We start from the raw sequence: 72,089 nt of genomic DNA, 5'->3' as shown, positions 1-72,089 counted from the left end.
TGACCATTACTCTGTCAGTTACTCTGTCCATTACTCTGTCCATCTGTCTGTTCATTTGTTTATCTGTCCACATGACCGTCTGTCTGGCTGTATGTCTATTGTCTTTCTGTTCATCCATCCGCCTGTCTGTCTACTTATCCATCTGTTTATCCGTCTACATGACTGTCTGTCCATCTGTCTGTCTGTCTGTCTGTGTGTCCGTCTGTCTTTCTGTTTGTCTGTCTGTCTTTTTATTTGTCTGTCCATATCTCTATTCATTCATCTGTCCATCTTAGTGTCCATCTGTCCACCTGTTTATCCATCCACAAGACTGTCTGTCTGTCCGTCTGACCAAATTACAACATAACTTTAAATGCATTCAGCTGCAAAACACAAAACTTTACTATGGTAACTTTGAGGACTAGTGTAATAAATGAATGGATATGCCTTAAATCTATAATTAATTAAACTATGTGTGGCATAAAATATTTTTACATTTTTAGAAGTTTAGTGATTTTCATTGTTCATTTTACTAATATTTAATGTAATTACTATGTTAACTATTTTATGAAATAAAAAAGTTTGTGAAGTTAAAAAGACTTTTTTTTAAATATCATCCTATTATATAAAGTTTTTTTGTCTGTAGCCAAGGATCTCGCTAACCACTGAACTGATATGGTTCTCCTTTTCAACAAAGCTTCTTATATATCCAGAGAAGGTTTTTAACTATTTATGGGGAGGGTGTCTCCATTTTAAGTGTCCCAAGAGGCTTCTAGGTGCATAACCGCTAGTCTATTATACAAAGAAGAACAATGTTTGTCTGTTTGTTTCTTTGTACCAATGGATCTCACTAACCACTGAACCAATCGGGTTCTACTTAATTTTTACTTATTTTCAAAATTGAAATATATAGTGCTCCTAGAATCCTAGGGGCAGAGCGCTAGTATAATATAAAGAAAGAAGCAGAAAACCTTTCTTTGACATGAACAGAAAGACAAAAAAGTTGACTCATTACAAACATATTAAATTAAACTAAAAGATAATTAAAAACATTGAATGCTAATAATTTTATTGGTTATATATCAAGGTCAATCAATCCATTTTAATAAATGTTAATAATCAAAAAGTTTAGAGTATCCAAATCTAAATTTTTTTTTGAAATATTGCTTTAGATTAAACTTGAATCAAAAAATCACTTTTTACAAATTTATAAGAAGAAAAATTTATAGATTTGAATTGATACAAATTAACAAAATATAAACTTACAAACTAAATTAATATGTTATAATGATTATTGTATCTGTAAATAACTAGCTATATAATGTTTAGATAAAAATAATTGCAAATAAATAATAGGAAATTTTAAAAATTTGTTTCAAAAGTAATACACAGGAGTCTTTATGATGTTTGGAAATAAGGGGAAAAGAATTTAACATCTTGGCAATTTGATAGATTTTTTTTTATATAAAATAAGATTAGTATATCTAAAAGTTCTTTTAATTAATATCAGGTTTTAGTATAAAAAAAATGCAAATGTATTCATGTAAAAGAGATTTGGATAGAAACTGCAATCTTAAAACGGAAGATGTTGGGCTGGTTTTAATTTTATTTGCAATAATTTTTTTAAAATCAACATAAGTATATATATATAATAATAATATATGAAATATAAAAAATAACAACATGATACTGTTGAATCTATAGTATCATGGAAAGAAAATGAAGTAACAAGTTTCATCATATGTATACAGTAGCTTTAGATAGGTTATTTTTGGTTAGGTAAATGTTAATGATTGCTCTACAGGGTTAGGAAATAGGCTCTGCAGGTTTAGAGCCCCCCCAGGGGCTAGAAATAGGAGAAAAGTTAATGTGAAGTCACAACAACCTAGCTACTTTGTTTTTCTTTCCATGTTAAAAATTGTATATTCAACAGATAATAAATCAAACTGGCAGAATCTTGAAAGTACAAACAATATTGATTAAATTCAAAGTATTATTTTTTAAAATTTCTTACGCTTGGATCCTGATACCTGACGTTTTAAGTTTTTAACACCCAAAAATCTAGATAATTTTGTTAGTAAACTGGACCAAATTATACCTTTAATATCAATTTCTTATTACTTAGACAAAATTCATGCTAATTTGCTTCAATACTATGTATAGTAAACACTTAGTCCCTTAATGTAATTGAGATATTCAACAAGATATAAAAGACCAATTAGTCAGAAAACTAGGTTATTATCTTCAATAGATTAAGAATATTGAAACTGTGTCTTTTGAGATATTTTAATATTACATTGATGTGTAATTTCTCTTAATTTGAAAAAATCAGAGATCACAAAGAAAAATTCCTTTGCAAAATAAAACTTGAACTGGCAAAAATGGATCATGTATATTTTATAAGATTGTTTATTATTATGATAACTCCTTGTATATTTAATTCATTTTTTTTCTCATATAATGATATACCAATATTCAAATCTTTTCTCAGATTGTGGTTAAGTTTAATCCCTATTTGATCCATTCAGGTGTTTCATAGTTTTTTTCCTGTGTTGCTTTGAAACCGATTAATATGAATGGAATAGAACTGGTTCATAGCCATACCAAAAAATAATGTCTAGCATAGTTTTCTACAATTATAAAATTGTACAATCATAAGATTAAAACCAGTTTATTATCCAGTGCCTTTGGCATCTTGAGGTTAAAAAATCTGGTTTTAATCTTATGATTGTACATTTTATATAAGCTGTTTATAATATGATGTGAAGAATAATTATTATTGCATATGTAACTAGATGAAAATTGAGTAAATAGTAATATATATAGTTAATAAAAAATGTGTTCTGTGAAGGATCTTTATCTGCTGCCCTTGTCAGTTCTAAAGTATAAACATTGAATACTATAAGAAAATAACAAACAAATCAACCAAAAAATAAGGATGACAACATCCATAAATAGCGAAGCTCAAAAATTATGAATGGATATCTGGAAAAAATTAACTATAGAGCAGTGTCAGACAAAAATCATTAAGCTTGATAAAAGCAAGAAATCACATAGCTTTTAAAATCACGCAACATTTAAATCATGAAAGCTTGAAAATCTAGGAATCAATCTAAAACCCCAATTAATACAAAAATCTTAATGAAACTTGGTTAAAATATATAGAATGTAAAATTAATTCATCCCTGAAAATTTCAGCTCTCTATCTTGAAAAGGAGATGCAAAAATTAAGAATCTAGGAATCGATCTAGCATACCAAATAACAGACAGATGGACAAAACAATGTATAGATTACATGGGCATATGGCATGGGAATCTTCACTAAAAATTTCAGCTGTCTATCTTGAATAGGATCCGAGAAAATAACGTTTCCCCCAATTCAATAATTACAGACGGACGGACAGACAGATAGAGTATTTTTGCTACTAAAAAAGATTTGCTGGGCTTAATTTATCCATAGATTTAAATATTCTACAAAAGAAAATGTATAAAAAAGGATGTGGGGTTTTGGTACATTAATCTTTTTTTAAACATAGTATGGAATTTCAGCTTATATGATTAAAGAGAATATTCCACCTTGTAGGTATTATTTTCTTGCATGATTGCATATGTCAAATTTATGTCATGGTTTACCTAGTTTTATTTTTGTTCATTTACTCAACATCCCTTCCTCTCTTAGCTCCTGAAATATTCATTACATCTTTAAATTAAATAAAGATATAGGATGTAGATACTTTGATATCAGTATTTCTGTCACAGGTCATTATGACCAGTCAAAGTTACCAAGGTGTCACAAAATTAACAACTCCTGGAGTATACAGATTAGTATAAATTTGTAGCCTCAATACTCTTTTATTTTTTTATATGTCTATATGTTTGTTTGCCTCTCTAAAAATTAAGAAACCATACAAAAATTTGTCAATCTTTATCTACCAGATGCCAATTTATAGGTTTCTTTAAGTACAAAAATTACCTACAGATAAGGGCTGCTAGATAATATGGGTAAGGAAGCAAGTCAGAACTATAAAAAAGGGAACTCCACATACACATTCAGCTCAACTGTCATATAAGACATGGCCACCCCTCCCTTCCTCCTCAAACCATTGAGAATTCAATTTATAAAGGTAAAAACAGAAAATGTAAAGAAAAACTGCTAAGGCTTAAACAAAAATGGGACTTTATGTAAACTTACCATTTTCTCTTAGTACTTCTTCAGTTTCAGTATTCCCTTCACGAATTGCCCAGTCAAGTGCTGTGTAACCTACACATTAATTTCTATAATACACATGTTCACAACTAAATATCTAGCCAAATATAAGATGGACAGAAAAAGAGGAATTAAACATATATAAACAGGGTGGGAGGGTAATTGTAGAAATTTCTGATCACAATCCAAGCTGTAGCTTCTTAGTTTTTGAAGATAAAAGAAAGCATAGAACATCCTATTATGAAATATATGAGTTAAAGTCAATTTCAGGTTACAGGTGCAATCCTGCAGGTCCTAATCCTACATGTCATGGCTCCTGTGAACACAATTTTTGAATGGACCTGGACTAGAAAATTCCAGTCCCAATCAAAGTTGTAAAGATAAAAGGTTGTATGGACATCCCAATATCAAATATATGAATTCAAGTCAATTTCAGGTTCCAGGTAAAATCCTGCAGGTTCAAATTCTCCAGGTCATAGCTCCTGTGAACGTAATTTTTTATTTAAAGGGAGTGTGAACGTAAAAATTTCTCATCTGATTATCAAATCTTAACATTTACTAAGCACATTTCACTACACTGATCAACCAAAAACGTCCTATTAACAAAAATATCCAGGAATAATGCCTTGATTTTATGGTATTTTGAGAGGGAAAAAGGAAAAAACAAAGAAAATCTGAACGTTTTTGATTCTTATAATGTTTGTAGGGATATTTAACTTGTCATATATAGTTAAAACAATTTACTTGCTGTTAAGGATTCATTTTATGCTATAAAATTGCCAATTAGTTTTTTATAACGTAGTAATTAGGTAATAAAGACATATTTTAAATTCGTATTATTGACAAAAAAAATACCTCACTGTCTACAAAGGGTTGAATCTCATAGGTTATTTAGAATAATAATATCCTTTTTTATTGTGTTGGACAATAAATAACCCACTTTGGAGAATTAGTTTACACTTTTATCAGACTGTTTATAAAGAAATATTGCGTCTTTATTATTAACAAATTTGTAATTAAAGGTGGGCGAGAGATGGGCCATCTAAAGTTAATTGGATAATGATAAAAAACCTGTTTCTGGCTTTGTTATTGTATTTGGTTTTCAATAAAAAATATTGCTTATTTTATCAATTTCTAAGTAACTATACATTGGTTTAAAGCAAGGATTATGTTAAAAGTCAGCTTAACTGTTAGGAAAAATCTAGAACTATGTGAAAAAGTTTAATTTTAGCTATAATGGGAGAAAAAATAAATTTAATGGACATTTTATATAATACGGAAAATTTCTTCCTTTCCCTGTACCTTATAAAAATCGTCGGAAAAAGCCGTTTTTTAAGCAAACAAAAGCGCGTTTTGCTCTATCTGTGAGATATTATGAATGAGATAATGTTAAGATTTGATATTAAGATGAGAAAAATTTATGTTCACAGTCCCTTTAAGGACATTGAGTTTTAAACTTTAGCCTTAGTTTACATAACATTTTAAGTTTCCTTGCTGACCACTAAATTCTGCAGCTGGACCTGCCAAGTACAGCTGTTGCTACCAAAATTTTTGCTTAGAGAATTCTAATATGGTTCTTTTAGCTTCAAAAATAAAAAAAATACAGCCATTTAAATTTTTCAAAGTTAAAAAGGGCCTAAAACCCAGGAACTGCTATTCAGCCAATTAATTCCATTTGAAATTGCCAAAAGTTAAGAAAGTATTTTAAAATGTGAAGGGGTTGTAGGAAAATTGTCGCTCAGAATTGTTTGTCAGAATCACATTCACTTTTCCTTGCCTAAAACCAATGGTTCTTAAATAAAAGGGCAAAGAAAGCATGCACAAAATGTTTAGCTCTGTAGCTCATAAGACTGGTACTTCCTAGATGAACATACATTTGTCTAATATATAAAAATATTATACAATAAAAGTAAAGTGTAGCTAACAATTATTCTCCTATGAAGAGTCATCAGCTCCATGTTCTAATAAATATCAAATATTATTACAATGAATTGTGTAACTAACCATATATATCCTGTTTATTGACATCAGCTCCATTTTGTAGAAGAATCTTCACAATATCAGTGTGGCCTTGAAATGCTGCAAACATAAGACTTGTATATCCTAGATGAACATACATTTGTCTAATATATAAGAATATTATACAATAAAAGTAATATGTAGCTAACAATCAGCCCCATGTTCTAATAAATAATTAAAAGATTGATGGACAGATATAATTACAATGAATTGTGTACTAACCAGTATTTTTCTTTAGATTGACATCAGCTCCATTTTCTAGAAGAATCTTCATGATATCAGTGTGTCCATTTCTTGCTGCAAGTATAAGACTGGTTTCTCCTAGATAAAATGCATTTTTCTAATATATAAAAATATTATACAATAAAAGTATTGTGTAGGTAACAATAATTCTCCTATGATTAGTATTGTGTGGTTAAACCATCATTATCCCCGTCTTTACACAAGACTGGTAAATCCTAAATGAACAAACAATTGTCTTTTATATAAAACTATTATATAATAAAAGTATCCTAGCCCCATGTTCGAATAAATAATTAAAAGTATACAAAAATGTTTTTTGATGTGTTAAAAGGTTACCCTGTGAAACTTGAAAGAGGTTTTGTTATCCAAAAACACCAGGTGACAGGGGGTATAAAATGTGCCAACCCTCATATAAAACCAAACATTGAAATTCCTTCAATCACAGGCATGTTGCATATCAAAATGACCACTTTCAAGTTTCACAGGGTTTTATATCGACCCAGTAACTCTTGCCAATGTGTACTAATGTGAAATTCCAAAATCAACCCACCCTTTTGTTCAATGCTTATCACACCCCACAGAAGGTGTCCTGGCATCCTGTGCCCGCTAGGATGGAGATATTAAAAAAATTCCAACTCTCAGTTATGTGTCATACAAATAGAAAATGAGATAGAAAAAAGGGGCGTTCAACTGTAAGAATTGGCATAAACTCTAGTTTTGGGAAATATAAGTACTATTTTTGTGCAATTTGTAGTTTAGGTACTTAAAAAATGTGAGAGAGGTTGAAAAGTTTTAAGTAAGTTGGAGCATTTTTTAAAATTAACCATGAAATATTTTTTTAGATATAAAACTAGAAAATAAGATATTAATATTCAACTTCTATCAGTGGGTAAGTTGGGTAAATTAACTAACCATTATTAGTTTTAGCTTGAATTTCAAAGTTTTCAGTTAATTTTTTGTTACTTCAGACATTGTTACATACTTCAGACATTTACCAAACCCACTCCCCTAACTACTGATATTTTAAGAATAAGGGGGTTGGACAAAAATCTTATTTTATTATTCTATCTTCTGCAGAGGAGTCCTATAACTACAGGGCATACAACTGTGGTGCCCTAACCATGCAGGGCTAACAAATAAAAAACTAATTTCTTAATAAATTCGGAACTAATGATAGAAAAAGCCAGTTTCCGAGTCAAGACAACATTGTGCTATCACATTTGGATTAATAGCACATGCTGCATGAAAATTCGTTCTTGGTTTAACATACATTATGTATATTAAATGAATAAAATAAAACATTTAAAAAAATGTAAACAATACCTTAATACAATTAGGTATTTATTAATTTATGATTTTACGTAATCACATTCCTTCATTTATTTAAACTTAAAATGTAATTATTCATACCTAATTTAATTTAAATGTTTTTAATTTATATTTTATATTTGTTTAATTACTCTACCATATCATAATTCTTTATGTAGACATTTCGAACAATTTAATACAAATCATTCGAGCCTTTACCTAATTTAGATTTGTATATACTCCGAATAATCAATAAAATCACCTTGTTGGTGCAGAAGTATTATTATTACACAATAGGCATAACAATACAGATATATGTAAATATTGAATACATGATCAATAACCTGTCTTTGGTTAGAGCTCCTATGTCCGATTGATATTGCTAACAATATCAATGACAAAACAGAACTAACTTAAAACAGGGCATCTAGCTATATTTATAGATGTAGACATTCATTCTTGGACAGCTCTCTAGCTTTCCAAGCATGAACCGTCTTCATGATAAACATACCTATGATGCAATACATATAGGATAACATATAATAATTGATAAAGGTGTTCACATAATATCACATTCTCCCCTTTCTTATGAGAAGATGTCATAATCTACTCAGAATTTACCCATGATATTGTATGCAACCTTTATCCGATTACGAGTATATATATATGATAAAACAAACTCAATCAGAATTCATTGAATAAATCAATAAAAAGAAAATGTAAAATAGGAAGCAATTAATAAATTTGGAATAAAATGAATCAACATAAAAACATAACTGAAGCATAAGGCAAGAAATATAAAGTGCATTTTCATTACAAGCATAAGCAAAAATAGATTAAACATATTTAATAAAATTACTATCCCTGTATCCATAACACCAAAACATATCCATTCCCTATCCATTCCATATCCATTCCATATCCATTCCATAAACCATATTCCATGCTGCCAACAATCATGTCCAACCATGCCGCCAACAAGCATGTCCAATCATGCCTCCAACAAACATGTCCAACCATGCACTGCCAACAAACATGTCCAACCATGCACTGCCAACAACCAACCATTACAAAGAAAGAACACCAAATCATTTATCTTAACAAATAACAGTATGAGTAACAGGATTAGAGAAAATAAAATACCAGCCACATGGACAGGTATTGATTGCAGGCAGAGAACAGATTATCAGTCATAAAGACAGATATATAGATGGTGTAGGCAGGAACACTATTCCTTCTTACATTTCTTTCCTCGAATCCAGTATCATCAACATTCATTGGTTCTGCACCAGAAACTGCTGGTCCTGCACCAGAAATTGCCGACAGTAGTCCTGCCATTTTCTCCAGATCAGATCTAATGACAATCACAACATTCTCTAGTTACCAAAGATTGCATCATCAATCCTGGCTATGAAACTCCTCACATCAAGTGTTTACAGTGTTCTTGATTTCAGCCACTTCATTCTTTACTGTTGTAATATCATCCTTGGCAGCTACCATGATCCCCAATGGACATTTAAACTCTGCATACTTAAGTCTCTAAGCAGGTGTTGTAGCAGAGACAAATACAAGCAACTGCCTCTTGGTCTTATATTTAGTACTTGGTGTATTTGACAGTAGTAGCACACCTTAGTTTGGCAGATTGTAGCAGAGACAAATCTAAGCAACTGCCTCTGTGTCTTGTGTTTAGTACCTGGTGTATTCTACAGTAGAAGCACACCTTAGTCTGTCAACAAGCAACGAGAATCCTGGTTTCCAGGTCTGGTAAGATTGAGCAGCACGAGTCCATGAATCAGCCCATGTTGCACATGCAGCATGTGAATGACTGCAAGCAAATTTATCATAGCTTCACCCTCCATTATGGTTGGGGAATACTTCCTCTAATGATATATCTCCATCCAGCTCCACTGAAAATAATTCAGCATGCAAATTTATCTTTGGTATAGTCAACCACATTTGACTGATTGATCAGCACTGCCACCACAAATAAGATATACATAGATATATATGCATAAATTATCCCTTTCTTGAATTTATATATTAAGAGATTTTTATTGCATCTCAAAAATTTTTTTTCTCTTCAAGTCCTGTCTATCCAGCATGTCCAAGACACAGGATATACACTTGTATATTCCATGAAATGTTACAATTGTAACTTCAATTTTAACAATTACAACTGCAATTTGTTTAATCCAAAGAACAGGAACTTCAGGAGTTCATTCCCAAAATTATTTTGGGCATGACCATTAGTATGTACTAACCCATCCAGAATTGAGGAATTGGTTTGTAAAGGTGAGACTTAAAACAGTCATTCCCAAAAATTATTTTGAGCATGACCATCAATATGATTTTGTGATATAAATCATACATATCTTTGACATACATATGTAAGTTTATTTATCATATACTTTTGGTTTATCTTATATATTAAGAAAATTGATAATCCATAAGAGTTAAAAGGTTGGACCATAAAATATGCTCATGAATTTTCATAACCATAAATTTTAAATCCTGTATTTTAATAATAACCTTGCTTATTGGTAATTATATAATCTTTATTAATCTTAACTATTATTAGACACTTCCACATTTATTACAAGTGTCAATAATCCATCAGGGTTAAAAGGTATTTCCAATTTTAACCATTTACCAAAGTTGAAATCATGTTACTTTAGTTTAGTTTATATTAGTATATTTAAACTTTGTTTAATTTGAACTAATCTGTTCAAAACTTTTGTTAATTATACTAATTATGTATGATATAATTTGAACTACTTAAAAAATTAAACCGTTCAAATTGCATACCAAACAGAGTTATTTTCAAAATTACCAGGATCCTCCCCCCTTGTTAAAAATTTCATTCCAATATGATAACAAATTTATTGACAAAGGTAAATCAGTCATAACATTATTCTCACCTGATTCCACAATGGTATTTGAAATTCAGTGTCAAAGGCTAAATCTGTTTATTTGCAAGTCCTGAGTTTTTTTTTTTATATTAACATTCCAAGGCAAAGTTTGATAGGTTATAACTTCATGTTTTTCCCAAGATTGGGCCCCAACCACCTCCAATTTCTCTGATTTTATTGTCATTTTAGTGTCTGACATATCACTGTGCTTAAAAATCAGTATTTGTGATCTTATTTGGCCAAGTGATCTTGTGAATTCTCCTGAGACATTTGATTACCTATGTCTGTAGCTTGGAGACCACTGCTGTGTTTAGGAACCAAGTTTCAGCCCCAATACAGCCAAACAGAGAAAACATTTGACTTAAACAGTCTTAACTTGGTTTTTATGGAAATGTTGTTGGAAGTCCAGAACTTGTCCTAGATCAGTTAAAGTGCCTCTAGCATCATAAATTTATAATACCGAGATACTCAAAAACAATCTATACATTCCCAAGAGTTTGGCCTCCAATAAACACTGAAAAATGGCATTTAATCTGAGTGCCTTGATCATATCAGCAAAGCCCAGATCTCCCTAGTAATTGGAACTGCCAAATATTTGTCAGTGATTGTCATCAATGCTTTCATGTTTCCCATCAGTTGTTGACACATTCTTGATGATCCCGTGGATCTAGATCGTGTACCTCTTTCTCAGTCATTCTTAGTATAGGGTTGTTGACCATTCCTAGCAAAAATCTTCCAAACAGTGTATCCATCTATACCCAGAACCGCTAATGATCTGTGCAGGATCAGTGTCATTCCTCATTCTGCCATGAAATCATTACTACTAGATGTAATATTCATGAATAAAATGTTTATAGAATCCTTATAATTCTATAATTAGTATTAAATGTAATTTTCATGGATAATCATAACTATATGATTACATAAAAGCCACATAATAATTTGATTATATAAAAGCCAATAAAAATATTGTTGTTTATTTTATATTGTCATAAAGATTTTTATAAAATAAACAATACCTTAAATTAGGAAACATATGTAAAATATCTATATGTCCTGAAATGATTAAATAAAGATTAAATACCCATAACATATATATATATATTTTTTTTTTTTATATATCTGGTAGTGCGAGTGGTTCAAAAAATTTTGAAATTTAGATGTCGCATCTCCATATATATCTGGTAGTGCGAGTGGTTCAAAGAATTTTGAAATTTAGATGTCGCATCTGCATATCTAAATTATTGCAACTCTATTTCTTCATTACCACCGATTCCCGACCAACATTTTATATTTAACACGAAGTTTACTACTTTGTACAACCCATACACAGTTAAACCAGTCATTATTACAGATAAAACAAGAATAACAATCACCATTATTACTCGCTTTATCCAATATATAAAATCCATTAGAGTCCACTCCCACAAATTTTTCTGAACGCTTTCAAAAGTATGCACCAACCCATCCAAAATAGATGGACTAGCTTGTAAAGATGCTATATCCAATGGTTCATCCTGTTGGATCTGAAACTCATATAGAGTCTCCATATCATTATCCTTAAAGATCTCCTGAAACTTAACAGGATTCTGTGGATCTGACAGTTCCTAGTTCATTATTGGTTACATAAACATTATCATGTATCCATAGAAATGAAGAAGAACTTTTACAATCTACTATGGTTAAATTATCCAATTTTTCAAGGTTACGAGTCTCAACTTGCAGACCATGTCATACACCTTGATAGTTATCCCTTAAGTGATCCAAATAACAATATCCCTTGTCCTGATGAATTTCAACAGAAATTTCTTTACATTGTTCTACCCTTATAAGTTCCCCAAGTTGAACAATTTTTAAACCTGGAAGATATTTTTCCTTAACAAAAATATATTGCCTTATTCTATACTGACATGGAATAAGTTGTTCATATTCCTTCATCTTTTTGTTTAATTCATGAACTTGCCCCAGTGTGAAAACCAAATTGTTAACATTCCAATCTGATTTTAGATAGTGTAATGTTTTGAATTGCATCCTAAAATTGTGCTAATTAAAACATTTTATATATCAGTTTTTGCCATAAAACTTACAGTATGACCATTTCTTATGACACTATTATATCCTGTTAGAAGCAATATGAAATAATATTTCGTACTCTGTACCTAAGTGACTTTTGAACAATTCAATAAAAATCATTCAAAATTTATTTTCAAAAAATATTTCGATCAATATAGTAAAAACCATTCAAAATTTGTAAACTTTTTGTCACCAAAGTGAAATATACTTTAAACAATTTAATAGAAATCATTCAAAACTTATTTTCACAAAATACTTCGCTACCTATATTTTGAACAATCTAGTAGAAACCATTCAAAATTTGGCACAAAATTAGATATACTTTGTCCGATTAATTATATATTTCGAACAATCTATTAGAAACCATTCGAAATTTATAAATTTTTGACACCATTTCATAGAAAACAAAATATGTGATTTAATAAAACATTAAACCAGTCAAAAATAAGAGAAAGATATGTTGAACGTACCTAACAAAAAATTAGCCATCCAATTTCCCTCCCCCATTATTTTGATTTCTCTAACACTCAGAGGTTTTTTTTTCTTTAATCTGTGTGAGGAGAATGATTTCAACATGAAATAAGCAAAAGAATGTTAATAACATGTTGTTTTACAATCAGCAGTAGTACCGATTATTGTACCACGTGACAGATCAATAATATTTCATAACATGTTGTTTTACAATCAGCAGTAGTACCAATTATTGTACCACGTGACAGATCAATAATATATTCTGTATTAACCAAAATGGTTATCCTTTCCACTTCTACTTTAATTATCAATGCTAAAATTAGCATCAGGAATAAAAGTATCCCCAATGTATACTCCTAAAGGTTTACAAATTTTCTATATTCTGCCAATTCTATGCTTATAGACCCATTTATCAGAGTAGAAAGAGTATTACTTAAATTAACCTTAGTGTTAAAAGTTTGTACCATTTACACTATGTACACTATTTTGTACTTTTGCCAGAATATTCAACATATGTAAATGCGAATACAACCCGCAGTATCAGGAGTCCTAAACTAATGTCTGGCATCTAATGCTATATTGTACAGTATCTATAATTATACTAACAGACATATTTTGCTGAATTACTAATTCATGTTCAATAGTACAAAGTGATGGTCTATACTTGACTCCCACCACTTCTTGACGATTGTATCCAGTTAATTGTACTGCTACAATACCCTTCATGGTATAAAGTAAAATAAATAATACCCACCTAGGATTAACATTTCTATTTCTAGCAAGATAACAGGGCTTCTAGATTTCAATGAATGCATTCTGAATTTTTTGAGAAACTCTCCTGATTCACAATCACAAGATTGCAAAAACAGTATGAATCTTCTTGTGTTTTTAAATAACAAGTTTGTGACCAAAACTTACAAGTTTATAACCATTGTTTTCTTCCTTGTCAATCAATGTTTAGTTATACCAATAAAAACATGATATGCTCCAAACTACCCAATACTAACCAAACTGCTTCAAAAATATATGGCTTACATATGTTATGTATGATTTAGTGTGAACGACCTAAAAATTAAACCGTTCAAAATATAATTATACCTAATATACCTCTCCCCCCCTTTACAAGATATAAAATAATTATGTTGTAAAGGAGCACACTGATTATGTATGATATAGATTGAAACTAGATAGACAGGTACATATATCAAAATATATCATCCCACTCCCCCCCCCCTTTACAAGATATAGAACAATTATGTTGTAAAGGAGCAGGCAGACACCTACAATATGAGAAATCGCATGATTTCAGGAATAAAGGGCACATGGGGGCACAACTTCCATATATTTTTTTTTTTAATTATAAAGCAGCAGTACTAAACATTCTGCTAATCCAATTGAAATCCATCCTTGATCTCTCAGATGCATATGTAACCTTAGAGTGTAACATAACCATTAACCATGGCATTTGCATAATTAACGATGATGTATTTAAAAGATGAGAACAAACTTGTTCTTAACTTTTTAAAAGATTAGTCAAACATTTGCTTACTTTTAGCTGTTAATTCAGCTGTTAATTTGTAATTAATGTCAACATTAACTCTGTAAGTCTTTTCAACAGTCTGTAAACCACTGAAATATGCAGGTTCCTTAATTCAACCAGGCTAAATTCCGTTTCACATAACATTTACACAGAATTTACTTAGATTCCATGTAAGCAGACTTTTTCATTTCATGTTGAATTAAAAATAGACAAAAATATAAATGAGATTTTCTTCAAGTTATACCTTTGCTATACACAGAATATATATCCACACAGAATTTACTGTACATATACATTTGCTATACACAGAGAATATATACACACAGAATATACTGTAATATACACATTGATCAATATAAATAAATTATACCGATCCCTTCCCCAGCAGTAAATTTCAATATGGACACCATATTGAATTCTTAAAATATAATGGATTATAAAATAATAATCAATTTCTTCATTAATAAAATTGCAAATCTTAATTATTCCAAGAAATGCATATGATAAACAGGTATTACCCTTACACATCACTTCACTGCCATAACAACATATATGCCACAATAAACATTTGTTTACTGCAAGCATCAAATTTAGAATTTTTCTGCGTAATAAAGCCATGCAAATACGTTTATAAGCAAAATCTATTAAGATTAGCCGAAGTAATGAATTAGTCACTTCTGAGCCCAAACTGTTCAATTCAATTTAAATAATAACTCCGTTGATATTTATTCCACTTGACTATACATATAACTTATATATGTATAAGAGGTTAATATGGAAATTAATTTTATATTCATTCAAACAATTAACATTCAAACAATAAACCTTTTTTGTGCTCTAGATTTTAATGTTTTATGTATATATTTTGTATATATTTCTACATATACTACTATATGTATTATTCGAAAATGGATAACTAAGATTTATAAGAAATCTTACCTCCCATATTCTTAAATTATCTTAAAACTTTGTCTTGTTATCATCTTTCATTGTCTTATCATTAATTGAATTCAGATTATAACTTGGCAACATCTGAACACAACAGAGATATAATTGTATAATTGTAGAAGCAACAATTGTCATTTGTTGTATAAAAGTGATACTTTCTACTTTTATTTTGGTACACGGATCAAGTCCATCATATAGAGGACTGCATTCATTTCGTGGTGTAACATTTATGGTCTATCTATACATAAATCATAAATCATTTTGTAGTATCTATACAAGTTGAATTCATACAACAATTCATCTCTGCATCATTTAGACCAGAAATGAAGTAACTTGATCATCTTTATGTAGTATGTATATTGTAAACACTTAGTTAACAATTAATACAAAAGTTGCATCATTTTGACCAGAAATAAGGTCACCCGATCATTTAACAGTAACGCATCCGCTCGTAGTCAGAAAAGTGAAAGATCCGAATCTCGGACCAACACCATGCCATAGCTAAACACATTAGAAATGCTTCCTATTGCTGCTATGTCAGGTGCATGACATAAATAGTTAGGATAAGGGAAATGCCTCAGCCTCAAAACAAGCGCAACTCTTTACCATGCACATGTGGGACTTCTCATATGGAAGTGGTGCATCACAGAAGGTTGGTTGTCTGTTGGATGTTACTTAACCTAATGTCCTAATATCCTTGGACATAGAAGGGTGCGTAACAGTCATCCTTAGTTCTCCTAGATTGCTGGACCAGGACCTGGATAGTACATCAAGTCAGTAAGATTTTTAGCTGCAATCCTGCCCATACAAAGTAGTTGAAAGTAGGTGGCACAATTTAACATTGCTAAATGTTGCTAGAAAATTCTATAGTATAATTAGAATTTTCTGTTTTAGAAGCAATTCCCAAAACATTCAACTTTAATGCATATTTTTATATGCATTAATATTGTTTGTTGAGATAGTTTTCAGATACATATACATAACTGCTATTTCTGAGCCATACTTTCTAATTTCATGGAGTATGGACGCGAATAATAAAATTTTGTTCTAAACAAAGAATATCTGTATTCAGAAGTATTTTTGCCCTGAACATTTTTAATGCTCATTGCCACACATTAATTTTCAAAAATTGAATAGTTTTAAATGAATAACAACTAATACAGTAGTTGAAATAATCCTGTTTTCTGAATATTTTACAAATCCCACAAATACAACAAAAATGGATTAAACTCATTTTATGTTAAACAGAATGCACAAATTAATAATATGCATATCATAAGGGGATTGTCACACACAGAATTTTTAATGTGGACAAAATCAACATAAATTTATAACCAATTTATTCATTAAATCCTGTCCTCCTTTACAAACTAATAATTATGTCAATTATTACTATGTAAAAGAGAATTCATGTACTGTATTTACAGCACATGACAAAAATAAAAACTTAGGCAAATTTTGCACATCCTTGTTTTTCTGAATTTTTACTAATTATATATAAAATTATCTAATAAATTCAAGAATCTTATCTTTTTTTATTTTCAGTTGACCAAGAAAGTCAGAGGATTAGTTTATCCCCCTATCAGTATTTTTACTTTCAGTTGACCAAGAAAGTCAGAGGGTTAGTTTATCCCCCTATCAGTATTTTTACTTTCAGTTGATCAAGAAAGTCAGAGGGTTAGTTTATCCCCCTATCAGTATTTCTCTTTCTTTTTAGTGGGGTTTATCATTAGTCCTAATTTCTTAATAAATTCGAAACTAATGATAGAAAAAGCCAGTTTCCGAGTCAAGACAACATTGTGCTATCACATTTGGATTAATAGCACATGCTGCATGAAAATTCGTTCTTGGTTTAACATACATTATGTATATTAAATGAATAAAATAAAACATTTAAAAAAATGTAAACAATACCTTAATACAATTAGGTATTTATTAATTTATGATTTTACGTAATCACATTCCTTCATTTATTTAAACTTAAAATGTAATTTTCATACCTAATTTAATTTAAATGTTTTTAATTTATATTTTATATTTGTTTAATTACTCTACCATATCATAATTCTTTATGTAGACATTTCGAACAATTTAATACAAATCATTCGAGCCTTTACCTAATTTAGATTTGTATATACTCCGAATAATCTAGTAGAAATCATCCGAAAGTTGTATAAACTGTTTCAATTTTATTTATATATTTCAAACGATTTAGTAGAAATCATCCAAAATATAGAACTATATCCTAAATCATACCATAGATATATATATTTCAAACAATCTAGTAGAGATCATCCAAAATATATATAACTTTACCTTAAAAAATACTATAAATATATATTTCAAACAATCTAAAGAAATCATCCAAAACATAATTTTACCCTAAATCATACTATAAATATATATTTCAGACAATCTAAAGTAATCATCCAAAACATAATTTTACCCTAAATCATACTATAAATATATATTTCAGACAATCTAAAGAAATCATCCAAAACATAATTTTACCCTAAATCATACTATAAATATATATTTCAGACAATCTAAAGAAATCATCCAAAACATAATTTTACCCTAAATCATACTATAAATATATATTTCAGACAATCTAAAGAAATCATCCAAAACATAATTTTCGAACGGTTTAATAAAACCATCCAAAGATATACAAACAGTTTAACAAAAAAATTAAACCATTTTACAGATAAGAAATGTTAATATTTTGAACAACTTAATAAAAATCATTCAAATTGCTACTAGACATATTTTTGAGCCAATTTTCGTTTTTGACTATAATCAAACACTCTAATAAGAATTAGATCATTCGAAATTCATTTTTAAAAAATATTGTGACTGTTACATAACTTCAAACTATTTGATAGAAATCATTCGAAATGTATGAACAATTGCGCAATTTAATACAAAATTAAATCGTTCCAAAATATATTTTTCTCCTATGTACATATAATTCGAACAATCTAATAAAAACCATTCGAATTGTATGAACAGTTTAAAATAAGAAAAATGTTATAATATGATATAGAATTAATCCATCCAATTATAACATTTCCCTCCCCCCCTTTTACATACACAAAAGATTTTATACCTTAATTCTGTGCAACACAATGTCACCACTGCTAAAATGTATAACATATTTGGTATGTAAAAGCATAGGCATGCATTTAAACCTTCCATTTGTCATGATGTAAGATAACAAAAGTTTATATATGTTTATATATTTATAAACAATACTCATGTAAAACTAAAATGTTCACATTTTTTAGGAAATAGAAAAATAAGATTTTACTAATTACATAATCGCATTAGTAAAATATCAAATTAATGTACATCCTCATTAATGGTGCACAAAGTTACCCCCTTCCATATGAAAGGGATAAGCTAATGACCGATGAACTAATGTACATCCTCATTAATTGTACAAAGTTGCCCCATTCCGTAGAAAAGGGATAGGACAATGACCGATAAATTATGTACATCCCCATTGATTTTATACAAAATTATCCACTCCTGTAGATCAGGGAGCCAAAGAAATAGGATGAAGAAGGTACACAAAATTACCCCCTTTCTTTAGATTAAAACTAGCGGTTGAAATGTTCATACACTCAACTTAATTAATCAAAATCTAAGGAAAGTCCCCAAAGTTGTTAGGTCAACGAAAGCAAAAGTTATGACAAAACTTTAGGGACTAGAGAATGTGTAATAAACAATCCAATGTCTTTTTCCTCCCTGAATAAATTTCTGTAATACAAATGCATATCAACATTCCAAGGATTAAAATTTTATGAAGTCATCACATTTTAAAACAAAATGTGAAAGTCAAACAATCGTTTATTTATTATGTTATTTTGAGTAGCAAAACTACTCTATAACCCGTCTGTATTAAACAAGACCGATTTATTCTATTTTAAGTAGCAAGACTACTCTATAAACCGTCTGTATAAGACAAAAACGATTTATCTTATTTTAAGTAGCAAAGCTACTCTATAAACCGTCTGTATTAGACAAAAACGATTTATATTAGGATTCCTAGATAGGATGGTCCCATATAAAAGAATGATTTTAAAGGATTAATATTAATTATATTATTCCAAATTTAACTAGCGAAGCTACTATATATAACATAACAGAACGATTTATATTATATATATAGCGAAGTTACTATATATAACATAACAGAATGATTTATATTATATATACATATTGTATTTTAAGCTAAAAATAAGAATTATGTTATTCTCATTTAAAAGGAGTAATATTATTTATATTATTCCAAATTTAACTAGCGAAGCTACTATATATAACATAACAGAACGATTTATATTATATATATAGCGAAGTTACTATATATAACATAACAGAATGATTTATATTATATATATTATTTTAAGTTAAAATAAGAATTATATTATTCTCATTCTAAGTAGCGAAGCTACTCTATAATACTTTGTGTTGTACTACTATCATTGCTATCACTGTCAGAAATTTCTGTCAGAGATATTAATCCAAGATTACCAGAACTAAAAGATTCCTGGATAAGATGATTCCATTTGTCCTGGTTACAACAATTATCCTTTTTCCGTTTTTTCTTATGGTTACCAGAAAAAAAACTGCTTTCTATGAGTGATACACAATCTTTGTATATATTTCACCCTTGAATAGAATGAAAGCCTGTAAGGCCAAAATCGATGAAGTTTGTCATGTAGCCTGCTAGGAAAATATTGTCCTTCTGGAAGCAACATAGACCTATTATACCATGGAGATGTTGATGTTTTGTTTTCCCAAATTTTCATATAAAAATCTGCTACAGATTTATAATTAATATTGGTAGATTTTCCTATCCCAACGTCCGTAACTCCTTCATTGAGTGATACTCCACTAGTATTATTAGATCCATTATTGACATCAATAATTTCAGATGTGCCGCCAATGTTTTCATTAATAACTTGGCTAACCTCAGCATCCCCAGTATCCATTAAGCTGGCTACAGATTCTGAAACCGCTGATGTAGTCTGTACTACTGATACCGTAGATACAGCTGGTACCGCTGCTGACACAGTTGGCACAGCTGCCGCTGACATAGTTTGTCTGCCAGACCTGCTTACAAAATCAGAAACCACCAGTGTACCTTGTACCCCGGCTACTGCTGGCAATGCTTGTCTGAGACTAGATACAGAATCAGAAACCACAGGTGTACTCTGATCTACCGCAGCCGCAAGCTGTACAGGCTGCCCACCACCAGTAAACCGCTGCATAAATATTGCTATTTGCTGTTGCATACTTTGCATAAACTCCATAAACAAAGCATCCCTATCTGAATCAACCCTCCCCCCCTCAGAGGAAGAAAACCTCCCCCTTTGGGACAGGGCATGAGATGCCTCAGTATTACTAGCCATGACAAAGACAAGGAAGTGCTAGTTCGAAATCGACTGCGCCACTTGAGAAGATTCGCCCCTCGGTCTATGACTGCAGACTAGTAACACTTGTAGTGTAGCCTGACTACTAAGGCAATCAATAAAATCACCTTGTTGGTGCAGAAGTATTATTATTACACAATAGGCATAACAATACAGATATATGTAAATATTGAATACATGATCAATAACCTGTCTTTGGTTAGAGCTCCTATGTCCGATTGATATTGCTAACAATATCAATGACAAAACAGAACTAACTTAAAACAGGGCATCTAGCTATATTTATAGATGTAGACATTCATTCTTGGACAGCTCTCTAGCTTTCCAAGCATGAACAGTCTTCATGATAAACATACCTATGATGCAATACATATAGGATAACATATAATAATTGATAAAGGTGTTCACATAATATCACATTCTCCCCCCCTTATGAGAAGATATCATAATCTACTCAGAATTTACCCATGATATTGTATGCAACCTTTATCCGATTACGAGTATATATATATGATAAAACAAACTCAATCAGAATTCATTGAATAAATCAATAAAAAGAAAATGTAAAATAGGAAGCAATTAATAAATTTGGAATAAAACACTCACAACATTCTCTAGTTACCAAAGATCGCATCATCAATCTTGGCTTTGAACTCCTCACATCAAGTGTTTACAGTGTTCTTGATTTCAGCCACTTCATTCTTTACTGTTGTAATATCATCCTTGGCAGCTACCATGATCCCCAATGGACATTTAAACTCTGCATACTTAAGTCCCTAAGCAGGTGTTGTAGCAGAGACAAATACAAGCAACTGCCTCTTGGTCTTATATTTAGTACTTGGTGTATTTGACAGTAGTAGCACACCTTAGTTTGGCAGATTGTAGCAGAGACAAATTTAAGCAACTGCCTCTGTGTCTTGTGTTAAGTACCTGGTGTATTCTACAGTAGAAGCACACCTTAGTCTGTCAACAAGCAACGAGAATCCTGGTTTCCTGGTCTGGTAAGATTGAGCAGCACGAGTCCATGAATCAGCCCATGTTGCACATGCAGCATGTGAATGACTGCAAGCAAATTTATCATAGCTTCACCCTCCATTATGGTTGGGGAATACTTCCTTTAATGATATATCTCCATCCAGCTCCACTGAAAATAATTCAGCGTGCAAATTTATCTTTGGTATAGTCAACCACATTTGACTGATTGATCAGCACTGCCACCACAAATAAGATATACATAGATATATATGCATAAATTATCCCTTTCTTGAATTTATATATTAAGAGATTTGTATTGCATCTCAAAATTTTTTTCTCTTCAAGTCCTGTCTATCCAGCATGTCCAAGACACAGGATATACACTTGTATATTCCATGAAATGTTAAAATTGTAACTTCAATTTTAACAATTACAACTGCAATTTGTTTAATCCAAAGAACAGGAACTTCAGGAGTTCATTCCCAAAATTATTTTGAGCATGACCATCAATATGATTTTGTGATATATAAATCATACATATCTTTGACATACATATGTACTAACCCATCCAGAATTGAGGAATTAGTTTGTAAAGGTGAGACTTAAAACAGTCATTCCCAAAAATTATTTTGAGCATGACCATCAATATGATTTTGTGATATATAAATCATACATATCTTTGACATACATATGTAAGTTTATTTATCATATACTTTTGGTTTATCTTATATATTAAGAAAATTGATAATCCATAAGAGTTAAAAGGTTGGACCATAAAATATGCTCATGAATTTTCATAACCATAAATTTTAAATCCTGTATTTTAATAATAAGCTTGCTTATTGGTAATTATATAATCTTTATTAACCATTTACCAAAGTTGAAATCGTGTTACTTTGGTTTAGTTTATATCAGTATATTTAAACTTTGTTTAATTTGAACTAATCTGTTCAAAACTTTTGTTAATTATACTAATTATGTATGATATAATTTGAATTACTTAAAAAAATTAAAGCGTTCAATTGCATACCAAACAGAGTTTTTTTCAAAATTACCAGGATCCTCCCCCCTTGTCAAAAATTTCATTCCAATATGACAACAAATTTATTGACAAAGGTAAATCAGTCATAACATTATTCTCACCTGATTCCACAATGGTATTTGAAATTCAGTGTCAAAGGCTAAATCTGTTTATTTGCAAGTCCTGAGTTTTTTTTATATTAAGGTTCCAAGGCAAAGCTTGATAGGTTATATCTTCATGTTTTTCCCAACCACCTCCAATTTCTCTGATTTTATTGTCATTTTAATGTCTGACATATCACTATGCTTAAAAATCAGTATTTGTGATCTTATTTGGCCAAGTGATCTTGTGAATTCTCCTGAGACATTTGATTACCTCTGTCTGTAGCTTGGAGACCACTGCTGTGTTTAGGAACCAAGTTTCAGCCCCAATACAGCCAAACAGAGAAAACATTTGACTTAAACAGTCTTAACTTGGTTTTTATGAAAATGTTGTTGGAAGTCCAGAACTTGTCCTAGATCAGTTAAAGTGCCTCTAGCATCATAAATTTATAATACCGAGATACTCAAAAACAATCTATACATTCCCAAGAGTTTGGCCTCCAATAAACACTGAAAAATGGCATTTAATCTGAGTGCCTTGATCATATCAGCAAAGCCCAGATCTCCCTAGTTATTGGAACTGCCAAATATTTGTCAGTGATTGTCATCAATGCTTTCATGTTTCCCATCAGTTGTTGACACATTCTTGATGATCCCGTGGATCTAGATTGTGTACCTCTTCCTCAGTCATTCTTAGCAAAAATCTTTAGAACAGTGTATCCATCTATACCCAGAACCGCTAATGATCTGTGCAGGATCAGTGTCATTCCTCATTCTGCCATGAAATCATTACTACTAGATGTAATATTCATGAATAAAATGTTTATAGAATCCTTATAATTCTATAATTAGTATTAAATGTAATTTTCATGGATAATCATAACTATATGATTACATAAAAGCCACATAATAATTTGATTATATAAAAGCCAATAAAAATATTGTTGTTTATTTTATATTGTCATAAAGATTTTTATAAAATAAACAATACCTTAAAACTAAAATTAGGAAACATATGTAAAATATCTATATGTCCCTTAATGATTAAATAAAGATTAAATACACATAACATATGTATATATATATATATTTTTTTTTATATATCTGGTAGTGCGAGTGGTTCAAAAATTTTTGAAATTTAGATGTCGCATCTCCATATATATCTGGTAGTGCGAGTGGTGAGTGGTTCAAAGAATTTTGAAATTTAGATGTCGCATCTGCATATCTAAATTATTGCAACTCTATTTCTTCATTACCACCGATTCCCGACCAACATTTTATATTTAACACAAAGTTTACTACTTTGTACAACCCATACACAGTTAAACCAGTCATTATTACAGATAAAACAAGAATAACAATCACCATTATTACTCGCTTCATCCAATATATAAAATCCATTGGAGACCACTCCCACAAATTTTTCTGAACGCTTTCAAAAGTATGCACCAACCCATCCAAAATAGATGGACTAGCTTGTAAAGATGCTATATCCAATGGTTCATCCTGTTGGATCTGAAACTCATATAGAGTCTCCATATCGTTATCCTTAAAGATCTCCTGAAACTTAACAGGATTCTGCGGATCTGTAATATTTAAAATGACAGTTGGTTACATAAACATTATCATTTATCCATAGAAATGAAGAAGAACTTTTACAATCTACTATGGTTAAATTATCCAATTTTTCAAGGTTACGAGTCTCAACTTGCAGACCATGTCATACACCTTGATAGTTAACCCTTAAGTGATCCAAATAACAATATCCCTTGTCCTGATGAATTTCAACAGAAATTTCTTTACATTGTTCTACCCTTATAAGTTCCCCAAGTTGAACAATTTTAAAACCTGGAAGATATTTTTCCTTAACAAAAATATATTGCCTTATTCTATGCTGACATTGAATAAGTTGTTCATATTCCTTCATCTTTTTGTTTAATTCATGAACTTGCCCCAGTGTGAAAACCAAATTGTTAACATTCCAATCTGATTTTAGATAGTGTAATGTTTTGAATTGCATCCTAAAATTGTGCTAATTAAAACATTTTATATATAAGTTTTTGCCATAAAACTTACAGTATGACCATTTCTTATGACACTATTATATCCTGTTAGAAGCAATATGAAATAATATTTCGTACTCTGTACCTAAGTGACTTTTGAACAATTCAATAAAAATCATTCAAAATTTATTTTCATAAAATATTTCGAACAATATAGTAAAAACCATTCGAAATTTGTAAACTTTTTGTCACCAAAGTGAGATATACTTTAAACAATTTAATAGAAATCATTCAAAACTTATTTTCACAAAATACTTTGCTACCTATATTTTGAACAATCTAGTAGAAACCATTCAAAATTTGGCACAAAATTAGATATACTTTGTCCGATTAATTATATATTTCGAACAATCTATTAGAAACTATTCGAAATTTATAATTTTTGACACCATTTCATAGAAAACAAAATACGTGATTTAATAAAACATCAAACCAGTCAAAAATAAGAGAAAGATATATTGAACGTACCTAAAAAAAAATTAGCCATCCAATTTCCCTCCCCCATTATTTTGATTTCTCTAACACTCAACATTTCAACATGAAATAAGCAAAAGAATGTTCATAACATGTTGTTTTACAATCAGCAGTAGTACCGATTATTGTACCACGTGACAGATCAATAATATTTCATAACATGTTGTTTTACAATCAGCAGTAGTACCAATTATTGTACCACGTGACAGATCAATAATATATTCTGTATTAACCAAAATGGTTATCATTTCCACTTCTACTTTAATTATCAATGTTAAAATTAGCATCAGGAATAAAAGTATACCCAATGTAGACTCCTAAAGGTTTACAAATTTTCTATATTCTGCCAATTCAAGACCCATTTATCAGAGTAGAAAGAGTATTACTTAAATTAACCTTAGTGTTAAAAGTTTGTACCATTTAAACTATGTACACTATTTTGTACTTTTGCCAGAATATTCAACATATGTAAATGCGAATACAACCCGCAGTATCAGGAGTCCTAAACTAATGTCTGGCGTCTAATGCTATGTTGTACAGTATCTATAATTATACTAACAGACATTTTTTGCTGAATTACTAATTCATGTTCAATAGTACAAAGTGATGGTCTATACTTGACTCCCACCACTTCTTGACGATTGTATCCAGTTAATTGTACTGCTACAATACCCTTCATGGTATAAAGTAAAATAAATATTACCCACCTAGGATTAACATTTCTATTTCTAGCAAGATAACAGGGCTTCTAGATTTCGATGAATGCATTCTGAATTTTTTTGAGAAACTCTCCTGATTCACAATCACAAGATTGCAAAAACAGTATGAATCTTCTTGTGTTTTTAAATAACAAGTCCGTTACCAAAACTTACAAGTTTATAAACATTGTTTTCTTCCTTGTCAATCAATGTTTAGTTATACCAATAAAAACATGATATGCTCCAAACTACCCAATACTAACCAAACTGCTTCAAAAATATATTGCTTACATATGTTATGTATGATTTAGTGTGAACGACCTAAAAATTAAACCGTTCAAAATATAATTATACCTAATATACCTCTCCCCCCCTTTACAAGATATAAAATAATTATGTTGTAAAGGAGCACACTGATTATGTATGATATAGATTGAAACTATATAGACAGGTACATATATCAAAATATATCATCCCACTTCCCCCCCTTTACAAGATATAGAACAATTATGTTGTAAAGGAGCAGGCAGACACCTACAATATGAGAAATCGCATGATTTCAGGAATAAAGGGCACATGGGGGCACAACTTCCATATTTTTTTTTTTAAATTATAAAGCAGCAGTACTAAACATTCTGCTAATCCAATTGAAATCCATCCTTGATCTCTCAGATGCATATGTAACCTTAGAGTGTAACATAACCATTAACCATGGCATTTGCATAATTAACGATGATGTATTTAAAAGATGAGAACAAACTTGTTCTTAACTTTTTAAAAGATTAGTCAAACATTTGCTTACTTTTAGCTGTTAATTCAGCTGTTAATTTGTAATTAATGTCAACATTAACTCTGTAAGTCTTTTCAACAGTCTGTAAACCACTGAAATATGCAGATTCCTTAATTCAACCAGGCTAAATTCCGTTTCACATAACATTTACACAGAATTTACTTAGATTCCATGTAAGCAGACTTTTTCATTTCATGTTGAATTAAAAATAGACAAAAATATAAATGAGATTTTCTTCAATTTATACCTTTTCTATACACAGAATATATATCCACACAGAATTTACTGTACATATACATTTGCTATACACAGAGAATATATACACACAGAATATACTGTAATATACACATTGATCAATATAAATAAATTATACCGATCCCTCTCCCAGCAGTAAATTTTAATATGGACACCATTTGAATTCTTAAAATATAATGGATTATAAAATAATAATCAATTTCTCCATTAATAAAATTGCAAATCTTAATTATTCCAAGAAATGCATATGATAAACAGGTATTAAGATTAGCCGAAGCAATGAATTAGTCACTTCTGAGCCCAAACTGTTCAATTCAATTTAAATAATATCTCCGTTGGTATTTATTACACTTGACTATACATTTAACTTATATATGTATAAGAGGTTAATGTGGAAATGAATTTTATATTCATTCAAACAATTACCATTCAAACAATAAACCTTTTTTTTTGTGCTCTAGATTTTAATGTTTTATGTATATATTTTGTATATATTTCTACATATACTACTATATGTATTATTCGAAAATGAATAACTAAGATTTATAAGAAATCTTATCTCCCATATTCTTAAATTATCTTAAAACCTTGTCTTGTTATCATCTTTCATTGTCTTATCATTAATTGAATTCAGATTATAACTTGGCAACATCTGAACACAATAGAGATATAATTGTATAATTGTAGAAGCAGCAATTGTCATTTGTCGTATAAAAGTGATACTTTCTAGTTTTATTTTGGTGCACGGATCAAGTCCATCATATAGAGGACTGCCTTCATTTCATGGTGTAACATTTATGGTTTATCTATACATGAATCATAAATCATTTTGTAGTATCTATACAAGTTGAATTCATACAACAATTCACCTCTGCATCATTTAGACCAAAAATGAGATCACTTGATCATCTTTATGTAGTATGTATATTGTAAACACTTAGTTAATAATGAATATAAAAGCACAACCCACGACTATGGCTCAACCAGTAACGCATCCGCTCGTAGTCAGGAAGGTGAAGGATCCGAATCTCGGACCAACACCACGCCATAGCTAAACACATTAGAAATGCTTCTTAATGCTGCTATGTCAGGTGAGTGACATAAATAGTTAGGATAAGGGAAATGCCTCAGCCCCAAAACAAGCACAACTCTTTACCATGCACATGTGGGACTTCTCATACGGAAGTCGTGCATCACAGAAGGTTGGTTGTCTGTTGGATGTTACTTAACCTAATGTCCTAATATCCTTGGACATAGAAGGGTGCGTAACAGTCATCCTTAGTTCTCCTAGATTGCTGGACCAGGACCTGGATAGTACATCAAGTCAGTAAGATTCTTGGCTGCACTCCTGCCCATACAAGGTAGTTGAAGTAGATGGCACAATTTAACATTGCTAAATGTTGCTAAAAAATTCTATAGTATAATTAGAATTTTCTGTTTTAGAAGCAATTCCCAAAACATTCAACTATAATGCATATTTTTATATGCATTAATATTGTTTGTTGAGATAGTTTTCAGATACATATCCATTACTGCTATTTCTGAGCCATACTTTCTAATTTCATGGAGTATGGACGCGAATAATAAAATTTTGTTCTAAACAAAGAATATCTGTATTCAGAAGTATTTTTGCCCTGAACATTTTTAATGCTCATTGCCACACATTAATTTTCAAAAATTGAATAGTTTTAAATGAATAACAACTAATACAGTAGTTGAAGTAATCCTGTTTTCTGAATATTTTACAAATCCCACAAATACAACATAAATGGATTAAACTCATTTTATGTTAAACAGAATGCACAAATTAATAATATGCATATCATAAGGAGATTGTCACACACAGAATTTTCTAATGTGGACAAAATCAACATAAATTGATAACCAATTTATTCATTAAATCCTGTCCCCCTTTACAAACTAATAATTATGTCAATTATTACTATGTAAAAGAGAAATCATGTACTGTATTTACAGCACATGACAAAAATAAAAACTTAGGCAAATTTTGCACATCCTTGTTTTTCTGAATTTTTACTAATTATATATAAAATTATCTAATAAATTCAAGAATCTTATTTTTTTTTATTTTCAGTTGACCAAGAAAGTCAGAGGGTTAGTTTATCCCCCTATCAGTATTTTTACTTTCAGCTGACCAAGAAAGTCAGAGGGTTAATTTATCCCCCTATTAGTATTTCTCTTTCTTTTTAGTGGGGTTTATCATTAGTCCTAATTTCTTAATAAATTCGGAACTAATGATAGAAAAAGCCAGTTTCCGAGTCAAGACAACATTGTGATTAACAACATTTGGATTAATAGCACATGCTGCATGAAAATTCGTTCTTGGTTTAACATACATTATGTATATTAAATGAATAAAATAAAACATTTCAAAAAAATGTAAACAATACCTTAATACAATTAGGTATTTATTAATTTATGATTTTACGTAATTACATTCCTTCATTTAAACAATATATTTAAACTTAAAATGTAATTATTCATACCTAATTTAATTTAAATGTTTTTAATTTATATTTTATATTTGTTTAATTACTCTACCATATCATAATTCTTTATGTAGACATTTCGAACAATTTAATACAAATCATTCGAGCCTTTACCTAATTTAGATTTGTATATACTCCGAATAATCTAGTAGAAATCATCCGAAAGTTGTATAAACTGTTTCAATTTTATTTATATATTTCAAACGATTTAGTAGAAATCATCCAAAATATATAACTAATACTATATCCTAAATCATACCATAGATATATATTTTTCAAACAATCTAGTAGAAATCATCCAAAATATATATAACTTTACCTTAAATCATACTATAAATATATATTTCAAACAATCTAAAGAAATCATCCAAAACATAATTTTACCCTAAATCATACTATAAATATTACCCCGTCCCGGATTTGAAAAATTTTGTTAAAATTTTTGCCCCCAGCCAAAATATGGTTGATTTATGCATAAAAATGACCCATGCAAAATATTTTTTCTGTAATGCAAAAATTGCGACGGTACAAGCACTGCAAAGTTTTTAAAATCTGCAAATAACCCTGTTTTTATGGCTTTTTTGGGGCTTTTGTACCATCCCAATTTTAAAGATTTTTACAAAATTTCAATTCAAGTGTGTTGATATATACCTGAAATTTACCAAAAAAAATGGGGGCAGTCTCAATTATAACTCCCTTCTACTTGCCCCCTAGGGGCAAAGTTGCTAGTATAAAATAAAGAGAAAGCAGAAAACTTTCTATAACATAAACAGAATAATAAATAAGTAACTAGTAAACAAAATAAAGAGTCTTTACAGACATATGAAGTAAATTAAATTGAAAGATAATTAAAATCATAAAATTAAAACATTTAATGCTAATAATTTTATTGGTTATATATCAAGGACAATTAATCCATTATAATAAATGTTAATATTCAAAAAGTTTAGAGTATCCAAATCTATAATTGTTTGTAATATTGTTTTAGAATAACATTGAATCAAAAATCACTTTTTACAAATTTATAAGAAGAAAAATTTATAGATTTGAATTGATACAAATTAACAAAATATAAACTTGCAAACTAAATTAATATGTTATAATGATTATTATATCTGTAAATATCTAGCTATATAATGTTTAGATATAAATAATTGCAAATAAATAATAGGAATTTTTATAAAATTTGTTTCAAAAGTAATATAATTACACAGGAGTCTAAATATATTTGGAAATAAAGGAAAAAATCTAAATATCGTGGCAATATGATAGGTTTTTTTTAACAAAAATAAGATAAGTATTAGAAAATATTTTCATAGCCAGGTTTTAGTGTAAAATAATTTAAATGTATTCATGTAAAGGAGATTTGGATAGAAACTGCAATCTTAAAACTAAAGATGTTGGGCTGGTTTTAATTTTTTTTGCAATAGTTTTTTTAAATCAGCATGAGTATATATAATAATATATGAAATAAAGTAAAACACAACACGATACTGTTGAATCTATAGTATCATGGAAAGAAAATGAAGTAACAAGTTTCATCATATTTACACAGTAGCTTTAGATAGGTTATTTTGGGTTAGTTAAATGTTAATGATTGCTCTACAGGGTTAGGAAAAAGGCTCTGCAGGTTTAGAGCCCCCCCAGGGGCTAGAAATACGAGAAAAGTTAATGTTAAGTCACAACAACCCTAGCTGCGTTATTTTTCTTTCCATGATAAAAATTATATATTCAACAGATAATAAATCAAACTGGCAGAATCTTGAAAGTACAAACAATATTGATTAAATTCAAAGTATTATTTTTTTAAATTTCTTATGCTTGGATCCTGATACCTGATGTTTTAAGTTTTTAATACCCAAAAATCTAGATAATTTTGTTAGTAAACTGGACCAAATTATATTTTTAATATCAAATTCTTATTACATAGTCAAAATTCATGCCAATTTGCTTCATATCCCATGTTTATATAGTAGACACTCAGTCTCTTAATGTAATTAAGATATTCAACAAGACATAAAAGACCAATTAGTCAGCAAACTAGATTATCATCTTTAATAGATTAGGAATATTGAAACTTTGTCTTCTGAGATGTTTTATTATTACATTGATGTGTGATTTCTCATAATTTGAAAAAAATTGAGGACACAAATAAAAATTCCTTTGCAAAATAAAACTGTAAAATTGTATATTTGGTAACTCCTTGCAGATTAATTTTTTTGTTCATCTTTAATATTCAAACAATATCAAATTTTTTCTCAGATGGTGGTAAATTGATCCATTCTGCTGTTTAATAGTTTTTTTTTGCTTTGAAACCGAACTGGTTATCAGCAATACCAAAAAATCATGTCTAGCATGTTTTATATTTATTTTTCTACAAATATAAAATGTAAAATCATAAGATTTAAACCATTTTTTTTATTCCATGCTTTCGGCATAAAAAATCTGGTTTGAATCTTATAATGATGCAATTTATATCCGTGAAAGGCTGTTTATAATACAATGCAAGAAATAATTATTATTACATTAAGGGAAAATGTGTCCAATATTATAACTGGATAAAAACTGAGTAAATAGTAATATATAAAGTTAATAAAAAAATATGGGGTCATGTCAAGGAAACACAGGTGCGAGTTTTGTCATATTTTCACACTAGGTTTTAAAAGGTTATTTCAGGTTAGGTTACGTTAAATTAGGTGATTGTCCTGCTGGGTAAGAGCCCACCGCAGGGGCTAGAAAGAGCAGTAAAGCTTCTGTGAAAATATGACGAAACCTGCTACTTTGTTTACTTCACATGACCCAAAATATGTTCTGTGAAGGATCTTTATCTGCTGCCGTTGTCAATTCTGAAGTATTATCATTGAATATAATAAGAAAATCCTTATACTAAAGTAACAGGATGTCTGTTTGTCTGTGTGTTTGTGCGTCTGTGTGTTTGTACCAAAGGATCTCGCTAACTGCTTAACAGATCGGGTTCTCCTTAACAGGATACCTTCTCATAGTTCCCGGGAAGGTTTATAACTATTTTCGGGGAGGGTACCACCACCCTCCCAAGAGAAATCACAATAAATCGAAATTTTTTTCTCTCAAATAGAGACTCTTATGTAACATTGCAAAGTATCGTAGAATATTGATAGAGACTCCTTCAAAACATTGCACGGTATCATATTATTTTTTTTAAAAAACCAAACATTTAAAGAGCCACTAGAGGCCTCTAGGGACATAGCCGATAGCAACAAATAAATAAACAACAAACAAAAAATTATGAAATTTCAGCTTGAATGATATAAAGAGATTATTCCACCTTTAAGGTTTTTTTTCTTGCTAATTGCATATGTAAAATTTATGTCATGATTTACCTACTTTTATTGTTGTTCAGTTACTCAATATCACTTCCTCTCTTAGCTCCTGAAATATTCATTACATATTTAAGTTACAAAAAACGTGAAGCTAGAGTAACACAGTAGACTACACAGTAAGAAAATATATTTTGTCTCTTTATTAAAGGCTTCTCAATTCTAATTGTTTGAGAGATTATGTACATTAAATTAAATAAAATAACGGAATGTATCTGTATTTCTTTCAGTGGTCATTGTGACCAATTAAAGTTACCAAAGTGTCACAAAATTATTAACCCTTAACAGTCGGGCCCCTTGCCGCACCTTAATCAGTTGGGGGGGGGGGGGGGCGTTCAACGCCCCCCCTTATTACCTCAGTTCCTATTAGAGCTAGAGGGCTAAAAAATTTTGTGCATGTCCCCTGTGTTATGATGTATTTCCGACCTTTTAAAAGTCTAAGTCAATTTTCGCTTCCTTCACCCTTTTATTTAACAACCTTAGTTTTTAGGTCCTTTTTTACTTAAAAATTTCAAACGGCTGTAATTTTTTTATTTTTGAAGCTAGAAGAACAATTTTTTGCCGAAAATGTTTATTTTCATGTAAATTTTGCATTTGAAATATCAAACATAAATTTCAGCGGCCGCAGCTGTACTTGGCAGCTGCCAGCCGCCGCAGTCGGCGGTGGGCGGGAAAACGGCGGCGGATCTTTATGAAATTTTAATACATTATCTAGACATGTAAGAAAAACTTAAGTTTAAAATTTGAAGTCTCTAAGGCAAAAATTGCGGCCACAGGAGCCTTTTAAAGATTTCTGAAGACCTGGAGGATCAGGACCTGCAGGATCATACCTGGAACCTGAAATTGACTTGAACACCTGTATTTAAGATGAGGATGTACTACTAAAGGATATTTTAGTAATTTAGTAAGATACAATGCTTTGTTTAAGTCAAAAAAATATTTTTGCTCTTTACCTGGATGACCCTGCCAGGTTTGCTGGCATCCTGTGCCCGCCAGGATGGAGATTTTCAAAAAATTCCAATTCTCAGTTATGTGTCATACCCATACTTAAAAAGTCAAGCAGTTTGGGCTCTTTATCTTTCACACACAGAAAATGAGATAGAAAAAACCGGATGGGGGGGCGTTCAACGCCCCCCCCCCCCCCCCCCCCAAACCGTTAAGGGTTAATAGATCCTTGTGCATAGAGAATAGAATTTTAGAAGAATTTAGTACAAAAAAACATTGTCAATGTCAATCTTAAAATTTGTAGCCTCAACACTCTTTATTTTTTTATCTGTCTGTCTGATTGTCTGCCTCTCTAAAAATCAAGAAACCTTACAAAAAATTTGTTATTCTTTATCTACCAGGAGCCAATTTATAGGTTTCTTTATGTACAGATAAGGGTTGCTAGATAGTATGGGCAAGGAGGCAAGTCAGAACTATAAAAAAGGGAACTGTATATACACATTCAGCCCTCTAGCTCAACTGTCATTTTAGACCTACCCCTCTCTTCCTCTACAAATGATTAGGAACTCATTTAGGTTCCAGTGTATTAGGGTAAAAACAGAAAATGTGAAAGAAAAAGTATTTCCCCTAACTGCTAAGGCTTAAACCAAAATGGTACTTTATTAAAACTTACCATTTTCTCTTAGTACTTCTGTAGTTTCAGTATTCCCTTCACGAATTGCCCAGTCAAGTGCTGTGTAACCTAGACACATTAATTTCTATAATACACATGTTCACAACTAAATATCTAGCTAAATATAAGATGGACAGAAAAAGAGGAATTAAACATATATATACATGGTGGGAGGATAATAGTAGTGCCCAGTTCACAAACAACTTTTAGAGGTCGACCGAAATATTCTGTAGGTCAACCTATACAAGTAAAACTAACAAATGCCCTCATAAAATCGGTCAACCTAAAGCTTCTTTAGGTCAACCTATGTCTTTTGTGAACTAGGCTTAGAAAATTCTGATCACAATCACACATTTGTTTTTGAAGATAAAAGAAAGCATAGAACATCCTATTATGAAATATATGAGTTAAAGTCAATTTCAGGTTACAGGTGCAATCCTGCATGTCATGGCTCCTGTGAACACAATTTTTGAATGGACCTGGACTAGAAATTTCCAGTCCCAATCAAAGTTGTAAAGATAAAAGGTTGTATGGACATCCCATTATCAATATATGAATTCAAGTCAATTTCAGGTTCCAGGTAAAATCCTGCAGGTTCAAATTCTCCAGGTCTTAGCTCCTGTGAACGTAATTTTTTATTTAAGGACATTGAGTTTTAAACTTTAGCCTTAGTTTACATAACATTTTAAGTTTCCTTGCTGACCACTAAATGCTGCAGCTGGACCTGCAAAGTACAGCTGTTGCTACCAAAATTTCTGTTTAGAGAATTCTAATATGGTTCTTTTAGCTTCAAAAATAAAAAAATACAGCCATTTAAATTTTTCAAAGTAAAAAAGGGCCTAAAACCCAGGAACTGCTATTCAGCCAATTAATTCCATTTGAAATTGCCAAAAGTTAAGAAAGTATTTTAAAATGTGAAGGGGTTGTAGGAAAATTGTCGCTCAGAATTGTTTGTCAGAATCACATTCACTTTTCCTTGCCTAAAACCAATGGTTCTTAAATAAAAGGGCAAAGAAAGCATGCACAAAATGTTTAGCTCTGTAGCTCATAAGACTGGTACTTCCTAGATGAACATACATTTGTCTAATATATAAGAATATTACAGAATAAAAGTATTGTGTAGCTAACAATTATTCTCCTATGAATAGTTATCAGCCCCATGTTCTAACAAAGAATTAAAAAGTAGATGGATAGATAAAAATACATAAATTCAACTATTATATAAAGTAATGTAGATTACTATTATTCTCCTATGAATAATTATCAGCCCCATGTTCTAATAAAGAATTAAAAGGTAGATGGATAGATACAACTAAAATAAATTAGGAAACTAACCATATATATCCTGTTTATTGACATCAGCTCCATTTTCTAGAAGAATCTTCACAATATCTGTGTAACCATTTTCTGCTGCAGCCATCAGACTGGTTACTCCTGGATAAACATACATTTGTCTAATATATAAAAATATTATAAAATAAAACTATTGTGTAGCTAAACCATGACAATCCTAGCCCTAAGTACCAAGAAATAATTGAAGGGTAAATGGTTAAATACAACTGCAGTAAATTAAGGAACTAACCTTCTTTATCCTGTATATTGACATCTGCTCCATTTTCTAGAAGAATCTTCACTACTTCAGTGTGGCCTTTCCATGCTGCATACATAAGACTAGTTTCTCCTGGAAGAACATACATTTGTCATATATATAAAAATATTATATAAAAAAGTATTGTGTAGCTAACAATTATTCTCCTATAAATAGTCATCAGCTCCATGTTCTAATAAAGAATTTAAAGGTAGCCTGATAGATATAATTACAATGAATTGTGTACTAACCATAAATGTTCTGTATATTGACATCAGCTCCATTTTCAAGAAGAATCTTTACAATATCAGTGTGTCCTTTCCATGCTGCAATGATAAGATTGGTATCTCCTAGATAAACATACATTTGTCTAATCTATAAGAATATTATACAATAAAAGTATTGTGTAGCTAACAATTATTCTCCTATGAATAGTCATCAGCCCCATGTTCTAATAAATAATTAAAAGGTAGATGGATAGATATAACTAAAATATATTTTGTAACTAACCATATATATCCTGTTTATTGACATCAGCTCCATTTTGTAAAAGAATCCTCACAATATTAGTGTATCCATTTCCTGCTGCAAGTATAAGACTGGTTTTTCCTAGATAAAATGCATTTTTCTTATATATAAAAATATTATGAAATAAAAGTATTGTGTAGCTAACAATAATTCTCCTATGAATAGTATTGTGTGGTTAAACCATCATTATCCCAGTCTTTACACAAGACTGGTAAATCCTAGATGAACATACAATTGTCTTTTATATAAAACTATTATACAATAAAAGTGTCCTAGCCCCATGTTTGAATAAATAATTAAAAGTATACATAAATGTTTTTTGATGTGTTAAAAGGTTACCCTGTGAAACTTGAAAGGGGTTTTGTTATCCAAAAACACCAGGTGACAGGGGGTATAAAATGTGCCAACCCTCATATAAAACCAAACATTGAAATTCCTTCAATCACAGGCATGTTGCATATCAAAATGACTACTTTCAAGTTTCACATGGTTTTATATCGGCCCAGTAACTCTTGCCAATGTGTACTAATGTGAAATTCCAAAATCAACCCACCCTTTTGTTCAATGCTTATCACACCCCACCAAAGGTGTCCTGGCATCCTGTGCCAGCTAGGATGGAGATATTAAAAAAATTCAGTTATGTGTCATACTTATTCTTTAAAAGTCATGCAGGTTGGGCTCTTTATCTTTCACAAATAGAAAATGAGATAGAAAAAAGGGGTGTTCAACCCCCCCCCCCTCCCAACCTTTAGGGGTTACAGGTTTATAGTAGAAAAATGTTATACATACTGTAAGAATTGTCATAAACTCTAGTTTTGGGAAATATTAGTACTATTTTTGTGCAATTTGTAGTTTAGGTACTTAAAAATGTGAAAGAGGTTGAAAAGTTTTAAATAAGTTGGAGCATTTTAAAAAATTTACCATTATTAGTTTTAGCTTTTATTTCAAAGTTTTTAGTTAATTTTTTTGTTACTTCAACATTCTTCAGACATTTACCCAACCCACTCCCCTAACTACTGATATTTTAAAAATAAGGGGGTTGGACAAAAATCTTGTTTATTATTCTATCTTCTGCAGAGGAGTCCTATAACTACAAGGCATACAACTGTGGTGCCCTAACCATGCAGGGCTAACAAATAAAAAACTAACCTAACAACAGACCTATCATAATTATAAAAACTATCTCAAAACAACCCCCTCTCTTTTATTCAATTACATAAAAATGGGTGGATTAAGTGGTCCAAGAGGCAATTTTGGAAAACTACTGAAATTCAATTCTTTCATATTTGATATCAACTAGTTCTAGAGTAATATGTTTTGGTATTTTAATTAAATGTAAAGACTGAGTTAGAGAAAGATATTGATGTAGGATGGTTTGACCAGTCAGTTAGTTTACTTACACTAATATGTGTTTTAATAACTTATGGACAAAAGAATGGATATGCAGATACAGATATTAGAGATATAAAAGTTAGTAACTGACCTTCTTTATCCTTTAAATTGACATCAGCACCATTGGATATATAATACTTTACTTTCTCCAATAATCCTGCCTTTGATGCATCAAGAAGAAGATTGCCAAGATTAATTTTTTTTTCATTCAATTCTAAATATTTATAAATAAGAACATAAATCAAAAATATTGTTCATTAGGATAAGTTAAGTTATAGAAAGATCTCATTATTTTCCCCTTTGTATTTTTTATAATTTTAAAAATTGTGGTACCAACCCCCTTAACCCCTACACCCCTCCCCCTCCACCTCCCCCCCAAAAAATATATATCAGGCTCTCAGCACAAAAAAATTTAAAAATCTTGTAAAATTGTATAAAAAATAATGTAAATGATATTTTTGGTACCAAAAAAGACAGATATATTTTGCACTGTTAACCTGTTATAATGTTTTTGTATTCCTCATACTTCTCCTGAAATAATTAAGATGGTTTATAATATTTTTTCTTCAGTATTTAGTAGGAATATGATAAATCAAAACTTATTTACACCTTAATTTAGTAAAAATCATTTCATTAAAAATAAAGTAAACCTTACATTCATTTCATCAGTCACATTACAGTTATAGGCTCTGAAAGAAAAATAAAAGATAAAATTACAAATAATCTGATTTTTAAAAGAGTTATGAAGGAGAAAAAATTTCAAGGAATATTTATGATATTGTTCTACTTTTCAAAAGTAATATGTAATAAGTTAATTTAACCCCTTTTGTAAATAAAATGTGTAAAGCTGTAGAATTGACAATTTGTCAAGACTTGTTAAAAAATTTGTGAAAATATCTAACTTCTCATAGGTCTAAAACAATTTTTGTCCTATTTAGCATAAATGGATTTAGCATTAAATGATGGAGTGATAGCCCCAGGAAACTTAGAATGACTTTGTTTTTGTTTGTTGAACCATTCCTTTAAATTTTAAGTTGTAAACATTTACTTGTTTCTATTGAATTTTTCAATTTTGGTTCCTGTGACATGTGTACAAAGAATGTGTCAAACATTTGGGAACAATCATTAAAAGTTATTTAGTCAAATTAATTATTAAAAGTTGGACCTCTTTCCCCACTTGGTTGGGGGTAGCAGATGTTCCCCTGATATTTCAGATTGTTATACAATTTTATGTATGTCCCTTGTTTGATAAAGAATTTCCAACTACAAGTCAGTCAAAGTCATATTATGCTTTCTTCACTATCTAATATATTTCTAAAAAAACCATACCTTGAAATCTCAACCACATCCACTGGAGATAATTGACTCTGAAATATTTTAAGATATTATATAAGGTCAGTGAGAATTAATAAATGGCTGGTCTCAAGTAGGTTTAGACTATAAGGCAAGCATTAATTTTAACTTACATGCTGGAAAGGTCACTGATATAAACAGAATATACTCTTTTGAAGCAAAATAACTTTTTAAATCTTAAAAATAGAATATAATTACAAAATATTCATAATCAGACTAAAAATAAAAACTCACAGGATATTGTTTTAGCAAATCAGTGTCATTGAAGTAGGTTCTATAAGGCTCCTTAACAATTATGCATACAGTCCCATTGCATCCTTGGCTCTCTGTATAGTGGGTTATGGAGAAGTAGTCGTATGGAGTCTGAAAAAATTATAATAAAAAAAAAATATTTATAATTGTGAATTTTACAAGACTAATGAAAAGAAGACATAAAAATTGATTAAATAATCACCCCATGTGTTTCATTATATTTTGTTCTTTGAGTCATTGTTTTTCTCATATTTTCAACAAATTCCTCCTTTATTTCAACAAACTGGTCACGATCAGGTCTAAATCAAAATCAAAAGTAATCCAGGAAGATGTATGATGCCAAAATTTGGATTACTTTATTACTATATAAAAAGGTATACAAATTTATTACTAATCATTTAATATCAATTCTCTTACAAAAGTATACAATGAAACTATAGTGTTAATAAAATATTACAATATAAAGCAAATATTACCTATTTTGCTCATGTACAAACCCAAGAACATGCACCAATTCATGCAATATGATTCTACCTAAGAATATTCATTTATCTTTTGAGTTAAGAAAAAAAAAGATTTTTAAAGCTAAAGATAAAATAACAAGGATGACAACATTCATAAAAGTGAAGCTCTGAAACAATATGACAGACGAACATGAACCCTTGTTGAGTGTCAGAACTGAATATACAAAATATGAAAATATAAGGTTTGACAAAATTATACGTAATTTGTTGCAAAACTTATTAAATGCAGAATTCTGTTTAAGGACATACTGACATTTTAAAACTTGATTATAGAGATGCTTTGCTCATAATCTGTACCTTATTGTAATAAAAAAATCAGATCAATTGGATGATTTTATCACATAAAAAATTGTTATTAAAAAAGTAAAAAAATCAACATGTTTAAAATGGACATACAGACATTCTGGCAACAATTATAGAGTTGCTATGCTTTCTAAATCGTACCTAACTACTACAGGAATCACCATGCAAAATTTGAAATTCTAACATGCCTACATTAACAAATAAAAACTAACTATTTCGGACGGACGTACGGATGAACGTACGGACCGATGTACGGATGGACATATGAACAGACAGACGGCCCGACCCTAATTATAGCAAAACTTTGCTTTTAAAAATCTCTTCTAACCTTCTTCATAACCTTTTTCACCAAAGCAGCCAGGTTTTCCAAGATTTAATTCACTGTATGGATCCTTATAACCTAAAATTTTTCAATATAAAGTCTATGTTGAAATATCTGATTGACATTCAATAATCTTTTAGAAGACCAGACCTTAAAGGGGGAATATAGGGCGTTTGATATGATATGAGCTTATTTCAAGCATGCAATTATATAGATTATAAATAACTTAAAGACATTGACATATTTAACTGTATAAGTCCATTTATAGCCAAAAACCGAACCGATTCTGCAATAAAATTACGTCCTTCCGCATAACTAAGAAATCCAAACATCCCTGCATCACACAAGGCTGCATCAGAAGGTTGTATTATAAAGCTTTTATTCAATCATAGTCATAATGAAGACGAAAGGATTTGAAAAAAGAAAGATGCTGCAACTTTCACTTTTGATTAAATAAATTTTTCATAACATAATTTTGTAAAAGTACATTTAAAAAAGGGAGGGCTAAAAACTAATTTAAAAAAGATATTTCAAAATTAAAATATTATTTTTTTTTGCTAAAAGTTGCATCATGTTTGTGTGTGTGTGTTCGTGTTACGCATCCTCCATAGGGTAAATATATTATACATATTATATATTTCTATATAAATATATTGTATTCATCATGAAACAATCTAAAATCTTAGTAGAGAAAATAAATTTAAAAACATAATATTTATCTTTATGATGCACTATAAAGCAAAATTTTTTACGCTATTTAAAATTTGAATAAAATGATATATAATTAAAGAAAATAAACATTTGAATTATCATTTAAGATGCATGCCAATGAAATAATCAATTAAACTTAACAAAATTAAAAAAAGTCTTGTAAAGGGCTAAAAAAAATGATTTTGTAGGACATCTGATTTATTATATGTTGAAGTAAACATGAAAATTGCAAAATCTACTTAAGGATTTTTTTGAATTTTTAAATTTGGCATAAATATTCTAAAATCATGTAATGGCACCTTTGATATAAGCTCATATCATATCAAACCTATATTCGCCCTTTAAAAATATTATTCCTTCTAGTTCCTTCACAAAACTGAATTAATAGAAAATATTTTTAATATTTTGAAGAATATTAGGAAACTATAATTAGTTTTTCATAATGTTCTAGCTTGTTTTAGTTAAAATTACCAATTGAACCAGAGCATTCATTTTTATTCTTTTTGTGAATTTTCAACTCTTGTGTAAATGTCCGGTTTGCCAATTGTTTATCAACAAATTGTATGCAACCTATATTAAAAAACTATTTATGATATCCATCAATATTATAATTTGGCGTTCTCCTCCAGAGTTCATAGTTCTGTTTTCAAAATTGAAAAAAAAATTTCTAAGAAGATATTACCTATAATTTTGTTTCAATAAAAATAAGTCATGTGTAGAAAAAGACAATCCAAACTGTTTCCAGTTTTAAAATGTACAATGCACTTTTGCCCACTTTGTGTGTTAATGTCAGTCAATCAAAATTTTATAAGATTAAAATTTAAAAATCAAAGTTTTATAAGATAAAAACAATTAAAATTTAAACATAGTACTATGGAACCAAAATAAATATTATGTATAAATGACTATATGGTTTTTATAGTATCAATTTAAAATTTTACCTTTAGGTAATTGATCCTCTATTATTTTCATTTGTGACTTTATTAGGTTCTTCTCATTATCTGTATACCTAGGTAAATAGTTTTGCAAAGAAATACAAGTAAAATGTTTTGTTATATGCTCATTAATCCCTTCATATTCAAGCTTTCTTTGTAAAATATGTGTTTATATATATATTTGTTATACTAAGTAAACTTTTTTGTATATCTTTGATATTTTTTTATTGGTTTAAACTTACCTTCTTCCATAGTCCCATTCATCCATAAATATGAATGGTATAGTGCCATTATACCATCTGTAACTTGTATTACTATAAAAAAGATACTGAGATTTTGATAAAAAAAATAGTGGTATTAAAAAGTCAGAAAATTTTGTAACTGTATTGTAAACACAACCAAAGTGAAGGCCCATAACAAACCTAAACCCCATAATATTAAATCCCTGGTATTTATTTTACCTGACAGCACTATAACCAGAATCATAATCAACATCACCTGTTTCATTAAAACAATAAATTATTGGATAGTTGCTTATTCATTAGTTTTTTATTACATAAATTTTTGCAATACATTTACTCTCAATAAAATTTTAATATAATTATACAGGTGTTTTTTTATTAGATTAAAAGTAAACAATTATGAAAAGGATATTTAAATTGGCTTGTAGGAGTCCTAGAATAAAAAATGATGTATTTTTGTTTTGGTAATTCAATGAGCTAAATAGAAGCAAAACTTTATTTCACCAACATTTGAAAAATAAATTATTGCATTAATCAAATAATTGTAATTATTCATGTTTTTTTAAATAAAAAAAAATCCTACTGTCTATATCTTACATTCTTAATTATATATTCTAGGTGAAAAATGTAATTACTTTTTATTTGAATTAAAAAAAACACTCTAATCTAATTATAATTATCATTGATAATTTATGCACCTAGATTAAGAATAAGAATTTGGAACAAATAAATGGTTTTTAAAATCCATCAAAATTAATTTTATGTTTATTTTACAGAAAAACCAATAAATTATAGAAAGATAGTAATAACCTAAGGATAAATCATCATAGTCCTGAAACTTGTCCAAAGTTACTTTCATCAATTCCAGCATTGTCATTTGTACTTTCATTTCTCAATGTTTTAAGAATTGATTATTATAAATCCAATTATACAGTCATTCAATATTTAGTAATGTAATAAATGAATATGGACTATATACATAATATATATTTCATACTTCAACTTATCAAATTCAAAATACAAATACAAAATACAACTGCCAATAAATAAAAAATGCAATAAACTGAGCTATTGCAATGAATTAATTTTATAAAATGATAGTTAAAATAGATTATGTTTTTCTTATGTCATATAATCTTGGTGGTGAGTTGGTTTGCTTTCTTTATTCAGTCAACTTTGAACATAAATGTCAAATTGCCAATAATAATAATATTATTATCGACTCCTTAATAAAAAATACCTTGTTTCCTTTGGTCCAAGTCCAATAACCTTTAGAAGTTCTTGCAACATTGAAGGTCCTGACATTTAGATTAGTTCAGAATTAAAAGATTTTATCAGTACAATTTAAATATCATGATTTTTACTAGTTTAAATAAATCACCATTGGGTTGAAAACATGCTGGATGTCCAAGTGTCATAGATGCATTACATTGACCTAAAATAATATATTTATGTACCTAAGACTTTTTTAAACAGCAAATTTTCTTTATGAATAGGTATATTGTTATTACTATTTGTTTAATTTAGCCACATTTAAAACTTTTTACATTAAAATTATTGGTATTATCCTCTTTGGAAATTTTTCTCAAAATTTGACAATTTTTATACCCCCCCCCACCCCCCCCCACAGAAAAACAGCCCCCTGGACTGTCTAGCAGCGGGCGCTTAGCCCCCTAGCCATATAACCTAACCTAGCCTTACCTAACCCAGTCATTTAGTAGGGGGGGGGGGGGGGTATAAAGTTGAAAAAAATTCTTAAGAGGATAACGCCAAATTATTAGATATCTGGATTAATTTAAAAGGTTATATTTCAATTTAATAAAACTTCTTTTTGTTGCAATGAAATACGATAAGCAGTCCATTGAATGAAATTTAAAAATTATCTTTACTTACACCCTCCTAGTATATTATCCCTTATAAAGGTTTTACCAAATAGTGTTTGTCACACTGAGTAAGACTCTTAATGAATGCTTAAATTTGAAAATTTAATTTTTGAAAGCTGATTTCCATCTACTTACCTTTCCATCCAGAACACTTAATCAAGGTATCTTTCTTGTCAAAAAACAAACAGTTGCCACATTCTTTCCTATCCTCCACTTCAACAAACTTAATTGTGTCTGAAAATTTAAATATTAATTTAGTAAATTGAAAGATATTAAGGCTAATATGAAGTAAATAAATATAAATTTTATGAGCTGAGTTTATGTTTATTATAAAATCAAGATTATAATCTATGACCAGTGAAGAAAAAACAAAACCTTGAAGAGCTTCTATTACTTCCATTTGCTTTTTAACAAATGTTTTTTCCTCATCTGAATAACTACAAAAAAAATTTAGATAAAAAAGGACAATATTACAATAAAAGGGATGTAAAAACTTTTAAAGAGGTTTCTGGTAAAATCCATAAAGGTTATGTGCTATAAGTTAAAAACAGTAGTAGAACGATAAAAATTTATGTTAACTTTAAAAAAAAAAAATTTGTCTGTAGTTCTTTTCAATAAGAAATACACATATTTAGTGAATATTATTGTTCTACTACTATTTTTACAGCTTAAAACAAACACCTTTACGGATTTTACCAGAAACCTACCCCCCTCTTTGATATTATTGAAAAAAAATATTACATTTAATGATAGCCTATTGGGAAGGAATACACCACAAGATCTTATTATGGTGCATTTCTAAACTAAATCTTTCTCAATAGTTGTGCATGGTATTATGACAACCAACCCTTTAGTTGCATGACCTTTCTCTGTGCATGTTATTGAGTTGCACCTGTTTTTGATCAAGGCATTCCCCCTATTCCAACTATTCATAACACACATCTGATACAGCTGCAGTATCTTTTGTTATGACTAAATAATGTGCCCAGTTTTGAACCTTCCCAATGTTCTATATGTTGTGACATTCGTAGGTCACATACCAATAATTAGCTTTAAATCTTAATATTATCAAATTTACACTCTTTATTTGCCACATTAACTTTACCTCCGACCATATCCATGTTCATCCATGAACATATACATCACTTTTCCATCAGACAACAAAGTTGTGTTGGACCTAAAATAAATGTTTAACTTAAAGGGAGCCCGCAAGAAATACACTGATTTAACTGCTGAAAATAAGATAGACCCTCCTAATATTTTTTCCCTTGTATTCAAGTTGTGTGGTGGGTAAAGTTTTTTTACTTTCAAAAGGGCACATATATGCATTATCATATATGTTACAATGAAATATCAACCAATATCTTTTTCCAGATCCATTCTTAAGATACAGAAGATATTATTCACATTCTGTTGTTATGATATTAAAGTAAACAAGTTCAAGTTTATTGAGATAATCTAGATATGAAGCTTTTTTACAAGTAAATTTTGGCGGTAAAATCAATTCCTATCGTCCTGATCACAGTAGTGAGTCATATCATTAAAGAATAAGTCTTATCTGAAGGGTTCCCTGGAATAGGTTGAAACCCTAAACCCTTTTAATATAAATTGATTTATCCTTAATAAAATATGCAGCTTTCATGAATATCTTGCGAATAAAATAACATGTTAAAAAAGATTCACTATATCAAATGTTTTATGTGAGGCTAACTCCAAGTAAATTGATCTTTTATTCTGTATTACCGTAATGAGTAAGGGAATTGTTGTGTTTGCTTAAAATTTCCAACTTGTATGCATTGGATACTAAGAAAATGTGAGATTGTGATTTATAAATTTTACAAACTCTACAATTGTTACCAGAATGTCTGTACATTCGTTTAAGTTTTGGACAAAATTTTTTATGTGATTTAAAGAGCGAATATAGGTTTGATATGATATGAGCTTATATCAAAGGTGCCATTACATACTTTTAGAATATCTATGCCAAATTTAAAAGTTCAAAAAAAATCCTTAAGTAGATTTTGCAATTTTCTGTTTCAATTGAACATATAATAAATCAGATTGCCGACAAAATCATTTATTTTAGCCCTTTACAAGACTTTTTTTGACTATTTTGCTTAAGTTTGATTGACTATTACATTGGCACGCACCTTAAAAGATAATTTAAATGTTTATTATTTTAGATTATATACTAGTTTATTTAATTTTAAAAAAGCGTAAAAATAATTTGCGTAGAAGGGCATCAGGAGTATTAACAGGGTAAATAATACGTCTTAAAGTTTATTTTCTGTACAGAGATCTTTGATTAATTCATGATGATATAAACACCCTTGAGTATGCATTTTCAACACACACACAAACGGCCACAAAAAAACAGGGATTTGAAATCATTCTTCCTCCAAGAAAATTTTATCGATTATTTTTTTTTACTTTTTACATTATTTGATGTTTTTTTTAACTTTTAAATAATTTACTTTATGAAGGTAGAAGGAGGGTATTTTTACCCCTGATTGATTGGTTTCCACGTTATTACAACTATCATTTAACGAAAGCTTTTTAATTCAACCTTGCCATGAAGCCTTGTGTGATGCTAGGGTGTTTGAGTTCTTAGGGAACCACACTAATTACATAATATTTTCTTCAAATTGACAGGCTTTAAGCTATAAACAGACTTATACAATTGAATATGTAAATATTATTAGGTTATTTATAATCTATGGAATGGCACGTTTTTTTTGAGCCCATATCATATTCAACCTATATTCGCCCTTTAATCATCCTATATACAAAAAGCTAATGTTTTTTGTCCTACCGTTTCTCTTTTAAGTATAAATTTATAAACTAAAAACCTGTTCTGATTGGAGTTTTCTTGGAAGCAAGAACATTTCCTCCTAAAATTCATAAAGATGAGTGTCTATTTAAAGTATGGAGGCATCAAAATTCACTCCCATCTGGCTTTCCTTACATTTGAAATTGCAGCAAAAACATATGTTTTTAGATTTCTAATATAAAATTTACATAAAAGACATTTTCTGGAAATATTTTTTGAGCTTATGAAATAAAATAATCCTACAGTAACTATATAGTAGGAATATTTATCAAACTTAACAACATATTTTAGCTTAGATTTGGGATAATAAAGGTGAGCATTTAACACCCCCCCCCCCCTTGACCAATTAAGGTGCAAAAGGGGTCAGACTTAAAAAGGCTATGATTTTTTACCATTAAAATCTTACACTTTCCTAATTACAGACCAAACATGACAAACGTAGTCATGAAGTAACTTTGCTACTCAAATTATACAAACCTTGATACAAGAGTAAGCATATTATGTTAACCCAAAGTGGGTGAAACTGTTTCATAGTTTTTTTTTCTTCTGAAATAATAGAAAAGTGACATATCACCTCAATTTGATATAAAATCCAAATTTCTACATTAACTCAATGTCAAACAGCAAGCCACCTTTATAACATAAACAAATAATTGTAATATGCTCTTCAAAATTTTTATACCAACCCCCCTCACCCAAATAATTAATTGTAACATTAGGACATGAATATATTATATATTTTTATATAAAAGTAATATTTTGTCTATGTCTATGTGTACCAAACCTCTGACCGATATGATTCTCCTTTACAATGCATAAGTACTCTCTCATAGGCACAAAGGGCACCACCACCCACAAAATCATCCCTAGAAAGCAATGCAACCCCCCCTCCCCCCTCCAATAAAGGCGTTTTACTGTATACATTTGAAATCAAAATTTAAATTGTTAGGCTCAACTCACACCTCTACCCCACCCCCCCCTCCTACCTTCACATCTTGGGATAAAAGATATCATTGCAAGGTTGTTCATTTATAAAATTCTGGATACAAGAAAATTAAAATAGTACACTTTGATAATGCTTCCTTAAATTTTCTGAATAAACAAGCTTTAACCCTTACAGATCGGGCCCCTATTCCCACCTTAATAGATCGGGGGGGGGGGGTCATATTGACCCCCCCCTCTATCTCGGCTTCTGTTACAGATAAAGACGTAAAAATTTTTTCTGGTGGTACATGTGTATTTTTAGAGAAAATTACTTTTTCTAGTCATAGTGGTCAGGCAGCTCCTTAGCCGCTTTTTAGCGGCCAGCCGCCAAATTTTAAAACAGCTGTAGAGCGGCCAATTTTGCAGCTAGGATGACCAAATTTTAGGACGAACTTTTATTTTTCATAACAAAAAAATTACTTTTTCTGATCATTGCCAAAAAACGGAAAATAACGGAAACTGCCATTTTTGGTGGTTACGGCGGTAAAATTACGGTTGGCGGCGCCAATTAATATTTTTATCTGTTTATTATTGCTCAAGGATTTACCAAAAAAATTTATAGGTCTCTAGCTGTAATAGAAGCCACGATATTCATGATATATGTCTGTAGTAAAAGCCGGACAAAAATCGGTCATAAAGTCGGTCAGGGTGCGGTCAAACGGTCATAACACCACTTTTCTCATAAGGTCATTGATATTCACAAAAAAAATTTAGGTTTCTACCTTATATAGTCAAAATGTAGAAATTAAGATTTATTTAGAATTTTTTTAAATTTTGGTGCTACCCAACCGACTTTGACCGGACACCATAACCGACACAGACCAGATATCCTAATAAAATCAACTCTTGCCAGTGTGTAATTACTAAACTTAAAAAGTCATGAAGTCACAAATCTCTATGTTACCTACAAAAAAAATGACATTGAAAAAATAGAGGGGGGGGTCAATATGACCCCCCCCCCGATCTGTAAGGGTTAAACAAGTTTTTGAAAGTAAAGTTGCATATTTTCACATTTAAAGGCATAATATCTTGTAACTATCTTTCATAAAATTAAATTCAGAGGTACAAATTGTTAAGGAGGGGAGGTCATTTAACCCCCCCCCCCTGAAATAGGGTTAAAAAAATACAGTTAACAATAATATCAATGTTCACACATGCTTAAAAAGCTAGTTCTCAATAACTGAGACATAAACACTAAATCATATGAGCAGAGAATCTTGTAATAGACAAATTACTTTAGAGATATTTTTAAAGAACTGTACAAATATATTTTTTATATCAACTTAAAAAATTGATGTAAAAATAGTTTATCTCATCATATTAAAGACAGCTTTTTACAGCTTTTTGTTTGCCCTGAGGCTAAGAAAACTGGTATTAATATTAAGATTATATTTTTGATATTCATAGAATACAATATCATAATAACAATACTTGTTCTAATAAATATATAATACAAAGAAGAATGATGTCTGTCTGTCTGTTTCTTTGTTTGTAACAAAGGATCTTGCTAACTGCTGAACTGATTGGGTAGCTTCTCATAAGTGCCCCTAGAGGCCTCTAGGGAGGAAGTCACTAGTATGATATAATAATGAACTGCATTTTTAATCTAAAACATGTTTTGGCCTAAAGTTTTTAAAATGAATTACTCTAATAAATCTCTATTAGGGCAATACCACCCTCAAAAGCTTAATCACCCTAGAAAGCAATGCAACCCCCCCCCCCCCTTTCCTCTAATAAAGGTGTTTTACTGTATACTTTTGAAACCAAAATTAAAATTAGGCTCAAATCACACTTCTCTCCCCCTCCTACATTCACATCTTGGGAAAAAAGATATCATTGCAAGGTTGTTCATTTATAAAATTCTGGATACAAGAAAAGTAAAATAGTACACTTTGATAATGCTTGCTTAAATTTTCTGAATAAACAAGCTTTAGATAAGTTTTTGATAGAAAAGTTGCATAATTTCACATTTAAAGGCATAAAATTTTGTAACTATCTTTCATTAAATTAAATTCAGAGGCACAAATTGTTAAGGACAGGGAGGTCAATTAACCCCCCCCCCTCTGAAATAGGGTTAAAAAAATACAGTGAACAATATCATTGTTCACACATGCTTAAAAAGCTAGTTCTCAATAACTGAGACATAAACAGTAAATCATATGAGCAGAGAATCTTGTAATAGACATATTACTTTAGAGATATTTTTGAAGAACTGTACAAATATATTTTTTATATCAACTAAAAAAATTTATGTAAAAATAGTTTATCTCATCATATTAAAGACAGCTTTCCACAGATATGAAAATTAAAACTTCTGAGATTAATAATTATAATAATAATAATTATATTGGTTCTAATAAATATATGATACAAAGTAGAATGATGTCTTTCTGTCTATTTGTTTGTTTGTAACAAATGATCTTGCTAACTGCTGAACTGATTGGGTACTCCTTAACAGCGTAGCTTCTCATAAGTGCTCCTAGAGGCCTTTAGGGGCGTAGTCACTAGTATGATATAATAAAGAACTACATGTTTAATCAAAAAAATCTTTTTGGCCTAAAATTTGTGCTTTTTTATTAGTTAAAGTTTTTAAAATTAATTACTCTAATAAATCTCTATTAAAACATATGCTTGAAAAACTAGCTTAAATATTAGTAGACACAAACACATGCACTCTTAAAATAATTGTAAACAGAAAATGATATGAACAGAAAAGAAAATCATGAATTATTTTTATAGTTTTTAATATTAACATTTTGAATGATGACTGACAGACTGACTGTCAAAGTAAATTACATTTTTAGTGATTTTACATTTAAATTTTTAGTGATATGATTATCAACAAAACTTTGAAAATTGGACCAAAATCACCAAAGAAATATGTGAAAAATCAAAAAAGTACTTGTCTTCTCATCTACAGATACAATAATCTCTTAGAACAACATTATATATAATTTTGATACCGTTATCTATAAAACGTTTAAAAATTATATCAAAACACCAAAGATATGGAGAAAAATTTGATAGATATAAAATAGCCAAAAATAAACTGCTTTAAAGAAGTCTAACCACCATGCATGTTTTTAATTAATTTTAGTTAACTGACTGACAGTCAGACAAAATGAATTATAGAGTAGCTTCACTACTAAAAAAACTTGATTTGTAGATGTAATTATCACAACTAAATTTCTTTATAATATCATTGCTTATCAACAAATCTTAACTCTACAAAGATGTCCTTGTAATTAATATATTTCATAAAATTTTAAAAAAATTAAATTGAGTGAAATATAAGAATTATTAAAATTTACATTATAAAAAAAAAGTTTTTAGTCATTATTAGTAATTACCCCTGAAAGTAGATAAAAAAGAATGTAAATTTGCTGAAACAATATGGGGCCTTATATGTTATGACCCCAATAGTTGACACTGTATACACATGATTGTTTTATTCCTTGCTTCAAAACAAGATCACATCCCATCCTAAATAAGACATGTTTAATTTGTGAAACAAGAAAAAATTATGCTAGATGTTTCTGAATAATTCCAATTTTCTCTCAATTATATAAATTCTTATCATGAACTCTAGGTAATCTTCATGAATATAGGAAATATTTTTGGTTGTGTTTTATAAGATTTTTCAGTATTTACAATCATCCCCAATATTGATAAAATAATAATAAACAAAGACTTTTTTTTGGTAGTAGTCTCACTCTCATTGTTCAATTGACCACATATATTTCTTTTCAACAAAATTATCACAATTTCTTAACTGTAGATACTTGCCCTGTGGGGTTCTCTTAATATTTACTTAACTAAATCATCACAAGAGATAAGTTATAAATAAGAGGGTGACATTGTTTTTCCCACTATCAATTATATTGCCACTGTATGTAAAAGTATAAATCTAGCTTGGAAACATATGTGGAGCTTTATTAAAGACACATCACATAAAACAAGTTGAAAGAAATAGTAATAGATATGAATATACATTATTCTGCAAAATGTTTTCTTTTTATATAATTTTTAAGTTATATTAAACTAAAAATATACAAATGCTGAAAATTTTACTTATTACTATGCAGTTAAGTTTTTTTAAACATGTGTATATTATTGTTTTTAGAGTAACAATACAAATATACAGGGTGTTCCAAGAGAAATGTTTTTAAAACTTAACCCTTAACAGTTGGGGGGGGGGGGCGCCAAACCCTCTGTTTTTTTTATCTCATTTTCAGTGTGTAAAAAATAAAGAGCCCAAATAGCAAACCTGCCAGGGTAATCCAAGTAAAGAGCTAAAATATATTTTTTGACTTAAAAAAAAAACATTTTATCTTACCAAAATACTAAAATATACTATAGTAGTACTTCTTTATATGAAATACAGGTGTTCAACTCAATTTCAGGTTCCAGGTATGATCCTGCAGGTCCTGATCCTCCAGGTCTCCAGAAATCTTAAAAAGTCTCCTGTGGCCGCAATTTTTGACTTAGAGACTTCAAATTTTTAACTTAAGCCTTTCTTACATGTCTACATAACGTATTGAAATTTCATAAAGCTCGGTCACCATTTTCCTACTGACCGCTGACTGCTTCAAAAATAAAAAAATTACAGCCGGTTGAAATTTTAAGTAAAACAGTACCTAAAAACAAAGGTTGTTAAATAAAAGGGTGAAGAAGGTGAAAATTGACTTAGACTTACTTAAGGTTGGAAATTCATTATCATACAGGGGACATGTACAAAAAATCCAACTTCTTTTAAAGCCTGCTGAATGTAGGAAAATGATCTTTGATTTAATTGACCAACTCAAACACCATCATACATCTATAATACAAAGTAGCTTGATGTCTGTCCATCTGTCTGTCCGTCTGTCTGTCCGTCTGAAGCTCAAGATCTTAGTAACCACTGAACTGATTGGGCTCAATTTTTCAGGGAATATACTTAGTGATATTGTGATGGTTTAAAGCTATTTTCCTGGGGGTTGGGACACCCCCACCTCCCCAAAAAATTAAAAAAACCCAACCCCCCCAAAAAAATAATTTACATTTTTTTGTAAAATATCAGTAACTGTTGAACAAATTGGACTCTAACCTTCTGAGAATATACCTACTGGTCCTCTGGTGGTTTTAAGCTATTTTCTTGGGGTTGGAACACCCCCCCCCCCCCCGAAAAAAAATCCCCACTTACAAAATTTTTTATTTTTATTTTTGTAAACAAAAACCAGTAATTTGGATGGGGGAACCCCACTGCACCATGGGGCGAAGCCCCCATGAATCCCCCCCTAAAAATTTTAAATCTTTTTTTTCAAATTTTAATTTTTTGTATATGAACAACCTGGGTGTAATTTTTACTAATTAAAATGTTTTGTGTATACAGCAAACAACCTGGTTGAATTTTACGAATTGAAATTTTTGTGCAAACAGTGCACAACCTGGGTTTAACTTTACCACAGAGTAATTAAACAAAGAATAATTTATTTTTTTTATTTATATTTAGGAGGGTTGACTTACCATTATTTCATAGGGCGAAGCCCCTAGAGGCTAAAGGCGAAGCCCCTAGTATATATATATAGAGATGGAGAAATGATAGAGAGAGAGAAAGAGGAAAGATGGAGAGAGCGAGAATGAGGGAGAAAGAGAGGGAGAGCGAGAGATAGAGAGAGAGAAAATTGTATCGTATTATAGAAGGTTTATATATATATATAGAAGAGAGAGAATGATATAGAGAGAGAAAGAGGAAAGATAGAGAGAGCGAGAATGAGGGAGAAAGAGAGAAAGAGAGGGAGATAGAGAGAAAAAGAGGGAGAGCGAGAGACAGAGAGAGAGATAGAGAGAAAGAGAGAATGAGGGAAAAAGAGAGAAAGAGAGGGAGAGAGAGAGATAGATAGATAGAGAGAGAGAGAGAGAGAGAGAGAGAGAGAAAGAGAAAGAGAGAGAGAAAGAGAGAGAGAAAGAGAGAGAAAGAAAGAGAGAGAGAGAGAGAAAGAATGAGGGAGAAAGAGAGAGGGAGAGAGAGAGAAAGAAAAAAGATAGTATAGCTGATTGAACCGGTTCTAAACCAGTGGATATTAATCAGATTCCATATTTTCACACATCGTATTATAGACAGCTTTCCACTGGATATTATTCGGATAGTATGTATGAGAACTGGTTCTAATCCAGCAGATATCAATTGGATTCCACTGTTTCACACACGTGTTACTCACCCAGAATATATCATTGTATTATAGACAGCTTTCCGTGGATATCATAGTATAGATAAAAAGAGAGAGAGAGAGAGCAGAGGAGTACCAACCCTTGGTACTTTTAGTCATTTTCATTGATGTACATTACTAAGGATGGTACACAAAATAAACCCTTTTTTAAGATTACAATTAGCGGTAGAAACGTTTGGACACTCAACTTAATGAATCAAAAATCCCAAAAGTTGTTGAGCAAACCAATAAGAAAAAGTGAAAACAAAACTTCGGGGACTAGTGTAATAAACAGCCCATTGTCTCTCGAAGAATCTAGTGCATTACAGACATGCTGACAGTCTATTATAGATGCAGTGGTTATTTTCATTAATACAAATATTTCAGAAAGGTTTAGTGATTTTAAATATATAAATTACCACTACCTATCTATCTACCTACTTATCTATCTATCTATCTACTTATCTATCTATCTATCTATCTTTCCAACTATCTATCTATCTATCTAGCTATCTAATATTAATCCTAAAACTTGAGAAAGGTTTAGTGATTAAAATATTTTTTGTTAATGTATATATATATATATATGATATATTTATTTAACTAAAGTTTAAGAATTCATTTGTATCTATCTATATACATTAATTACAGACTAATGCCCCCCCCCCCCCCTTATTCTCAATATAGAGATATGACAATGGATGAATGGTAAAATTATTATATATCTATCGATCTGTCTATCTATCTATCTTTCTATTTATCTATCTATCTATCTATCCAACTATATATCTATATATCTAACTATCTAATATTAATCCTAAAACTTGAGAAAGGTTTAGTGATTAAAATAATTTTTGTCAATACATATATACAATATATCTATCTAACTAAAGATTAAGAACTTATTTGTATCTATCTATATACATTGATTGCAGTCTATGATACTATAATGCATCTATCTAACTAAAGATTAAAAACTCATTTTTATCCATCTACATTAATTATTGTCTATCTATCTATCTGTCTATCAATTTATCTATCTATCTGACTATAGATAGCTAGCTATCTAATATTAATCCTAAAATTTGAGAAAGGTTTAGTGATTAAAATAATTTTTGTTAATATATTTATTTCAGTTCAGGCGCGTCTCTCTTTTGGACTGTGGAGTCCAGAGAATACTCCATGAATTCCTTTTTTTGGCAAGTGCTTCAGCTTTTCCCCATGTTAATTCCAAATTAAAGAGGTCCTTTTCAGTGCTCCGCCTCCAGGTCATTTTTGGTTGTCCCCGTTTACGTTTACCAGTGGTGGGGTTCCATTTTAAGCACTTTTTTGGAAACCTATTTTGTTCCATTCTAAGCACATGTCCTAGCCACCTTAGTCTTTTAAATTTCACTTCTGCTTCAATACTATTGCACTTGGTCTTAGCATACAGCTCAATGTTTGATATTTTGTTTGGCCAGAATATTTTGCAAATTCTTCTTAGGCAGCTATTGTGAAATGCATTAAGTTGATTTGTTTCAGTTTTCACAGTTCTCCAGCATTCCGCTCCATAGAAAAGAACTGATTTCACATTACTGTTGTAAAGTCTGATTTTTGTTTTCAGAGCAAGTTTCTTTGAATTCCAAACGTTGTGTAGACTGTTGAAAGCAACCCTAGCCTTATCAATCCTGGTTTTAATATCAGCTTTTGAGCCATTTTCACTGCTGATAACACTCCCCAAATAGGTGAATTTGTTGCTTTGTTTCAATTGTTCACCATTTATTGTTATAGTTTGATCAGGGTTTGTAGGTATATTCATAATTTCAGTCTTCTTGACATTAACAAAGAGCCCGACTTGTCCTGCGTATTTGATTAGTCTATCTGTCTTAGCTTGTAGATGTTTAATTGTTTCTGAAATCAGTGCCAGGTCATCAGCAAAGTCCAGATCCTCTAGGTGTCCTAGTATGCCCAGCTGGAGACCACGTTTTTTGTCCTCTGTGGGGTTTTCTTCATCACCCAGTCAATGACCAATATAAATAGAATAGGTGATAAAATGCATCCCTGTCTAACTCCAGTGCTTATTTTAAAGAAACAGATGTCTTATTGTTTCCAACTGAAACACAGGCTTGGTAGTTGTCATAAAATTTAGTTATCATAACTATCATCTTTTCAGGTATACCATAACTTCTTAGTATTTTCCAGAGTGTTTGTCTGTGTATGGGGTCAAAGGCCTTAGAGAAATCAACAAAATTTACATGGAGTGGCTTGTTAAATTCAACACATTGTTCAATAACTGTCCTAAGGGTGAAAATTTGGTCAACACAGCCTCTTCCAGCACGGAATCCAGCTTGTTCTTCTCTTAGTTTATTGTCAATTTTCTCATCAATTCTGTTTAAAATAACTTTACATAGGACCTTGCTTGGGATAGAAAGCAGCACAATTCCTCTCCAATTATCACAATTGTTCAAATCTCCCTTCTTAGGTAGTTTTATGATTATACCTTTAGACCAGTCCAGTGGTATCTTTTCTTGCCTCCAAATTTTATCAAAGAGATCAGTCAGAGTCCTAGCAGAAAGATCTATGTCTGCCTTAAGCATTTCGGCAGTTATCAAGTCAGGTCCAGGTGCTTTATAATATATATATACAATGTATTTATCTAACTAAAGATTAAGAACTAGTTTGTATCTATCTATATACATTAAATAAAGTCCAATGTCCACCCCCTTCTTCTCCCTACAGGGATATGACAATGGATGAATGGTAGAATTATTAACTATCTATCTATTCATTTAATCCTAAAATATGTACCTATAGAAAATCATAGAAATATGACAAAGGTTTGGTGATTAAAACATTTCAATCTAGTGCAGTTCACAGTAAGATGTTTCTAGATATTAGTTTTAGAAATGGAGCTTCTCTATAATTCATGCTGTATGTCTGACATTGAATATTGGCCATTGAAAAGCAGGGTTTTTTTTTATTTTTATTTGAATCATATATCCCTACTTTTAAATACTTATCTTACCATGAATTATTATTTTTATAAAATTCTAGGATAAAATGTATCTTTTATCTAAAGGAATGACCTATAAATTCATGTACATCCCCCTAATGATGATACACAAAATTACCCCTTCTGCAGATTACGATAAGTGCTTGAATTGTTTTGACACTGAACTTAATGAACCTTCCAATCAACCTTAACCCATTAGTGCCGAACCGGGCATCAAAACCCGGTTCCGAAAAATGGAAAAAAAACCGGTTTCCGGCTTGATAATTGCATCATTCTCAGAATGAATCCCCCCTCTACTACCCTGACTTTCATTTCCCCCTGGAGCAGGCAGTTTAGCTTACTTCCGTTTGCTGGTATAGCTCAACAAAATTTGGAAATCATGAAAATTCAAAATACCCCTTCTAACTTTTTTGTTTTTATAGTAAAGTCGCTGATTTTTTTTGTGAAATCTAATGTTTATTGACAAGTACATCTATTTGTGAATTCGTTTTATTCAAATTATAATTTTTTATATGATTTTTTTATCGTTTTTTTACGCCCTATTATGACCCGGTTCGGCTTGGCCATAAATACCCGAAAATTTTAAAACCCGGCTCGGTTTCGGTTTTTATTACCCGGTTTTAACTTTTCAACCAATAAAAATAACAGTTTACGTCATTAGTAAGGGTTTGAGCCACCCTAATAACCCTAGTAATCTCTATAGGTGTCACCCAATAGTTTTATGCTCGTTTTCTGATATGTAACACCCAAATTTTATATGTTCTTTTTTTGTAGTGTGTGTCTTTTAAAACTTCGAGCAACGGGTTTTTTTACCCGAAAACGGCGGCACCTATAGCCGAAACACTAAGTTTGAAATAAATCGCTTCGTATTATACTTGTAGCTCTTTAGATTACATGAGGTTGTGTAGTTTTCAATTATGGATCGTATCAAAGTTCTAAAAAGTGTTCATCTCACTTTTGGCGTTCAAAAATTACATTTTTCGATTTTTGGTCAAAATAACCGGGTTTATACAGGTCAACCGGGTTTTAAAACTGGGGGAAAGCACCAAAAACGGGTGTTAATGCCTGGTTGGTATTTATGGCCAAGCCGAACCGGGTTTTTTTGCAACTTTCCTGTGCACGCCACTAGAGCAAAACAAAAAAATACGAATTCCGTTTTGACCATTATAAAGCTTCCCTGAAACTTACAGCTCGATCGGCCCATAAAAGTGGCGCTCGGCACTAATGGGTTAATATAAGTTGTTAAGCCAAGGAATAAGAAAACGTATTATAAAACTTTGGGGACTAGTGTAATAAACAATCCAATGCCCCCTCCCTGCCTTGATCCCTTCCTCCTCCCTACTGAGATAAGTAACTAAAAAAATCTAAATGTCCATCTTTTTATCAGTTTATCCATCCACATGACTGTCTTTTTGTCTGTCTGTCCATATGTATGTTGTCTTTTTGTTCATCCATCTGTCTGTCTGTCTGCTTATCCATCTGTTTATCTGTCTACATGACTGTCTGTATATCTGTCCATGGTCCTACCCCAAACGTAAGAGTCCCAAACGTCAGAGTGGACAAACGCAAGAGTCCCAAACGTCAGAGTGGGACAAACGTCAGAGTGGGACAAACGTCAGAGTGGACATTGCTTAAGTAAAACATCAGAGTCTATGCTATTTTAATTATATGACAAAAAATAGACAGTTAGGCCCCCTAGCCTGCCTAGCCGCGGGCGCTCGGCCCCCTAGCCTATAACCTAACCTAACCTAATCATAAAGAAAATGACTCTGGCTGCAGCACTCAGCACCCTGGCCTACCTAGCCGCAGCGCTCGGCCCCCTAGCCTGCCTAGCCGCGGGCGCTCGGCCCCCTAGCCTATAACCTAACCTAACCTAATCATAAAGAAAATGACTCTGGCTGCAGCACTCAGCACCCTGGCCTACCTAGCCGCAGCGCTTTAATGATTATAAAATCGAGACTCATACGTTTTACTTATAAAATGTCCACTCTGACGTTTGTCCCAAAAATCCTGCGTTTGTCCACTCTGACGTTTGTCCCACTCTGACGTTTGTCCCACTCTGACGTTTGGGACTCTTGCGTTTGTCCACTCTGATGTTTTTCCACTCTGACGTTTGGGACTCTTACGTTTGTCGTGGAACCCTGTCCATATGTCTCTCCATAACTCTGTTTGTAACTCTGTCCGTCTGTCTATTCGTCTGTCCATCTATTTATCCTTCCACATGACTGTCTGTCTGTCAGTCCATCTTACCAAATTACAACAAAACGCCAATAGAGCTGTAATTGAAAGTTCCAAATGATACACAAATTATCCATTCTGTAGATTATATTTAGTGGTTGAAATGTTTTGACACTAAACTAAATGATCCAACCAATAAAAAGTCACCAAGGTTGTAAAGCAAATAAATAAGAAATCTTTACTATGGTGACTTTGGGGACTAGTGTAATAAATGAATGGATATGCCTTAAGTCTTGACGTTCCATGGCGGTGGGGGGATACCCAATGACGGCGGTTGACTGAGAAAGCTGGGGGTATAGGGATCACTCTAGAACATAATAGCGGATTTCTATTGATTTATTGATAACAGCGCACGATCAAATCAATTCAAAGTTGGGATAATTGGCCAGCGATAGCGCCCTAATTCCATCAAAGGCGTGCACCAGCCTCAGGGCTACAATTCTGCACCTGGTTATTACGACAGGGCAACATCCGCAAATTGATCATTTATATTTCATGTTATTTTAACCATTATTAAATATATGATGAATCGATGGGTAATAAATAATAAACCATCATGTTTTATTTAAATGTATAATAATATATATTATTTATGCCCTGATGGCAGAGAATTGTCCAAGATCAGGGGTTTGTTGGATCTTATTGGTAAATAAAATTGAATTGAATTGAATTGAATCTATCATATTATGTTTTTAGTCTTATTTTGATTTATATTATGTGTGTCATAAAATATTTTATCAGAGGTTTAGTGATTTTTAATGTTTATTTTACTTAGATTAAATGTAATTACTATGTTAACTATTTTATGTAATAACAATGTTGTTAAAGTTATAAAGGCTTTTTTTGAAATATGATACTATTATATAAAATATCAAGCTTTTTTGTCTGTAGCCAAGGATCTCGCTAACCACTGAACTGATATGGTTCTCCTTTACAACGAAGCTTCTTATATATCCAGAGAAGGTTTTTAACTATTTATGTGGAGGGTGTCTCCACTTTAAGTGTCCCTAGAGGCTTCTAGGTGCATTACCGCTAGTCTATAATACAAAGTAGAACAATGTTTGTCTGTTTGTTTCTTTGTATCAATGGATCTCACTAACCACTGAACCAATCAGGTTCTCCTTAATTTTTACTTATTTTAAAAATCTAAATAAATAGTGCTCCTAGAATCCTAGGGGCAAAGCCTCTAGTGTAAAATAAAGATGAAGCAGAAAACTTTCTATTACAGGAACATAATGATAAAAAAATAGACTCATTACAAACATATTAAATTAAACTAAAAGATAATTAAAAACATTGAATGCTAATAATTGTATTGGTTATATATCAAGGTCAATTAATCCATTTTAATAAATGTTAATAATCAAAAAGTTTAGAGTATCCAAATCTAAATTTTTTTTTGAAATATTGCTTTAGATTAAATTTGAATTAAAAAATCACTTTTTACAAATTTATAATAGGAAAGATTTATAGATTTGAATTGATACAAATTAACAAAATATAAACTTACAAACTAAATTAATATGTTATATGATTATTATATCTGTAAATAACTAGCTATATAATGTTTCGATAAAAATAATTGCAAATAAATAATAGGAATTTTTATAAAATTTGTTTCAAAAGTAATACATTTACACAGGAGTCTAAATATCTTTGAAAATAAGGGGAAAAAATTAAATTATCCTGGAAATTGGATAGGTTATTTTTATATAAAAAAAGGATTATTATTAGAAAATATTTTAATAGCCAGGTTTTAGTATAAAAAAATGCAAATTCATGTAAAGGAGATTTGGATAGAAACAGCAAACTTAAAACTAAAGATGTTGGGCTGGTTTTAATTTTATTTGCAATATTTTTTTTTAAATCAGCATAATTATATATAATAATATATGAAATATAGAAACATACAACTTGATACTGTTCAATATGTAGGATAATAGGAGAAAACAAAGTAGCAAGTTTCATCTTATTTTAATTAGATTTTTTGGGTTAAGTTAATGTTACTGATTGTCCTGCTGGGTTAAAAAGTAAGCCTCAGAGGACATAGGAGAAAAGTTAATGTGAAGTCACAACGAACCCAGCTACTTTGTTTTCTTTCCATGTTACAAAGTATATATTTAACAGATAATAAATCAAACTGGCAGAATCTTGAAAATATAACATTATTGATTAAATACAAATTATTTCTTTTTTTTAAATTTCTTATGTTTGGATCCTAATACCCAATATTTTCTAATACCCACAAATATAGATTATTTTGTTAATAAACTGGACCAAATTATATCTTTAATATTAATTTCTTATTACTTAGACAAAATTCATGCCAATATGCTCCAAATACCATGTATAGTAGTCACTCTGTCCCTTAATGTAATTGAGATATTCAACAAGACATACATTATATGTTACAAAAAATAATTGGTCTTAATATGGTCCATCCCCACCTCTAATGAAATTTTAACCCTAATTTTTGTGTGTGTGCTCCTTATATACATGAAAGTTGGTGTTTGCGTCAGTCAATTCAATCAAAGAACAATTTCTGACATTCAGCTGGCTATAAAAGAAGATATTGTGGAATAGAACCAGTTCTTAGCCATACCAAAAAATTATGTCTAGCATAGTTTTCTACAAATATAAAAATGAACAATCATAAGATTAAAACCAGTTTTGTTATCCCATGCCTTTGACATCTCAGGCTAAAAAACTGGTTTGAATCATATATTGATACTTTTTATATTCATGGAGAGCTGTTTATAATATGATGCAAGAAATAACTATTATTACATTAAAGGGAGTGTGAATGTAAAAATTTCTCATCATATTATCAAATTTTAACATTTTCTAAGCACCTTTCAATAAACTGATCAACCAAAAACGTCCTATGAACAAAAATATCAAGGATTTAAGCCTTGATTTTATGGTATTTTGGGAGGGTAAACTGGAAAAACAGGGAAAATCTGAAAGTTTTTCTTGATTAAAATGTTTCTAGGGATATTTAACTTGTCATATATAGTTTAAACAATTTACTTACTAATAAGCATTTATTTTATGACATAAAATTGTTAATTGATGTTGTAATAATGTAGAAATTAGGTAATAAAGAATTATTTTAAATTCATATCATTGACAAAAAAATACCTCACTGTCTACAAAGGGTTGAATCTCAGTGTTTATTTGAAACAATAATATCCTTTTTATTGTTTCGGACAATTAATAACCCACTTAGGAGATTTAGATTACACTTTTACCAGACTGTTTATAAAGTAATATTGCACCTTTGTTATTTACAAATTTGTAATTAAAGGTGGGCAATAGGTGGGCCAACTAAAGTTACTTGGATACTTATAAAGTTACAAAAAAAAGATTGTCAATGTCAATCTTAAATTTGTAGCCTCAATAATCTTTGTCTGTTTATCTGTCTATCTGTTGGTTAGGGTGGGTCGATTTTGGAATTTCACATTAGTAGACATTTGCAAGGATTACTGGGCCAATATAAAACCCTGTAAAACTTGAAAGAGGTTTTTTAATGCAAAAACAACAGGCGCGCGGGGGATACAAAATGTGCCCGCCCCCTTATAAATTTAAAAATTGAAATTCCTACAAACACAGGCATGTTGCATATCGAAATGACTGCATTGAAATACTGATTACAGATCTGAAAATTGTTTTGAAAAATATTGATTCAGTCTGAAATGATTTTCAAATAACCTACTAAAATGATCAATTTTGACTAAATCAGCTGTTTTTAGGTACTTAATGAGATCTTATTCGAACAAGGAGCAATATTTTTAAAAACGGTTTTCAGATTCGTAATCAGCATTACAATGCGGTCATTTTGATATGCAACATGCCTGTGTTTGAAGGAATTTTTGGTTTTATAAGGGGGTGGGTACTATTTATACCCCCCGCGCGCCAGCAGCCATAAGAGCTAAGTCACTTTTGAAACTTGAATGGGGCTTATCATACATATATATGACTTCCACAACTTATGATAACAGTAAAATCTAAAAAAAGGGTGAAATGGGCCCACCCTACTGGTTGTCTGTTTCTCTAAAAATTAAGAAACTATACAAAAATATTTGTTATTCTTTATCTACCAGGAGCCAATTTATAGTTTTCTTTATGTACAAAAAGGACCTGCATAAATTTGCTAAATAATTTGGGAAGCAAGTCAGAACTATAAAACAGGGAACTGCACATACATATTCAGCCCACTAACCTAACTGTCATTTTAGACAAGCTACTCCTCTCTTCCTCTACAAATAATTAGGAACTCATTTAGGTTTCAGTGTATTAGGGTAAAAACAGAAAATGTGAAAGAAAAAGTATTTCCCCTAACTGCTAAGGCTTTAACCAAAATGGGACTTTATTTAAACTTACCATTTTCTCTTAGTACTTCTGCAGTTTTAGTATTCCCTTCACGAATTGCCACATCAAGTGCTGTTAAACCTAGACACATTAATTTCTATAATACACATGTTCACAACTAAATATCTAGCCATATATAAGATGGACAGAAATAGAGAAATTAAACATATATATACAGGGTGGGAGGATAATAGTAGAAAATTCTGATCACAATCTAAGCTGTCACTCCTCCAGGTCATAGCTCATGTGAACCTAATTTTTTACTTAAGGAAATTAAATTTTAAACTTTAGCATTAGTTCACATAACATTTTAAATTTACCTGTTGACCACCAATTGCTGCAGCTGGACCTGCCAATTACAGTTGTTGCTACCAAAATTTATGTTTAGAGAATTCTATTCTAAATTTTATATAGAAATAAAAATTTTCTAAGAACTTTTTCTTTTAGCTTCAAAAAAAAATACAGCCATTTAAATTTGGGCTGATGTAAAAATATTTTTATCTTACTGAAGGGGAGTGGGTTAAAAGGGGAGAAAAAAGGGAAGAGGTTGTGGGGAATTGTCACTTAAAATTGTTTGTCAGAATCACATTCACTTTTTCCTGCCTAAAACCAAAGGTTAATAAATAAAAGGGCAAAGAAAGCAAAATATTATTATTATGAAACTATAGTAAATTAAGGAACTAACCATCATTTTTTTTTAAATTGACATCAGCTCCATTTTCTAGAAGAATCTTCACTATATCAGTGTGTCCTTTCCATGCTGCATATGTAAGACCACTTTCTCCTGTACAAAAATACATCTATCTTATATATTTACTAGCGGCTTTGCCCCTAGCCTCTAAGGGCTTTGCCCCAAGAGGTGATAAAAAATTTTTTTTTGTGAAATACGTAAAAGGACCAAGGAAATCTTCTACAAATAAAATAAAAAAAAAAAGGGGGGGGGATATTTTGTTTTTGGGGGGGTTGGGGGTGTCCCAAATATGTCCCAAATAGCCTAAAACCACCACAGGACCAGTGGGTATATTCCCTGAAGAGTAGAATCCGATCGGTTCAGTGGTTACCGAGATCTTAAGGGACGGACGGACGTACAGACAGATGGACGGACAGACAGACAGACGGACAGACATCGTTCTACTTTGTATTATAGATATGTCTTATATCAACTAAAATAATATTAATATTGTGTAGCTTCTCATCATTATCCTATGAATAGTAAATTACCTCATGTTCTAATAAAGAATTAAAAGGTAGATAAATAGACACAATTACTGTAAATTCTATTCTAATTCTATTCATAAATTATTGAAATAACCAATATTATCCTGTAAATTGACATCAGCTCCATTTTCTATCAGAATCTTCACTATACCAGTGTGGCCTTGATATGTTGCAAGTATAAGACTGGTATCTTCTAAATAAAATACATTAGATTTATATATATAAATGTAAGGAAAAGAAATATTGTGCAACTAACTATCATTATCCTACAAATAGTATAGAAATCTTCACTATTTCAGTCCTTGAAATGCTGTTCCTGAGAGACTAGTTTCTCCTAGATAAAAATGCATTTTTTTTATATTTAAAAATGTTATACAATATTATATAGTATTGTGTAGCAATTCATCTAAATTCGTATTAGTATTAGTATGTATGTAGGTCAGTCTGTCTGTCTGTCCATATGTCAGACAAGTTTCTCCTGGAAATAGGATATGAAACAATAATAGTATTCCTTTTTAAAGTTTAATGTATATTTTATAGAGAACAAGAACCTATAATTGTTTTTTCCTTATTCCTACTGGTTGTATCAGAAAATTGGAAAACTCAGTTTTTTTCTGACTCACCCTGTATAAACCAATGACTTATGTCCTTTGTCTGACAAATTCTTACATTAGGAAGGCTGCTTATGTCCTTCACATAGCAAAACCTCACAAAACATAGCATTTCTGTCCTTCACATAGCAAATTCTTGCAAAACATAGCAAATTCTTGCAAAACACAGCAAATTCTTGCAAAACATAGCATTTATGTCCTTCACATAGCAAATTCTTGCAAAACATAGAATTTCTGTCCTTCACATAGCAAATTCTTGCAAAACATAGCATTTCTGTCCTTCACATAGCAATTTCCTTCAAAACATAGCATTTCTGTCCTTCACATAGCAAATTCTTGCAAAACATAGCAAATTCTTGCAAAACATAGCAAATTCTTGCAAAACATAGCAAATTCTTGCAAAACATAGCAAATTCTTGCAAAACATAGCATTTCTGTCACATAGTAAATTCTTGCAAAACATTGCAAATTCTTGCAAAACATAGCATTTCTGTCCTTCATATAGCAAATTCTTGCAAAACATATATATAGGGGTCCCAAGTGTCAAAATATTTTTGGAACTATTCATTTTTTTGCATGTCCACCTGAGTATTTTCTTCAAAATTTTTTTAAGGATTCGAACCATTTCCCAAATCTAACCATGGGTACCAAGGACACCAGAGAACAAGAACATATAATTATTTTTTCTGTATTCTTTCTGGTTGTTTCTGAAAATCGAAAAACTCAGTTTTTTCTGACTCACCTGGTATGATATTTTGTTGTTGCTTAGCCGTGGCTTGGATTTGATGGTGTAATGGCCACCTGTTCTGGTTTTGGTCTACTCATCCTTTGTGGAGCAGAATTCACAAATTTCAATTTTGGAGCCATTTACACCATGATTGGTAAAGGTGAGTTTTAAATGATATTTTATAAGCAAAGCCAATATAGGAATCAGTTTAGCCAGTAGGGAATGTGTTTGTCCTTTTTACATATTATATTATCAACAGTTCTTTCTTCTTTCCCTTATTTATTCCTAGGAAAAATTTCTCATTGTTGTAATTAATTATTGTGTTTTATAGCAAATTAGAATTAGAATTTTAAATGAAATTAGGTTTTGTGATTTTATAAATGAGTAAATTAGATAAGCGTTTTGTCATTTGACTGGAATATTACGTCCAAATTTGATAACTTATAGAGAGCAATGTAATATTGGCAAAATTGAGTTGAAATCAGAAATATATTATTTAAGTTTGTATTATTCTCAATTACATTTCAGTTTCAAATGTGGTAAAATTCACATCCTGTTATAAAAGAATATCACATAATCATTAAAAAATATGATAAAAATATAGTCCCTTATTTTTGTGTCCCAAATACCTAATATTGAAAACATTTAATTTCAAGCTGTCATAATGACTGATCTCACCAACCAACATTTTTAACCCTTAAGAGTCAGGTCCCTTTCTAGACCTTATCTCAGCTCCTATTAAAGCAAATGGGCTAAATGTTCATGTCCCGGCTCTCTTAATAATGAATTTCCGACTATAAGTGAGTTCAAGTTAATTTTTGCTTCTTTCACCCAATTACCCTTTAATGTTTAATTTAATTTTTCAGTATTTTCATAACATAAAATGCTTTGTTTAAGTCAATAATATACAGGGCGTTTAAAAAAAAACTGCGTTTTCCAAATTTGGGAAACAACCATTAGGAGTACAAAAAAAATAATTATATGTCAATATTCTCTATAAAAATATGCATCGAAATTGTTACAGGTGTTTTTTAATATCTCTGAAAATAACGGCGCATTTTAAAGCATAAATATTTCAAAAGATGCGTATGATGCTTTTTTCTGGTAGAATTTTGTGCCTTAAGGTTGGTTTTCAAAAATTTATTCACTTGAAAACAACATCTTAATACGGCCAATACAATTTTCTACCAATTACACTAAAAATTTAATTTAAAATTTCCTCACTGAAAACAAATATTCAGTTTTTCTTTTTGTATACTTAAGAAACATGAACTTAAAAATTGTTCATGTTCGTAAATCCCCACCCCTCATTTATTCCTATAATCCTTTAATTTGATTGACAGGTTAAGATATAAACTCATAATTTATCCATAATTTGTAATTAAATGCTTTAATAAAAAAAAATTCAAACTTCAATAACTTTTTTGTCAAATAAAAAGGAGTTTTTTTTCTTTTTACTATAACTTACGTTATTAAAGAAGATTCTTTTACTGCAAATGCATCACTATCAAGAAATGTGAAAAAAATGACAAATTGCAGTTTCTTAAAAATGCTTTTGTGAGGAGCTAAAAAGCATTTCACCTTTAAAACTCATTAAGGTACTTTTCTTATACCTTTTTCTAAATTAATATTGAAATTCTACGATTTTTTTATAAATAATAGAAGAGTTATTTTAATTTTTCTTGCACAACATTTTTCACATAAAGCATTTTTGGAAACTATGTACCTATCTATGTATTTTTAGAGATAATGAAAAACACCTGTTATAAATTTGATGTACTTTTTTACAGAGAATAAGGACATATAATCGTTTTTTCTGTATTCCTTCTGGTTGTGTCAGAAAAACGGAAAACGCAGTTTTTTCTGAAACACCGTGTAGATTTGTATTCTTTACCTGAACAACACAGCCAAGTTTGCTGGCTTCCTGTGTCTGATGGAGATAATCAAAAAATTCCAACTCTCAGTTATGTGTACGAACCATATCTAAAAAGTCACTTTATTATAGCTTTCTATCTTTCACAAACAGAAAATGAGAACAAATATGGAGGGGTATTATTAAGGAAGGGTTAACAACTAATCTATCTCAACTTTAATTCACTAGTACCAGTTTGATATACAGAAAAACACACGACTAAGTATCTTTTAGGGTATACAGCCCTTATTTCTTAATGCATTATCAAAAATAGCATATATCCTTGTACTTCATCTATTTCCACACAAGCATACAGTAACTATTAACATGAAACAACTTTTTTAGCAAAGTTAAGATAGAAAACCTATTATTTTTGTTACTAGCAGAAACTTTATACATAAATGAAATAAAAAATTTAGATTTTAAGTTTAAAGCATTTTTTTACACATATTCTTGGCATTATAAAGTGATATTTTTTGGTGGAATAAAAAATAAATAATTAACTTTGTATATTATTCTTCAGTTACCAGAAAGACATAATATAACCATCAAAAAATTATCACTTTTTCAAAACTTTAGCTTTAAAAATCTCCGGTGTTAATAGAGGTAAAATAATATTTTGTATATATGCTTGTTTGGAAATGTACAGAGAACACGGATAAATGCTATTTTTGATGATACATTGAGAAATAAATTTAAAGTATAGATGTATATATAAACAGATTACTAAATGATTTCCAATTGCAAAGACCTAGAGCTCTGCAGACGAGAAATAATTTCATTAAACTTTGCTTTCTAAATTCAGCTGTTTAATGCTTTCTTCTGCTTTTTGAAAAAGTAAGAGACAATTTTTGTAAAACTAAACTTTTGTGAAGTTTTTAAAACTACCATTATCAATTTCTCACAACTAGGATCCTGACTCTAAAATTTTATTCATAATCATCTTTTCCGATTTACACTACTGCATTTTTAAACCTAGTTATTTGTGATTAACAAGACTTTTTTCCTAAAGATGTGAACACTTTCTTGCAAATCATAATTATCAAGATTTTAGTGACATCTAGCAACAATATTGAACTAATATATTGCAGATGTTCCCAAATTTATTTTTTGGCTGAATTTACGTAGTTTTCAATTATTTCTTCATAAAGGGTTGAGCTCTCCCTGAGGTGGTGTCAAATTAACTATGTCCTTATTTTAAGTAATTGGGTTATTTTTAGTTTTATGAGATCAGTAGATAATTTTCAAAATATTTAGACAATGCAAAACAAAATTAACTAGGAAAAAATGCAGAAATCATTACAGCTCATACATAGAAGTCCATGTAAAGGGGTAAAGGGGTGTTCACCCCTTCAGGCTTTGAAATCTTTTATTTTACACCAAACAAGTTTTTTTAAAATACATTAGATTACCCCCTTAAACGTATGGAACCCCTCATTCAAAGTAAAAAGCTTGGGCATCCTTGAGTTCACATTAGTTTACAATTTGCTTTATGTATTTTTGACAGCACCCGGTTGTATTTTCATTTTTGAAAGATTCAGCTGATAGCAAAGACCCAACCTATAGACGTTACAAGGCCCTATTTATCACTCTATATGTATTACTTTAATCATTAAGAAAAGGGACTGTAAACCCTAAAAGATACTTTTTTGTGGGTATTACTGTATATTTTTAGGGTTTCTAAATGTATACAATTTTTTTATGCTTAACATGTTTAAAAAGTTTTTGGACATAAAGACATAATGATCACTTTTCATTAACATCTTAGATATCTTCTTTAAATTCAGTGAATTAAAACTAGGAACATTATGAACATTATTATTTTAATATTTCTTAGAAGCATCCAAGAATGGAAGAATTGATTTAGTAAAATCATTCCTTGATCAGGCAAAAATGGAAAATGGTAAGTATTTCCTATTATGAAAAGACACAATTTAAAAACTTAATTAACAATTATCTTCATCTAAATTTGGTATACACTAATTTATTAAGAAGATTATGTATGTAGCATAAACCAAGCATTTATCTATCTATAATTATCTACCTTTTTATCTTTATAAATTTTATATGATGGGGGGGGGGAGGGGAAAGAAAAAAATCAAAAAAATTTGGGACTGCCTACGGGTAATCATCACCTTATCCACCCCCTTGGACATTCCTGCTATCTATCTATCATTATGAGATTTACTATTTAAAAATACTACCGGCTTCGCCCCCAGAGGTAATTAGTGAGAAAAAAAAATTAAGTACCTGATGAGAAGCCTCCACTCCACCACTAATTTTAAATAATAGAAAAAAAAATTAGGGGGGTTGGAGGAATCCCACCCCTAAAAATATAGCTTAAAACCACCACAGGACCAATAGGTATATACCCTGAAGAGTAGAATCCAATCGGTTCAGTGTTTACCAAGATCTTAAAGGACAGATGGACAGACAGATGGACAGACAGACAGACTACTACGTTCTACTTTGTATTATAGAATATTTTTTAAGGTTTGTCAGAAGCAGCCAAGAATGGAAGAATTGATGAAGTAAAAGAATTACTTCATTTTGGAGTCAACATTAATGGGAAAGATGAAAAAGGTTTTTATTTCTTTTAATCAAAAGGCACAATTCAACAACTAATTATCTGAATTCCAATTTAGTGTGAAAATTAATTAGCTTATGTATCTGTTATTGATTGTATAAGCCACATTTTTTGATTAAAAGTGAAAAATGAATTTATAAAATATAAATATCTGAGATGAATTCAATCTTATTAAACGTTCACTCAAAGCCCAAAAATAATGGACTTAAAAGTGTATTAATTAAACTGTATATAAGACATTTGCGGATATATTGATACCATTAATTTGCCTCTTAGAAAAAAAAGTATGTTTTTTTAATATTTTCCTCTTGATACAAATCAAATTTTAAATTTGAGTCACCAAAAATGCTAAACTAATTTTTGCTCTAGAAGAATCATTTTTTGGTAACTGATATTTTTTTC

The 72,089-nt window shown here is 30.4% G+C and overlaps 2 protein-coding genes and 1 long non-coding RNA gene across 3 annotated transcripts; all 3 read right to left on the bottom strand.

Moving 5' to 3' along the window:
- Positions 1–2,728: 2,728 nt before the first annotated feature.
- Positions 2,729–4,241, bottom strand: LOC145331423 (uncharacterized). The gene is made up of 3 exons (XR_013883725.1): positions 4,172–4,241; positions 3,613–3,661; positions 2,729–2,857 (listed from the first exon to the last, which is right to left on the bottom strand). It is a non-coding gene; the product is annotated as an uncharacterized LOC145331423 (long non-coding RNA).
- Positions 4,242–38,897: 34,656 nt separating this feature from the next.
- LOC145332401 (astacin-like metalloprotease toxin 2) lies at positions 38,898–44,023 on the bottom strand. Its single transcript, XM_080177398.1, has 12 exons — positions 43,957–44,023; positions 43,366–43,402; positions 43,147–43,218; positions 42,911–42,978; positions 42,441–42,539; positions 41,265–41,336; positions 40,586–40,643; positions 40,312–40,408; positions 40,092–40,220; positions 39,834–39,871; positions 39,160–39,193; positions 38,898–39,035 (listed from the first exon to the last, which is right to left on the bottom strand). Exons 1-12 carry the CDS (start codon positions 44,021–44,023, stop codon positions 38,997–38,999), a joined length of 810 nt encoding a protein of 269 aa, XP_080033524.1. The 3' UTR covers positions 38,898–38,996.
- Positions 44,024–44,361: 338 nt separating this feature from the next.
- Positions 44,362–46,200, bottom strand: LOC145332400 (uncharacterized). The gene is made up of 5 exons (XM_080177397.1): positions 46,135–46,200; positions 45,405–45,466; positions 45,165–45,263; positions 44,528–44,581; positions 44,362–44,444 (listed from the first exon to the last, which is right to left on the bottom strand). The coding sequence occupies exons 1-5, from the start codon at positions 46,170–46,172 to the stop codon at positions 44,362–44,364; spliced, it is 336 nt and encodes a 111-aa protein (XP_080033523.1). The 5' UTR covers positions 46,173–46,200.
- Positions 46,201–72,089: the final 25,889 nt, after the last annotated feature.

This window comes from Acartia tonsa, chromosome 11 (genome assembly GCF_053477335.1).
Source record: "Acartia tonsa isolate MP-2025a chromosome 11, ASM5347733v1, whole genome shotgun sequence".
Lineage (NCBI taxonomy): Eukaryota > Metazoa > Arthropoda > Copepoda > Calanoida > Acartiidae > Acartia > Acartia tonsa.
This window is presented reverse-complemented; position numbering and strand designations above follow the sequence as displayed.

Bases quoted from the DNA above. Each gene is read 5' to 3' on its own strand.
- LOC145332400 (XM_080177397.1), bottom strand. From the start codon at position 46,172: ATGTATATGTTCATGGATGAACATGGATATGGTCGGAG. The intron at 45,264-45,404 runs GTTTTGTTTTTT...TTAAATTTTCAG, and splicing joins AGTAATAGAAGCTCTTCAAG to ACACAATTAAGTTTGTTGAA. The intron at 44,582-45,164 runs GTAAGTAGATGG...ATATTATTTTAG, and splicing joins TAAGTGTTCTGGATGGAAAG to GTCAATGTAATGCATCTATG.
- LOC145332401 (XM_080177398.1), bottom strand. From the start codon at position 44,023: ATGACAATGCTGGAATTGATGAAAGTAACTTTGGACAAGTTTCAGGAC. The intron at 40,221-40,311 runs GTGATTATTTAA...TAATTTTTTCAG, and splicing joins AATATAATGAAACACATGGG to ACTCCATACGACTACTTCTC. The intron at 39,194-39,833 runs GTATGGTTTTTT...TTTTTCTTTCAG, and splicing joins GATGTGGTTGAGATTTCAAG to AGCCTATAACTGTAATGTGA.